This window comes from Geotrypetes seraphini, chromosome 11 (assembly GCF_902459505.1).
Source record: "Geotrypetes seraphini chromosome 11, aGeoSer1.1, whole genome shotgun sequence".
NCBI lineage: Eukaryota > Metazoa > Chordata > Amphibia > Gymnophiona > Dermophiidae > Geotrypetes > Geotrypetes seraphini.
The window spans coordinates 8,702,828-8,763,775 of record NC_047094.1 but is presented as its reverse complement, the minus strand read 5'-3'; the positions used below and the strand labels follow the sequence as shown (position 1 = coordinate 8,763,775).

The following is a 60,948-nucleotide window of genomic DNA, read 5'->3' as shown; positions in this document are numbered from 1 at the left end:
ATGGAATACATAGACTCCAGTCATTTTCCGAATGGCATAAGTGGACAGGTACATATTATACCTGACTCCTCAGGCAGCTTTATAAACAGCCCCAAACACTCCTACTCACATTTCATACCTAAATTATGGCATATAACATAGTAACATAACATAGTAGATGACGGCAGATAAAGACTCGAATGGTCCATCCAGTGTGCCCAACCTGATTCAATTTAAATTTTTTCTTTTTAGCTATTTCTGGGCAAGAATCCAAAGCTCTACCTGGTACTGTGCTTGGGTTCCAACTGCTGAAATCTCCATCAAAACCGACTCCAGCCCATCTAAACCCTCCCAGCCATTGAAGCCCTCTCCAATCCATCCTCCCCCAAACGGTCATATACAGACACAGACCGTGCAAGTCTGCCCAGTACTGGCCTTAGTTCAATATTTAATATTATTTTCTGATTCTAGATCCTCTGTGTTCATCCCACGCTTCTTTGATATCATCCCCTCATCCATCAGAATGCAGGATGGACTATGGAACTTCAGGAAGTCCATGAAATTCTTCCTCTTTATGAGACCAGCAACTTAAAAACCCACGCCTTAATGACTCAGTAGCTCCACTACTGACCCACTGATACTCAGTTGCTACTCTTACGTAACGTGAATGTTGTTGCCTACTGAAACTCAGATGTTATTTTAAACTATCAATATTTGTCATGAATATCATGTCTGGAACTATACTGTGTATGTACTCCTGTAACCCATTCCGGACTTCTTTGGGAGGACGGGCTTTTACTTCCTGAGATAATCTTTCCTGTGGCATTCTGAACAAATTGTAATCTGGAATGAAATTTATTTGGTAAACAAAAAAAATGATTCACAAAGTCATGAAGGACCCCAGACTAGCATCTCAAGGTTTCTAGGCCTCTCCCACCGTGGCTGATGTAAGGGTTCATGTGTGACCCATCAGAAAAAAAAAGCATTGAGTGGTGTGCAGGGTAAAGGGGATGGGATTTGATATACAGTTTTTTTCTGTGTGGTTTACATGGTGCAATGAAGTAAGTGACTTGACCAGTGGGAATTGAACCTACAACTTCAGGATACTGAAGCAGTTGCTCAGGCCACTATTACACTCCTGCAGAGGATGGAAATAAATCACAACTCTCTAAAAAGAACATTGGTGCCTGTCTTAGGTTCAGTAAAAAGCATTTGGATACCCTATGAAACTTCTAGAATAATGTTTTCTAGATGGATGAGCCGACAATCAAACTTTTCAGTCATAATAATAAATGTTTTCTTTACTGAAAACCAAATAGTGCATTTCAAAGCAAGAACTTCATCCTCACCCTAGTGATGGGATATCATGGTGTATGTATGGCATTAGAGCTTGGAAGACATATCATCATTGGTGGAACTATGAAGTCTAGTTTACACTAAAAAAGACCTCAGGAAAACATGAGCTAATGCTGAGCCGAAAGCGGATCACCCATCAAGATAACATCCCCAATGATTCAAATCGATTAGCACCTTAATAAAAGGACCCCTAAATGAAGACAAGCTTGTGTGCTTTGAATTGGTCAAGTCAATGTCCCAACTGAAAAGTCATGGCAGCCTTCCATTTATCTTGAATGTGTGTAAAAGCCTTGAATGTGTGTAAAAGCCTTGTTGACCTGCCTTAATCCTTATCTTGTGTAAACTGAAGTTTTCAATTTGCCTTCAGCTATTGTAAGAATTAATGTTTCTAAACTGATGTCATGTGTCATCTTTTGGATTTGTGGACTGCAGCCAGGGTCACCAGGCAAGAGCCAAGTTGGATTCAAAGGGAGAAGGAAAGTTTATGCCAGTAATTGCAGCAGGGATGGGTGATGATGTGGGACAGATATTACTAATGACATGTACAACAACCAGTGAGCCATACAATAAAATGCCAATTATCCAGATTGCTTTGAGGATCTCAGTTTATATTCGAGTTCCCCCCTACAAGAAAAGGCAGCATTTCAACTCCCTTCCTGAACAGACACCATAAACCACCTTCCCGGACCCAGAGGAAGGACCCCAGGCCTACCTTGATTCACCGGTGGCTAGCGGCGCATTAGTGCAGGAGCGATTTCCACTCGCTCCTACCCATGCTCTCTCAGTGATGAAAATGGCTGCCGCTGAGAGCATGGGCAGGAGCGAGTGGGAATCACTCTTGCCCAAACGCACCACTAGATCACCAGGGAAATAAGGAAGGCCTGGAGTCCTCTGGGTCCGGGAGGGAGGTTGGTTCTGGGAGAGAGGGGGAAACGCTGTCTTTTCTTGTAGGGGAGTGCTGATGGTATTTTTTCACATTATTAAAATCAAACCCAAAAAATGAATGAATGTTCAATCATCCGGATTTTCCATTATCCAGACTGCTCTCTGCCGAGGTTAGTCCAGATAATCGGCGTCCTACTGTATTTGGTTAACTTTAAAATATGATGATATTATATGCAGACTTAAGATTACCAGATTTTGGGCTACAAAACCCCAGACATATGGCCCTGCCCTATTCTGCCTCCGACCCAGCTCCGGTCCGCCTCAGCCCCGCTCCCACAAAGCCTCCTTTCCCAATGAGCCCGGCTACATCTGGAGGGCCTGGATCATGTGCGGATGCATGTGACATCATCCACGCATGCTCAGAGGCCCTCCAGATGTGGCCGGAGCTTGTCGGGGCTTTCCAAAACCCAGACAAACTACTAGGTTTTTGGAAAGTCCATCTGGGCACCTGGACAGTCCTCTCAAAAGAGGACATGCCCAGGTTTTCCTGGACATCTGATAACCCTAAGAGCATATAGTTGCATGTACCATACATTATGCTTCTCTTATGTGATGTACTTGGTAGTTGTGGCTGGGAAGGTGGGGCTCTAAGTGGTAGCTGGTCTAGGGCACACAAACTTGTGATCTGATCCTGTTGCAGGAAACATGCATTTGAACTTATTGCTGCTCAAGGAGGTTCCCACCAGTTAATAAAGGAAGAGTTCACACACAGGACACTTCCACAATAAAAAATAAAAATATATCCATTTGTATGAGCTACTTATAGGATGTTTATGCAATGATCTTGATTCTTGAGTTTAACGGGAAGAGTGTGGCACCCTGAGGTTGTGGGTTCAAACCCATACTGTTCCTTGTGACCCTGGGCAAGTCACTTAATCCCCCCATTGCCCCAGGTACATTAGATAGATTGTGAGCCCACCGGTACAGACAGGGAAAACTGCTTGAGTACCTGAATAAATGCATGTAAACTGGTCTGAGCTCCCCTGGGAGAACAGTATAGATAAATAAATAAAAATTATCAAAATATGATGTAGAGGGGAGGACTGTTGCCTTTCTCTTGTTCCAGCTGCCCACAAGCAGTGAGTTTTGAATGACTCATGGGGGCTACCACAAGAGTGGCAGGCCCTAAATGGGCTGAATCCTACCTTGACCATTAAAAGCAATAGAGGATTAAGACCACAAGGAACTGCCAGGGGATCTGAACCTGGGTTCTCTGTTCTGCTACCCTAGCCATTAGGCTACTTCCCGGTGGGTGGAGAGGACCTGGAAGTTAATAGGGGCTGGGGTGTAAGGCTGAAGATTCAAGCAGGTTTTCCACCACCTTTGATTGGTATCACCAGAACTTAGGTGCATATAACATGCCAGCTCTATGGCTGGTCCAAGTGCTTGTATAGGTTTGTTTTTTTTTAGTATCCCTGTTCCTTGCAGTTATAGAATTAACTCCTGCTGTTTACGCTGAGAGGGAGGGTCAGTCTCAGGAGCCTGCAATGAAAGGGTTAATGTGGGTGGGGAACGGCTGACAATTAATACAGCAGAGCAAAACGTGAAGTTGATTACTGCCGGTGGGCGGGCCAAACAAATGATGACGTAGAAGGTTACGCCTCCTCCCAGGAGGAAACGTTCTTTCTATCACGTATTTGGTGAGGGCCCAAATAATAGGTGTCGAAAAGACGCCTGTCTCACTTTTACTACCGTAGATGCCATCTTTTATACGAGCAGCAGCTAAACAGCGTCGTTCACAATTCACGTCGTCTCTCCAGCCAGCATTGAATACGACGCGAAGATAACGTCCCCTGAAAGGACCTCGTTTGTTTTTTAACGGTAGTACTACACGCGCAGGCATTTTGTCAGGCCGCTAGGTATCCGGAAGGCCCTCGCCTGCCCGACGTTCAACCTACCCTGCTTGTCTGATTGGTCATTTGCATGTTAGGTAGCGAACTCTCGCCCACCCTCCAATTGCGAAGGGAAATGTTTCGAACTTAAGTTTTTGCTTGACGGGGCGCCCGACCAATCGTTCGTGCGCGGGCTTTGCCGCTTGTGGTGGCTGCGAGCGGCGCGCGTGCGCGGCGCGGGCCTTGCCTGCCGAGATTTCCTCGAGTGACGTACTAACCGACTGGGGCTCGGGCTCGCGCTCGCCGGCGGGGGAGGGGAGCTCCATGAGGGCCGGGCCTCACGAGCCGCGGCCCCCCTCTCTTCGCCCTGGGCGGGATGGCGCGGCCCGGTAGCGGCTGAGCCCACCGCTGCCCCGACGACGATGGCGGCGAGCGGCGCCTACACGGACCTGCGCCAGAAGCTCGAGTCCATGATGGAGCAGGGCGCCGCCAAGCGCAAGCACTCGGACGACGAGCCCAGCGACTACGAGGAGCCGAAGGACGACGAGGCGCGCAAAGTCAAGCACGGCGTCCGCCAGCTGCGGCTCTTCGGGCCCGACGAGTGCGCGCGCATCGAGGCCAAGATCGACGAGGTGGTGTCTCGCGCCGAGAAGGGCCTGTACCGCGCGCGCACGGTGGACCGCGCGCCGCTGCGCAACAAGTACTTCTTCGGCGAGGGCTACACGTACGGCGCGCAGCTGCAGAAGCGCGGCCCGGGCCAGGAGCGCCTGTACCCGCGCGGCGCCGTCGACGCCATCCCCGACTGGGTGCACGAGCTGGTGATCCGCAAGCTGGTGCAGCAGCGGGTCATCCCCGAGGGCTTCGTCGACAGCGCCGTCATCAACGACTACCAGCCGGGCGGCTGCATCGTCTCGCACGTGGACCCCATCCACATCTTCGAGCGGCCCATCGTGTCCGTGTCGTTCTTCAGCGACTCGGCGCTCTGCTTCGGCTGCAAGTTCCAGTTCAAGCCCATCCGCGTGTCCGAGCCCGTCGTCTTCCTGCCCGTGCGGAGGGGCAGCGTCACGGTGCTCAGGTAAGAGGGAGGGAGGGAGGGAGCGAGGCCGCAAAAGATCTGTTAACATACAACCGAAGCGGTGCTCATGCCTGTTCGTTAGGGAAATCCTGAAAACCCCACTGGATTGCGGCCCTTCGGGACCGACTTGGACACCCCTGAGCTACTATGAGCTAGTCTATAGGGTTGTCTAGGGGTGGAGGATGCTAAAGTAAGTCCTGACTGCTACACGAGCCAAAAGAAATGTTTAGTGCAGGGGCGTCAAAAAGTCCCTTCTGGAGGGCCGAAAGCCAGTCGAGTTTTCAGGATTTCCCCAATGAATAGGCATGAGATCTATTAGCATACAACCAAAGCGGCGCTCATGCCTGTTCGTTGGGGAAATCCTGAAAACCCCACTGGATTGCGGCCCTTCGGCACCGACTTGGACACCCCTGAGCTACTATGAGCTAGTCTATAGGGTTGTCTAGGGGTGGAGGATGCTAAAGTAAGTCCTGACTGCTACACGAGCCAAAAGAAATGTTTAGTGCAGGGGCGTCAAAAAGTCCCTTCTGGAGGGCCGAAAGCCAGTCGAGTTTTCAGGATTTCCCCAATGAATAGGCATGAGATCTATTAGCATACAACCAAAGCGGTGCTCATGCCTGTTCGTTGGGGAAATCCTGAAAACCCGACTAGATTGCGGCCCTTCGGGACCGACTTGGACACCCCTGAGCTACTATGAGCTAGTCTATAGGGTTGTCTAGGGGTGGAGGATGCTAAAGTAAGTCCTGACTGCTACACGAGCCAAAAGAAATGTTTAGTGCAGGGGCGTCAAAAAGTCCCTTCTGGAGGGCCGAAAGCCAGTCGAGTTTTCAGGATTTCCCCAATGAATAGGCATGAGATCTATTAGCATACAACCAAAGCGGTGCTCATGCCTGTTCGTTGGGGAAATCCTGAAAACCCCACTGGATTGCGGCCCTTCGGCACCGACTTGGACACCCCTGAGCTACTATGAGCTAGTCTATAGGGTTGTCTAGGGGTGGAGGATGCTAAAGTAAGTCCTGACTGCTACACGAGCCAAAAGAAATGTTTAGTGCAGGGGCGTCAAAAAGTCCCTTCTGGAGGGCCGAAAGCCAGTCGAGTTTTCAGGATTTCCCCAATGAATAGGCATGAGATCTATTAGCATACAACCAAAGCGGTGCTCATGCCTGTTCGTTGGGGAAATCCTGAAAACCCGACTAGATTGCGGCCCTTCGGGACCGACTTGGACACCCCTGAGCTACTATGAGCTAGTCTATAGGGTTGTCTAGGGGTGGAGGATGCTAAAGTAAGTCCTGACTGCTACACGAGCCAAAAGAAATGTTTAGTGCAGGGGCGTCAAAAAGTCCCTTCTGGAGGGCCGAAAGCCAGTCGAGTTTTCAGGATTTCCCCAATGAATAGGCATGAGATCTATTAGCATACAACCAAAGCGGTGCTCATGCCTGTTCGTTGGGGAAATCCTGAAAACCCGACTAGATTGCGGCCCTTCGGGACCGACTTGGACACCCCTGAGCTACTATGAGCTAGTCTATAGGGTTGTCTAGGGGTGGAGGATGCTAAAGTAAGTCCTGACTGCTACACGAGCCAAAAGAAATGTTTAGTGCAGGGGCGTCAAAAAGTCCCTTCTGGAGGGCCGAAAGCCAGTCGAGTTTTCAGGATTTCCCCAATGAATAGGCATGAGATCTATTAGCATACAACCAAAGCGGAGCTCATGCCTGTTCGTTGGGGAAATCCTGAAAACCCCACTGGATTGCGGCCCTTCGGGACCGACTTGGACACCCCTGAGCTACTATGAGCTAGTCTATAGGGTTGTCTAGCACAAAAGCTTTGTGCGGTGGAGGATGCTAAAGAACAACAACTGTAACTAAAATAAGTCCTGACTGCTACACAAACCAAAAGAAATGCTTAGAGCAGGGGTGTCAAAGTCCCTCCTCGAGGGCCGCAATCCAGTTGGGTTTTCAGGATTTCCCCAATGAATATGCATGAGATCTATTAGCATACAATGAAAGCAGTGCATGCAAATAGATCTCATGCATATTCATTGGGGAAATCCTGAAAACCCAACTGGATTGCAGCCCTCCAAACTGCCTTCATTATACTATTTCAAAAAATGGTATTGCTATGTTTACAGGGTCATTCTGGGAGGGATGATGGTGTCTCAAGCAGAGGTGGGAAGAGGCCTAGGGACCAGAAAACTGACTGTTGAAGTGTGTCTGAAGCTCATTTTCAAAGTACTATAGAAACCTATCTGTCCACATACAATGCAAAAGTAACCAACAAAATTTTCTTGAGATAACAGCATGAGCAGATGACAAATTTAAAAAAAACAAACAAACAAACAAGGGCTCAGATATAAAAACATATAGTTCTTATTGAATAGAAGATTTTTAACAGGAAGAAAAAGTACTTTAATTTATAACATTTTATTGAAGGAATCAAATAAATATATAATAATAAGATACAAAGAGATATTCATTACAATTAAATTCACAATAATAATATTTCCATACATATTTTTATCATTCCTCCAAAATATATACCTAATCCATTCCTTTCTATACCCTCCTTATCCCTTCCCTTTCCCCCTACCCTTCTCCTCCTTCATTCTTTTTATTTCATTTATAACATTTTTAAAGAATTACCTTAGGTTGTTTTTTAATATTATTATAACTTTATAATAAATGAATTAAACAGAAATACAGTTCAAGTAATTTAACACATTAAAATCATCCTTCCTATTCCCCCCACCCTAGAATGAAAGGTGACATGAAATACCAAATATAAAGAACATTTACATAGCTTTAATAAAAGTACTTTAATGGTGATATCACCTTTTGAATTCATCTTCAAAACATCAAGAAAATATTTGAGGGTATTGCCTTGATTGGGAAAGTTAGTCTCCCAAAGATTCTGCAATATCAGACTTTATTTTCAGCCTGAACAGTAGTCAGAGGTTGTCCTGAACCAAGACTTTAAATAGGTAAGTCTTCTCTTATACCATTTACATGTTGATTCCAAACTTCCTAACTGCTGCAGAAAAAAGGGTAGTTTTGAAACAGAGCTGGCCAGTATCGACCATACCATTAACAGGGACTTGCTGAGATCCTCCAGTGTAACTGATCTTGCCTGCTGCTGTAGATCTCTAGATATTTGTGGTGATGGTACTAGGTCTGTCTTCAGAGTCCCATCCAGCATTCCTCTCCTGCTCTGATTCACTGATCCACTGTTTCGTAAATTAACACATACAGGAAATGACAGGCAAGCACTATTGTCATCAGCCTGTATCAGTCTTTTGTCATTGATAAAAGAGAAAGTATCTGTATTTTAGCTAACACTTTGTAGCATATATATATGTAACTTCTTTTTTTAATCTATAAGGAAGTATTTTTCAAATCTACCAAAATGTAAGCCAGTGGAATTTATAATTCTAAATTAGTGATTGAGAAATATTCTAGATTACCATTGGTGAATAACCTTCCTGGAATTTATTATACTTGACCAGCCTTAAGATCAGAGGGGTGTGAGTAATATTGTAAAACAGGAATTTTGTTTTGAATGTGACACTTCTTGCCTTTGGTAGACTGTTAGTAGTTTTTCTAAAAATTTAAAGCCACTTCAAAGAATAGAGGATGTTTGGAGACTAGAGAAACAAAATTTGGGTTTGATTTTTAGGTTTATCATCCAGATCCAAGAATTTAATGTATAATATGTTTTGTGGAGTAAGGAAAATAAGTCTAAGGAGAGCTTAGAATTTGATATAGATGTTATGTATATTTGCAAGGTCTGCTGATGGTGTACAAGATGTCATACTGCTCAGACCAGAGGTCTTTCAGGCTCGGCATACTAACGGTGACCAGTCCGTTTTGTGCCCCTCAAGTGTGGATGTACGTGATTGGCTTTTCAGTTATTTGGCTATAATCCTCTAATTTGTATGGACTTTTCCCTAGCAACAGCAGCAGATGAATCCAGAGACCAATGGGGATAGCTCACATCTACCAGCAGGCGGAGATAGAGAAACTGATTAACAGGTGGTCCTATTGGCTGGCACTCCTCCTGTTTATCTAGTATTCTCTATCTCCCACCAGGAAAAGGTCGCTATTCAACTAGCTCCTGAATTCTGGCTGTGGCTGGAACTTTATTTTCTCCTGTTGAGGTTTCTCTTCAGTGAGCTGGCAGTGCTATAGAGGTTACACTTGGGCCCCCCCTTGTCCCTGCCTCACCCTCCCTCCATATCAATATCCAGGATGCAGAAGATTACACTATTACTAACATGCACACTTTCCAGAGCGTACACAACCAAACAGAAAAGGCTGTACAGCTCCTTTTAACCAGGAACCAGTTACCTATTCTATCAAACCCATGGAGGATCACGCAATATGTGGCTGTTAGCCTCATCCCTGAAGCTCTCATTAACGATGTGAGCTTTGTCTGATACCTGTAAGGATGCTGTTGTTTTCCACGGGGCGGTAGATGCAGCATCTTGATTGAGTCTAGTACGTATTCACTTTAAAGGACATACGTATTTCGCTCATGTTGCATGGGGTTAGTACTGTTTTCATGGTTCCAATATATTCCTCTTTAAATTGTGAAACTTGATTTTTCCTAGGAGAATCTTCTTGCAGATCCTACAGTCTTATTCTGCCATTCCCTGACCTTCTGCACTTCATTCTGAGGGGATCTTGACTTCTTCCAATGACTGTTCAGGCTTTCTCATGAGGGAGAAGACACTATAATGTCAGGTCAGAGGGCTGTGAAGATTTTTCTGGATGCTTGTATCTTTGCATTCTCCTCAGGTTTTCCAGTTCGTTCTTGGAGTCTCTATGTTTTGTGTTTCCCTTTTCAGTGTTACTGGTCCTCAGGATGGTTCTTGTAGTTCTTCGGGAACTAAGGGACGTTGTTCCACTTACCGCATGGTGCCCGAGATAGGGGGCATTGGGCAGGCTGGATCCCATTCTGCTGAATTAGTTTCTCGGGGTTACACATTTCTGCAGACAACCTGGGAATATATTTACATTTTCTCTATGGACTCTGAATCGGCACTTGGTTTGCCTGCCTCTCTTGGAGCGGCGCTTTTGGTTTTGGCACATGCCATTTTGCCTACCCAAGGCTTCACGAACGTTTTAGGTGATGTGGGCGGTGGTACCGTTTTGGCGCTACCAGGCGATTCATCTAATTTCTTCTTGACTGCCTGCTTGATTCGGACAACTTCCAGTCGGGCCATTTGACTGACATGAAAAGGGTGATATCTTTTCCTCAGTTCTTTACACGTGCATCTTTGAATTTGCACAGCACTCTTTTCTCCTGTACTATTTATAGGTATATCGGGGTGATGTTTTTATTCATATAGGAGAGACATGTGTTTCTTTCCGGAGACTTTGGCGTGGAGTCTTGGTCTCAGATTGGTATTCTTCTTCGCTTACCATGACCAAGAGTATGGGATTCTGTACAGTTTCTGGGATCCATATTGCTGACTCCACTGGGGACTTCGGCTTGCTTTCCCCTTCTTACGCTACAGCAGTCGCTTTTGTTCCGGTGGTTCCAGGTATCTCAGGGCACCAATTATTTGATATGCTCCTCCTGCATCGCTCTGTATGATTTGGTGGCTCCGCGCGATTTCTCTTTTCAAGGCATGCCTCGGTCTTTGCTGGACTATCTCGTGACCACCGACCATCCCGGGCTGTCGGGTTGGGGGGCTCCGTGGCTTCCATCCTCAGCTCCTGGAGTCTGGTCTTCAGAGGCGACTCAGTACTTGTTCATTCTTCTGCTCTTGAGCAGGGTCAAGCTACCTTTCTGGAGCTTCAGATCATTCTTCCGGATTGCCGCTGAGGGTCCTTTTGGTCAGTATTAGGATGGGGGTATTTCTCTACTGCTTGGGCAGTAAGTGTTGTACTCATTGGCAGGTGAAGTTGTTCTGCTTCAGTGGGTGGACTCTCATCTTCGTCTTCTGTTGGCAGATCCTTTTATGGATCAGGATAAGAGTTTGGATAGACTTTCTCTCCGCGGAATCTGAGCATGGCCCATTTCTTGTATGTTACAGTGTACAGCGATGTGTACGCTCTGGAAAGTGTGCATGTTAGTAATAGTGTAATCTTCTGCATCCTGGATACTGAGATTTGTGGTTCAAGCGTTCTAGCTCTATTTATGGAAGTGAGATCTGCTTGACCTAGACCTCATGGCCTCGTCTCTCAATTCTAAGCTTCCTAACTTCTTCGGCGGGCCCAGGGAGTGGGAGTTAGAGGGGGTAGCTGCATGGCTCCTTTCTCACTTCTGCCTTCTCTTTTTCAGTGTTTTCCGATGGCTTGGATTTGCCACCTCGAGCTCGCTTTCCGGGCACAGTATTTGTAGAATCTCTCGATTGGCGGCGCCATTCTTACTTTGCGGATTTGATGAGTCTTTCAACAGCCGGACTAAGAAGTTTCCTGGTATCTCCAGCTTTGCTCGCCTAGGGTCCGTTCAACATGGATATTTGTACTACTTTAGTATTACGACCTAGTTTTTTGAAAAATCTTGGCTGACGTGTAAGGATTATGCGAAGCAGGTTGTTTCTTCTCTTATCCAGGTGCTACGGACGTCTTCTCCTGTGGCTTCTGCTTCCTTTTGGAGGTTTTTCCTTTCTTGGGTGCTTCTTAACGTTTGAACCACTCCAGAGTTCCTTTTTGGCACAGGTGTATTGCCGAGGGCTTAGCGTTCAATTCCCTTCAGCTTCTAGTGCCATTCTTAGCTTGTTACAAGGGCTAGGTATATTGCTCTTCGCTTACTTCTCAGCTTCATGTAGTTCAGGTCCTAAACAGAGTGCGGTATATTCATGCGCCTCTTAGAAAGCCCGGTTTGGAGTACAATCTTCACGTACTTCTTCTCAGTATACCGAAGGCTTCATTTCATCCTTGTCTTTTGGGACTCTAAAGGGCTGTGCCGTTGAACATGGGGTTTCTTGTGGCCATGGCTTCAGCTCTGCAGTTTTCTATGTTACAGGCCTTGTTCAACGGGGATTCCTATTTCTGATTTCCGAAATATGGGGTATCAGTTCGGATGGTACCATTATTTCTTTCTAGGGAGGTGTCATCCTTTCTTTTATGTCATGCTCGCTTTTCCTTCCTTCTTCCTGGGAGGGGAAATTGGGAGCAGTGCTTTTATTCACTGCATTTTTTTGATATGTACGTAGCGTTCTCTGTGAGCTTGGTTTCTTACGACTTTTAGTTGTTTATATCTCCTTTTTGCATTCTTCAAGGGATGCCTCAAACGTTTGGTGGCGTCCGAAGCCTACATCGCTCAATGGGTCCAGGAGGACATTCTTTATGCTTGCTTGCTGGCAGGGAAGCGGTTGGCGAAAGAACTTCATGACCATTCCGCTGGAGCGATGGCTACTTCTTGGGCTCGGCCCAGAGGTTTTTTTTCCTTGGAGGAGAGTTGTCTCGCGGGTAATTGGTCTTCCGAGCGTGCTTTCTCTCCCCATTTCTGCTTGGATGTGGGGGCGCATGCAGTAGGGGCGTTTTGTGCTTCGGTTGTTGCGGAGGCGGCTTTTGCTTCCCACCCAGATTGAGGATTGCTTTGCTACATCCCATTGGTCTCTGGATTCATCTGCTGCTGTTGCTAGGGAAGGAAAAATTATGTTCTTACCTGTTAATTTTCTTTCCCTTAGACGCAGCAGATGAATCCAGAGCCCCACCTTTCTGGATATTGTCTCTCGGTTTTTTCTTTTGCAACTTTCGCAGTTTGTTATTATGGCAGGTTGTTTTCTGTATTATTGCATTTTGAGATTTGTTATGGGAAAGAAGTTTTTTACATGCTATGCCTATTGCTGGTTACGTGTGCTTGGGCAAGGAGCTATACTGATGAGACAGGAGGAGTGCCAGCCAATAGGACCACCTGTTAATCAGTTTCTCTATCTCCGCCTGCTGGTAGATGTGATAGATGTGAGCTATCCCATTGGTCTCTGGATTCATCTGCTGCGTCTAAGGGAAAGAAAATTAACAGGTAAGAACATAATTTTTCCTTCCTCTAAGAATGTGTGCAAATATTCTCCTCCCAATCCAGTTTATGTGTTTCCCTGAAAATAAGCCTTACCCCGAAAATAAGCCCTAGCATGATTTTTGGGGGAAATAAGCCCTAGTCGTAAGCAGCTGCACTTCCCCTGAACCCCCGCTGACCATCCTTCTCTCCCAACTGTTCCCCGCTGACTGCAACCATAAATACCTTCCGGCAGAGGAGCGTCGGGCCAGCATTACTCGCAGGCTGCTTCGCGGCCTTCTCACTGGGGCCTTCTGTGTACTGATGACATCATCAGTAACGCGGCGGCGGTTGCTCAAGGGTTTTGCATCAGGGATGGGAGGGAAGGATTGAAGCTGGGCAAGGGTTCGGCTGCACAGGGTAATGGGAGAGATGGAGGGATAGAAAGATGCTGCAGAGGGAAGGCATAAGGGGATGCTATTACCTAAAAAGCGATTAAACATAGTAGTTTTTAAGATTTTGTGAAAGATCTCAAGAGATAAAACACGATCTAATTTGAGGAGGTGGTCCTTTCCATATCACAGTTAGTAAGTATAGAAAGGAGTGTGAAATTTTACTAATGGACTCGGTTCCTCTCAATGATGGAAAAGAGCTTATTCATATGAGTTGTTTTCATGCAAGTTCAATTTTTTTTAAAAAGTATCTTATTTTTGTTGCTGGTTTCTATTTATTACAGATAATATAAAAATTAGAGTTGGCAGGTACTGTAATTAGGAGTATTACAAAGAAATGAGTTGGCAAAATTGAGACTTCTTATGGGATTAACAGGCTTCAGTAATTACTCCCTATCAGGTCACCACAAAATGAGATAAGGACAACACTGAATATACAGATTAACTGTAGGATGGATTAACACATCATTTTCAAAGCTGTATAATGGTCAGAGGGCAATTGTAAGGGAGTTAAACATTATCTTGGTACATTAACTTCCTGTTTACATGTGGATCAATTTAACTTTAAAGTCTCCCTTTCGTTGTCTTGATTATAAGTCACTGTTGGAAAGTCTGACCTGGAAAAGTGGTCTCCCTCTCCCCTCAGTAGAATATCTTTTGGTCTGTTTCATCCCTGTGGCTATCTTCATACTTTCTATACTGAATAACATACTAAATACAGCCTTTGCTATACGATAACTACAGTTTTGTGACATGATGCTGAAAAAATAGCATAAAACCCTGTATCACTATAAACTACATTAAAAAAAAAAAAGTTTCTCTATTTTATGCTTCAGATAGGTGGTTTCTACAAAGGTTACCCTTTTAATTTATCCTTCCAGTAAAGTTGTACTGTAGTTTAGTTTAGTTTTTCTAGCTTTGGTTGGTACATGACCTTAAAAAATACCTACTTTAGGATTTTTCTCTCTACCCGAACCTCTGAGATGTGTGGATTAAAGATTCAGTTTTCCTGGAAGGTGAATTAGGGTATAATCTGTAAATGAAGTTTTTTTACATCCAAGCATATCCATTAGAATCCTGTGGCTTCTTTAGTATGGCATCAGATAGTTTATCCATGTCCATTTTTCAATGTACACCCACAGCTTTCCATTGCCAGGAAAGTTGTAAATTCTGGTATCAGAAAAATGGATAACTAGCTACTCTGAAGCGGTAAAATAGCATCCATACTTGCACTGAAATCTATATAAGTTCAGTACAGGAGAAGTCTGTTTAAGTAGAAACAGAATCTGGATGGAAAATCAGTAGAGACATTAACACGCACACCATTTCTGAAAGACACTACCTACTGTCTCATATGCAGAATGGAGAAGAAGCTAGTGATTAAAGCAGAGAACCAGGAAAACAAAGATTCAAGGTTTTTTTCTTAGATGTAGCACTTCATCCTCTGGTGTACAAAAAAATTGAAGACTGTAAGCCAGGGGTAGAGAACTTCGGTCTTCGAGAGCCGTATTCCAGTCGGGCTTTCAGGATTTCCCCAATGCATATGCATTGAAAGCAGTGCATGCAAGTAGATCTCAAACAGATTCATTGGGGAAATCCTGAAAACCCGACTGGAATATGGCTCTCGAGGACCGGAGTTCCCTACCCCTAATGTAAGCTTTCTTGAGCGTGAAAATGTCTACTTGTACCTACAAGTTAGTGTGTCTAACTCAGACTCTGAAAGAAGAGCAATGCTAAAATCCACACTTGAAACAAGCATTCTTTATTTCATACCCACCACAAATGTCTCAATAATGTAAACAAGAACCAAAAAAAGAAAAGACAAGGCCTCAAAATACTATGAACCAGTAGCAAAAAGAGGCACTGAAGACGTTGCAACCATATAAGGGATAAAGTCTGTATTGAAGTAAAATCATAAAAAATATCGATCATAAAAATTTGCGAAGTCACAACTAGGACCCAGTTTCGACGACCACGTTGGAGACAATGTATATCGTGTCGGCGTCTCTGTTGCACTACTATGTTTCATAGCTTTTTAGGCAATAGCTCCAATGAATGTTAATGGATCTTTTGAGTGCTTTCATGTTTCGATCTTGAAGGAAAGGTAGGAAAGTTTGATATCTTTTATGACTTATAATGTGATAGAAAACTTGTATCTGTTACATTTTTTTCAAGTGGCTTTCAAAATAATTCATCATCTTGTTTTAAAATTTCCTTTTAGTAGTCCGACCATAAGGTCATTGATGCATTTCCCAGGTCTTGAAAAACTTGGGCAATGCATCACAGACCTTATGGTCAGACTACTAAAAGGAAATTTTAAAACAAGATGAAATTTGACTTCTTGAAAAATGCTCACCTTCATGTCACCTTGGCTTGCTCAGGGGTGCCTATGTGAGGTGATTTCTTTCCTTTAGCAACTGGCTTATCTCCCTAATATAGCAACCTCTACAAGTTTCTGGCTATCCTGCCCAGTGGGGATCCTTCTAAGTGGCTTTTATGTTGGGTTTTACTAGATGGTGGTAGAGGTTTCTATCTGAGCCAGCAAGTTAAATGCTCTAGCACTTTTAGTGGGGCTATCCTTCGATTTCTGGAGCGCCTTTTTGGTCAACCTATTCCAATGTTTCCAGTAGGGTTGCTTTTTCATATATATATTCCACACATTCCATTCAACCTGTAATATATATATATTAGGGGACATCGGATGTTGATGCGGAAGGCTGCTGTTTTCCGTAAGAAGATTATTCTCAGTGTATGGATGCAACCAACCACACCTGCTTTCTGGGCCTGGTGGAACCGCTTCCATAGTTTAATGATTTTGTAACAGACATGCTCGTTTTTCCTTTAAATGGAAGGCTTTTTATATAGACTTGGGATTCCTACATTCAGTCCTTGTGCCCTAGAGCACGGAGTTTAGTTTTGAACTCATTTTAATTGTTGTGTTTTTTTGTTGCTTTTTATTCTAGTAGGTTGAATGGAATGTGTGGATGGTGTGGCTGATGGTGTGACTACTTTTTGTAGGGTTGGGTGGGGGAGGCGATTTGTTTTGTTTGGAGTTGGACTTATTGCTGTGTGCGGGGATTGCTCTTGACAGGAATGTTGGAAAGTATAAGAAAACAGATTTCTAATGTCTGTATCTGCTTCGTTCTCTTGCTGGGGGAGAAGGAAAGATGATGGTGGGGGGTATAGGCTGATAAGGAATAGTGGAGGGGGGAGATAAAATTGAAATGCTGTATTTGTTGACCTTTCTTGCCTGGTTTGGATATCAATGTTCTGTGGTTTTATTCTCTGTTCAACAATAAAAAAAATATTTCAACTTAAATGCTCCAACGCTCATAGAATTCCTATGAGCGTCCGAGCATTTAATTCATCGGCCTACAGTAGAAACCTCTACCACCATTTAGTTTGTAATAGCACCTATCCTTTTACATTTTTAATCAGACATGATTTTAAAGAAAGGAGGGTAGAACTACAATAAATATAGTGTGTGTGGGGTGGGTGTAGTACAAAAGGGGGGTTCTGCTCTGTCATTCTGACTGGATGGAGTTTCCAAGAACAAGAGATTTTTATTTGAGTATGTATCGTGAAAGATTCTAAGAAAGTGTGAAGGTGAGCGATAAGTGAATTCCAAAGTGTAGACCTATTTACAGAAAAAAAAATGAATTGGTGAATGTGCTCAGGAACAACCTCTGTAAGTAGGGATGACTAAGAGATCATTTTCTGCAGAACGGAGTACTTTTTATGGGATATAAGGTATAAAGAGCCATGAAGATAAGGCGGTTCATTTGATTTTAGTGTGTTAAAATACTAGTAGTAATATTTAATAAGTGATGCGATGAATGAGTGATTGGTAGCCAATGTGAGATTTATACGTTTAACAAAAGTGAATCGTCCATGTAGACTTTTTATATCTTTGCATTGCAAGTTTCAAGTTTATTAGGTTTTAATATACCGACCATCAAATAAATATCTGGCCGGTGTACATTACAATAAAAATATAAATAAAGTAGGGAAGGGAAGTTAATATTTTCTACATTTAGAGGTATAAATAGTGTATATTAAAACAAAGACTAGACAAACTTGATTGTGAGGGAAGAGGTTTATGGAAGGGTAAAGTTACAATGTTGAGAGAAAAGGGAGAAAGAGGGGATGGGAGAGCAACATTTGGGTAGGGAAAAGTCGTTAAAATAAATTTGTGATGTTGAACGATTGAAAATGACTGAGAGACTCTTGGCAGGTGTGTCATTTAGATTGTTTATAACCTAATCAAAGCTGCACAGAACAATGCTTACTCAAAGTGGATTAACTGGTTGGTTACTTTTAAAACCAGTCTTTGCTTAGTTTGTATTTCATAAAGTTATGCACTAGACAGCAGTATATCAGCTAGGAAAGATTTTATTTGGGCCTGTGCAAGAAAAACTTGGTGGTAATTTAAAATTTTAACAGGAAAAAGTGATAAAGCATTAGGAATTCCTTATTTAAAAGGTGTAGAACATGAAGTACCGGTCCAAATTATCTCTCACTTGGATAAGATCAAACATCAAAATCCTAACAGAATGTTCCAAACAAAAAGCTACAACTCCAAAATGTTCTTCAGAAGTACTGCCTCCTTCAGGATACCCAAGGAAACCTACAGCAGTACAAACAAAAGAAAGCCTCACTTTTAGCAACCTACAATTCAGAGCTAGAAGAGAGAGAGAAAAAAAAGGGGCTTCCAGCCACTGCTCCAGGAGGATGAATTACTGAGATTACCAGCTTCACTGATATTTGCCTTCTGAAGTAAAAATTAGTGTAAAGCAAACGCCAAACAGAACCAAGTCCTTACAATATACCAGGTTGCAAATTGTGGCAACACCCAGTTATGTTCAACATAAAGGGATGCTCTTCCTACTCATGCTCTTCCTCAATGTAAAAATCTGTAGGGCATAAGAACCAAAGATCTTCAAACACTGCCATACGACATATATAATGCAAGAACATATTTGACATTACTCCATGGTTAAAAATATATATATATTTATCGTACAGATTCATGAAAATGAGGAATAATAAAGGAAAGATTGACTCCTTTCCCCTTCATGCTATTGCTAATTCTAATATCTGATCAAATCCAGAGTTAATATGAGCTGGCCTAATGGCGCTGTCCTGCAAAGGATCCAGGTTCAAATTCTCCATTCCCATGGGCCAAGTAAGTGCTTTGTGTATGAAGAAAGATAAAGTGCATACATGGTCCTTGCCTTTATCTTCAGTACCTATACATCTCACATTATTTATTTATATATAAAAAAAAAAAACTTACTTGTATACTGCTTCTGAGCATTAACACATTCCAAGCAGTTCACAAAATAATTACTCCTCGGAGCTCAAGGAGGCCTGATAGTAAAATGTATAGTGCGTTGTTTCTCTGTCATTATGTACATAGAAACATTGGAAGTATAAGAACATAAGCGTTGGCCATACTTGGTTAAACCAAAGGTTCATCAAGCCCACTATCTGTCCATCAGTGACCAATCCAGGACAAAAAAATTAAATGCAAGAAACGTTGAAATAAGAGTACCCATCAAAAAAAAAATTTTAAACAAGCAAATATCATGTGAATATTGGGAACAGCTGCATTTATTTGATGCTTTGTTTATACAGGACAGGTAGTAACTCTGGAGGAGAGATGTGCCGTTTCCTTATCTGATTTTAGAAAAGAAAGTAGCTGTGGGGAAGAGAGGATGGAGGCAATCTGGTTGAGAAGCACTAAGCCTTATTCTGGGTAGAAAGTGTAGGGCTGTGGTGCTTGGAGGAAGAAACAGTGGCAGAGACAGCGAGGGTTGGAGACGGTTTGCTTTTTTCCTATGAAAAAATGCCAGTCTTAAGGAGCAGGGTAATTAGAGCTTTTTTTCAGCCAGGACAGTGAGTGCAGCTAGAGAATGACACGGGGGAAAAATTTGTCATTGTCACTGCCCCGTCCCTGCGACCACCTCCCTGTCCCCACCCCATTCCCACGACCACTGTCCCCGTCCTGTCCCCGCAGCATCCATACAAGCCTCAGTACTGCAATATTTAGCTTATTCCTTCCTTATAAATCAAAGTTCTGGCTGCTGAACTAGAGAAAGAGATGTTCAGCTGGCAGGGCTTTGTTTATAAATTTTGATTATCCTAAAGCAATCAATAAATAAATAGAAATGTTTTTTTCTACCTTTGTGGTCTGGTTTCTGCTTCCCTCATCTTCTCGTTCAATTCCTTCCATCCACTGTCTGTATTCTTTCTGCATCTTCCATTTGTTCTGTTACTGTGCCTCTCCCTTAGCTCCCCCATAGTCTGGCATCTCTGTCTTCCCCTTGTCCTTTCAGCATCTGTTCCATTCCTCCACCACCCTTCCCTCTCGCTACCTCACCGCCCTTCGGCACCCCTCGCGTGGCCCCCCTCCCTCTTTCCTACCTACCCAAATCTATCTATCTCCCTCCCTCCCCTTTACCTTCACGGCACATTTTGAATAACTTTCACAAAGCCGTCAGCCTGCAAACAGTAGCGTGCGTGTGTGGGCGGAAGCTTCTCTTCTGACGCCCACACGGTCCCTTTCTCATTCTCTAGTGCGCATTTCAGTGAGAAATGTAATATGGTGGATAGGATGCTTTTGGAAGAAAGGGAATGTGCTGGTACTGGCTGAAAAAAAAAAAAGCCTTGGATGGAGGAAAGAGTGTTTTTGTCAGATAAGCATAGTCCATTTTTTTTTTTTTTTAACATGTCCTGTACCAGACTTGAAGGAGGACAGCAAGAACTTGAAATGTACTGTAAGTCTGCTTGGGTTTAGGTAGCAGATTCTGGAGGTCATCCAAGGCTGTGGTTCATGGGACTGGGAACGAGAGGAGATTGCCTCCTCGTCAGAGTGACACAATGAATGAGAGGAGAGAAGGCAGCAGTGAAGCTCCCCCCTCCCCCCCCACACTTCTTTTCACTTGACATGCAAGTCATATGAATTCTGTACTTTAAAAACTGGATGAATTAGACACACATTTCTCTCCTATACCATTACATTTGCATTTCACTTGAAGAGCATGTGGTAACAGTGGTTCACATATCTGGGTTTAACAAAGGTTTGGATAAGTTCCTGAAGGAAAAGTCCTTAGTCTGCTATTGAGATAAAAATGGGGAAAGCCACTTCTGTCTCAGTGATAGGTAGCATGGAATCTTGTTACTATTTGAGATTCTGCCATGTACTTGGGTCCTGGATTGGCCAGCCATCCAACTAGTATGGCTGTTCTTAGTCTGGTTGTAGCCATTATCCCAGGACAAGCAGGCAGCATATTGTCACATGTGGGTGACATCATCCACAGCGCCCTGGTACAAACACTTCAAAAGTGTTTTGTCATTGGAATCATCCTCTCTGGAACGTTTCACAGCACCAGTGGTACAGTCTTTGAAGCAGAAGCGCGATGCTTTGCTTCGAGAGGAACTTGGGGACTATTTTCAATTATTGCTCCTGAGGCTCTCCTCTCTGGTACCAGCCTAGCCTGAGTCTAGCGTTACCAGGTCTTTCGGTGTCATCGATGCTCCATCGGTGCGATCCAAGGGACTCTTGGCACTGCTCCAGTTCGACCACCCATGCATCGATCTCCATCTGCTCACCGTCACTCATCATCTTCAAGACATTCTGATAAGAGCTTGATGAAGTCCAGAAAGGTCTGCAAGCATTCAGTGACCCCAACACCGAATCGACATGGCTCGAAGCGCAGGTCTCCTCCTGCAAGACTCTGATCTACAGGATCTAATCTTTGGTTTATATACCAGGTCATCTCCCAGTGGACCTCGACTTGTTTCACATATAATTAAGACTACAGTAATGTAATGTAATTTATTTCTTATATACCGCTACATCCGTTAGGTTCTAAGCGGTTTACAGAAAATATACATTAAGATTAGAAATAAGAAAGGTACTTGAAAAATTCCCTTACTGTCCCGAAGGCTCACAATCTAACTAAAGTACCTGGAGGGTAATAGAGAAGTGAAAAGTAGAGTTAGAGGAAAAATAAAAATAAAATAAACATAACAGAAAACATAAGAGAAGGAAGAACTAATTAAAAACTAAAGTATATAAGAAAAATAACTATTATATTATGAGGCAGTAGTTAACCCATGTAAAAATTGCGAGAACAACAAAGTTTTTAAGAATTTACGAAATAATTGCAGCTGGCCTAAAAGCGTAATGGAGTTAAGAAGTTCATTCCAGAGCTCTACAAACTTGAAAACAAAAGATTGACTGAGCTTCCCAGCAGATTTAATTCCCTTAAATGAAGGGAAGGCTAACTTATATCTTTGTGTTTCTCAAATGGCAAAGTCTAAGGGTATTCCATCATAAGGGGACAAAAGGATCAAATATTCCATAGAGAAGCTTGAAGATTATGCATGCGCATTTAAACTGGATCCTAAAGCGAACTGGGAGCCAGTGAAGCTTCTCCTACTGAAAAGTTGTCCTTTTCTAGATTCATTCGTCAGTTAGGAAAGGACTTTTCAGTGAAGTTGGAGACTGACTCTATAGCAAAAAATTCCTGGAAACCTTAGATTACAAACAGCCTCCTCTTGCTCCCTATCTGGCGACTGGCTCATAAAAGGCCCTTCATAGAAACATAGAAGATGACGGCAGATAAGGGCCATAGCCCATCAGGTCTGCCCACTCTATTGACTGACCCCCCCCAAGTCTACTAGGGATCCCATTCCTGGTGACAGGTTCCCTTGGCTTAACCCTCTAAGGGATCCCATATGGGCATCCCATTTGCTCTTAAATTCTTGCACGCTGTTTGCCTCGATCACCTGCACCGGGAGCTCGTTCCAAGGATCAACCACTCTCTCGGTGAAGAAATATTTCCTGGTGTTGCCATGAAATTTCCCGCCCCTGAGTTTGAGCGGATGCCCTCTTGTGGCTGAGGGTCCTTTGAGAAAGAGAATCTCTTCTTCCATCTCAATACGGCCGGTAATATACTTAAACGTCTCAATCATGTCTCCTCTCTCCCTACGTTCCTCGAGTGAGTACAGCCGCAAATTTTTCAGCCTTGCCTTGTACGTTAGATCCTTGAGCCCCGAGACCATCCTGGTGGCCATCCGTTGCACCGACTCTACTCTCAGCACATCTTTTCGGTAGTGTGGCCTCCAGAATTGCACACAGTATTCCAAATGAGGTCTCACCATGGTTCTGTATAATGGCATTATGGCTTCCGGCTGACGAAACTCCTGCGGATGCAACCTAACAACTGTCTTGCCTTAGATGAAGCCTTCTCCACATGATCAGCAGTTTTCATGTCTGCGCTGATGATCGCTCCCAAGTCTCGTTCTGTTGAAGTTCTAGCTAAGGTGTTAGTTCCTCTCTGGATGTCATCCTTGCCGCAAACCACACCATCTTGCTTCTTCAGAACTTTGGTTTCAAGATCAACTTCCCCAAGTCGCAACTTTTTCCATCTCTCGCTGGAGCCATTCTCAATATCTTACAAATAAGAGCGTTCCTTCCCTAAGATTGTCAGAATGTTTTGCTTCAACTTTGTCATCAAGTGGACCAGCTCCAGACCACTTCAGCTAGGCGAATGATGGTTCTTCTGGGCCATTTGGCTTCTATGGTCCACATGACCCCTCTGGTGAGACTCCATCTCAGAATGCCTCAATGGACTCTGGCTTCACAGTGGTCTCAGGCGACCGATCCTCTCGAGCAACACATTTCTGTGACATTATCTCTTCGGTCACTTCAGTGCTGGATGATCTCATCCAATCTCTCCAGAGGTCTGCTTTTTCATCTGCCTCTTCATAAAAAAGATTGACCATGGATGCATCAACTTATGCATGGGAAGCACATCTGGATGGTCTTCAGACTCAATGTCATTGGTCCACCAGAGAGTAGAAGTTCCATATCAATCTTCTGGAACTCATGGACTTGTTTTTCTTCCTGGTGCCTTAATCACTATGATCCAACATCCTTCTTAATTGATCTACTGTTGGATTACCTTCTTCACTTGTCTGACTCGGAACTCAAGTCTACATCTATTAGAGTCCATCTCAGTGCTATTACAGCTTTTCATCAACCAGTTGAGGAAAAACCCCTAACTGCTCATCCTCTGGTCTCCAAATTTATGAAGGGTCTTTTCAATGTGAAACCACCTTTCAAGCCACCTCCGGTAGTCAGTCAATTGTGCTTCCAGGGCTGCAGAGTCAGTAGATAAATCTTCCGACTCCTCAGTTTCTGGTACCCATGACTCCGACTCCAGGTACTCAAAATGTCTGAGGTTACAGCCCATAAAGTTAGAGCTATGGCATCTTTAGTAGCTTTCCGCCAATCGACTCCTATTGAGGAAATTTGTAAAGCTGCTACATGGTCCTCTGTTCATACATTCACCTCACACTACTGTCTGGAATCTTTTTCCAGATGGGATGGGTCCTTGGCCAGTCAATATTACAAAATTTATTTTCGTAAAAGGCCAACTCTCCCACCATTCCATTCTGGTTAGTTTTGAGGTCACCCACATGTGAGAATATGCTGCCTGCTTGTCCTGGGATAAAGCACAGTTACTTTCCGTAATAGGTGTTATCTAGGGATGCCCACCCACCTCCCCTGGTTGGCTTCTTAGCTGGCTTACTGAATTGAGGGACTATGCGGGAAGGCGCTCGCTCATGCATGGTGTGGGCTATTGTGAACTTACTAAAATCTTAGTGGCGATGCACTTTTGAAGTGGCCGTACCAGGGCTCTGTGGATGACGTCACTCACTAAACTGAACCTTAAGTTTGTATACTGCATCATCTCCATAAAGATAGAGCTTGGCACGGTTTACAGGTAATTCAATAAATATGGGGAGGACATAATAAAAATTAGAGGTTATGAAGAGGATAGCTAGCTTTACATTTTAAATAGATAGCTTTATGTTTTGGAGAAAAGCCAGGTTTTCAGATGCTTTCGGAATAATTGGAATGAGCCCAGGTTCTGCAGTGGGGCAGGGAGGTTATTCCAAAGCTCAGTGAATTTGAAGAAAAGGGATTTCCCTAATTTACCTACATACATGATGCCTTAATGAGGGGAAAGATAGTTTGAGTATTTGCCTGCTGTCCCTGGATAACATCTGTTACCATAAGTAACTGTGCTTTTTGCTCCATTAGTTTTTTACATTGTGCCAGAGTCTTCTGCCAAGATGGGGAAGTGGATGCTTCTTGGTTAAGGTACATTTTGCTGTTTCCTTGTGGGTAAATGCTGCAATTCACATCTGTATGTATTCTAGTATATCTGTTGGAGTCTGTACTCCCTGGAAAGGGCTTCTGATGTGTAAGCACATAGCAGTGGTAAGTGTTTCTACGGTTTGCTTCTGTTTTTATGAGGTGTTAATCCGTGCAGATTGCTGCTTTGCAGCAACTCGTGTGTGTGTGTTTCCCATCTGAAGCTGGATCTTGAATATATGTATAGAGTAAGTAGACAGACAAGTTTAGTTTTCAGCTCATTTGTAAAAGCATAGTGTTTGGATAGTGCTCAAAACACATCATTTATATTTTATGAAACCAAACAGGTACAGTCGGTAACTATAGTACAGTCCAAAAATGCAGGTGTCAGAAATGCCACTGCCTGAGAATCTGGATCCTTTAAAAATTTGCGACCACGGGATGGGTCCTCTCCTGTCAGCTCCAGCATTTCCTTAAGTTGCAGAGACAGCTGGATGGGGAACAGAGAACTAAATTTTAAAGGTACTACCAGAGAATCCAAACTGTCTCAATTCCTGAGCAGCCTGGATTTTTGGACTTGTATGATAATTGGTTACGTTGTCCCTTCAGAGGTCCTGGAGTCAAAGCATATTGTGTCAATATTAAATAGCATATTGTCACTGTTAGACACATGCAACAGTATACAATTTTCAATTACCTGTGTCTGTCTTATTCTTGCTTTACACAGTCTTGGGTGATAAACCTCATTAAATAACATTTAAAAATGTCATTCCTTCAAAGAGAGACCAATTTTGGTGCAAAGGAGTCGAAGGATTGTTCTAGAAGAACCCTTAATTGAAAATAAGATTCCCAAAGTTCATGGTTGGTGATAGAAGGAATGTAGAACTGATGACTAAATAGCAAAAGGAGAGAGAGAACCTCTGCAAAATACAAAACAATTGAAAGCAAAGAGTTGCCAAAAGGATCAAACTTCTATTGAAGGGAGGGCCTTGCCTTACAGCACCTGGTATTCAAGTTTCAAGTTTATCTAAGCATTTTTTTTTTTACAATCAGGTACTCAAGCATTTTCCCTCTCTGTCCTGGCGGGCTCACAATCTATCTAACGTACCTGGGGCTATGGAGGATTAAGTGACTTGCCCAGGGTCACAAGGAGCAGCGTGGGGTTTGAACCCACAACCCCAGGGTGCTGAGGCTGTAGATCCAACCACTGCACCACACATTCCCAAGCAGTCGCCCTTCCAATATCAGACGAGGTTGGGGTGGTCTCCCCTCAATTAAAATTTGCTGTTTGATCCTTTTCGATGGTGACGCCTTCCTCTGATCACTTTTTGCTGCTTTCAGTTGCTAACAACTATTCACAGAAATATGATGACAGTGGATCCTGAGGATGGGTCATTTGGCCCTTATCACCTCCTCTCCCTGTCTCATGCTTTCTTAAATTGAGACACAGTCCTTGTCTCATCTACTCAGTATTTTCCATTGAATGTACAAGTCTTGTGGAGTCGGTACATAAAACCTTTGAATATGATTCCTTTATTTATGGTATCTCCACTCCAACGTCTTCTTTATTTATATGTCTATATAGGTGTTGTACTACATGCAAGGTGTGGCTTCTTGGGATTTTGGTTTAATTTGTGTTTATCATTTTTGGTCAGCTATTATGGATTTGGCATTTGTGTTCTGGGTGTGACTGAGGTAGTCTGCTAGCATGATTTTTCTATGCAGCGTTTTGTAGTAATTTGGCTTGTTTGTCTTGATAGTAGAGAGGGGAGGGAGATGGGTTTTGTTGATCCTTGTTCTGTTTTTGTCATTTATAAATGACAGTTGTACAGAATATTGTTTTTTTTATACTTGAATAAAATGATTTCAGTATAAAATCATAACTATTCGAGGCTTGTGTGGATGGGATCAGACAGTTCATAGGGACAAATTGTCATTCTCTAGGTGCCACTTTCACTAATATAAATATTTATAAAATATTACATTTTGTTGTAATCATCAAAACTTGATATCAAAATATATTCTATATGTAAAACGTATCCTGAAAAAAATGGGGTTTACTTTGCTGCCCCTCATCGTTGGAATTCTTTTCCTTTCAATACATGGTAGGGAACTATCTAATTTCAAAGTTTTGCTGAGAACTTGACTTTTCAGCGTAGCTTATGAGTTAAAATTTGAGCCAGCTTAAGTTTGTCTGGTTTGCGATTAGTGTTGTCTTTCCTTCCCTTTTCTCTTACTCTTCTGACATCTTCTATTTTAAGTTTAACCGAGAATTGTCCTGTTTGTTGTAGTTCTTTTCATCCTTCCATTTTTATTTTATAGTAAACCGCTGAGATCTATTGTTTGTAGCCCAGGTGGTTTAGCAGATTTTAAGTAAATCATAAACTTATCTGTGAAGTAAAAAATTTTAAGCATAATATTTGCATGACATACAATTACTTTCACCGACTACAGTAACCCAAAAATTGCTTCAGACTCTTGACTCCATCTCCATAGCCCTGCTGTTTTCTCAGTAGGGTTTGCCATCCTAGTCCTGATGCTTCAAATGGAGAACAAAGTTTATTTCTGCTTTTTTTTTCTTTTTCTTTTATAAGTATTTTTATTAAAAAGAGAGGGAAGAGGGCATTCTCTTTCTGAGAGTTGAAGACTCATATCTTTGGGCAAACATACTTTATTTTGCTCTGAGCTTAGACAGTTTAGATCTTAAAAGAGCAAACTTTACTTAGCTAGTCTCCATTGAATAATAGCTTTTTTTTTTTTTTTATAGTTCTACAGTTTTGTATACTTGAACCTTCTGCTAGAGCAGTGGTCTCAAACTCAAACCCTTTGCCGGGCCACATTTTGGATTTGTAGGTACTTGGAGGGCCGCAAAAAAAAAAAAAAATAGTTAATGCCTTTATTAAAGAAATAACAACTTTGCTTGAGGTAAAACTTGTTATAGTTTATTAATTTTCCTTAATTGCTTCTGATAATTTCAGCTATACATAATGTGACCATTTATTTTTTTCATCAAAACAGGACATCTATTAATATTCAGTCCCCCCCCAGCCCCGCCCCATCTCCGCCCTCAATTTCTTCCATTCATTTTTCATGTACACATAATATCTTATTAATTCATAATGGTAACCATAAAAGTTTTTTAAAAACCACAAAGCATACTATACGTAGAGAAAATGTTAATTATCATTTATATTTGGGGGGTTTTCAAAGATGTCAAGGCAGATGACTTTAAAATATGCAATGTCACCTCAGTAACTATAGAAAAATAGCCAAATATAGTACAGATATAAATTGTCAAAACAGACACATTTTGATAACTAAATTAAAAATTAAAATCATTTTTCCTACCTTTGCTGTCTGGTGATTTCATGAGTCTCTTGTTGCATTTCCTTCTGACTGTGCATCCTTTCTTTCATTTCTTTCTGCACTCAGACCCAACAGTTGTCCCTTTCTATTCCCTCCCTCCTTCCTTCCTATGTCCTCAGTGCCTCCTTCCTATGTCCTTAGTGCCCCTTCCTGTGTCCTTAGTGCCCCCAGTGCCTCCTTCCTACGTCCTTAGTGCCCCTTCCTATATCCTTAGTGACCTCGGTGCTTCCTTCCTATGTCCCCCTCGATGCCTTCCATCCTTTGTCTCCATCCCCTCCCCTTTGCTCTGGCATCTCTCTTCTCCTTTCCTTCCTTCCCACTCCACCCCATGGTCTGGCATCTCTATCTCCTTCACATCTCTCTCCTCTCTTTCCATCTCTCCCTCCCACTCCATTATCTGGCATCTCTTCCTTTCTCCTTCCTTCCTCCTGGTCTGGCATCTGTCTCCTCCCCCTCCCTCCATATACCCTGACATCTTTCCCCACCTCCATGGTCTGGTAGCTCATTTCCTTTTCCTCCCTCCCATGGTCTTGGCATCTCTTTCCTCTCTTCTCCCTTCCCTGGTCTTCCTTCTCCCCTCTCTCTCCCCAATTGGGTGCAGCAACAGCACTTCCCTTCTCCTATCCCCTCCCCAAATGGGTGCAGTAGCAGCTTTTCTCTTCCCCTCTCGCCTCCTTGGGTGCAGCAGTAGCAGCTTTTCTCTTCCCCCCTAGGATGCAGCAGCTTTTCTCTTCCACCCTCTCCCCCTTGGGTGCAGGAGCAGCAGCTTTTCTATTCCCCCCTCCCCCCTTGGGTGCAGCAGCATCATTTCTCTTCCCATCCCTCCCAACGGCAGAGTCGCAAGCTTCCCTCCATTGCTGACCTATCTTCCATAGGTCAGCGACGGAGGGAAGCTTATAACTTGCTGCTCTTCCTTGCTTCGGGCCTTCCTCGTTGCCGGGTCCTGCCTTCACTGAAACAGAAAGTAGGCAGGAGTCAGACCCGGCAGCGAGGAAGGCCCGAAGCAAGTTGTAAGCTTTCCTCCGTGTCTCCCTTAGCTTCCCTCCGTCGCTGCCTGTAGTGACCTCCTGCTCAGAGGCTCGAATGTGTGCGTGCCGGCTTCCCTTCTCCTCCTCCCTCCTCCCCCGGGACGTAACTTCCGGTTTCGGAGGGAAGAGAAGGGAAGCCGGCATGCACACGTTAGAGCCCCAGAGCGTGGGTTCAATTTGAATTTGGACTCAGCCCGGGAAGGAACATCGATAGCAGCAGCAGGATTAGGGCGCAGAGAACATGACGGCAAGCAGGCACAGAGAACACTGCGGGGGTTTGGCGCTGGACCGACTGTCCTCTTGTCCCCGCGCACAGCTTCGGGACGCTGTCCCTGAAAACGGGACATTTCAGCGTCCCGAAGCAGTGTCTGAAAACGGGACGTATGGTCACATTAGCTATACACAGCTGAAAACAGAGCAACATGCAGAAAGTGAAGTTTCTGCATGTTGCACAGCTTTCAGCTGTGTATAGCTGAAATTATCAGAAGCAATTAAGGAAAATTTATAAACTATAACAAGTTTTTACCTCATACAAAATTGTGATTTAGATTCTAAAGTATCGACTGATTTTGGTGTAGTCCTCTAGGCTTTTTTGTAGAGGGTAGAATCAATATCTGACTTGTGACTGGAAAATTTGTGCCTTAAGTGTCCAATGGTTGCGTCTGCAACCTCCTTCAGCTCTCACTTCCTCCAGCACCGGATACAACCGCCATCTTACATCAAGCAGTCACTGCCAGGAGAGGTGCCAAATTTGCTCTGCCATGTCTCTGATGTCATCAGGGCAGTAGAAGGCCCCGAAGCAGCATGTGTAGAGTGCTGCAGACGCTGCTGGAATCGGCAGGTTTGTCGGGACTGCGGGAAGGGAAGGGGGATGGCGGTAAGGGACTAAGGGATCCGGCCAGACCGCGGGAAGGGAAAGGTGGGGGTAGGGGAAACGCTGCTGCTGCACAGGGAAGTGGTGTGGGGGAGGGAATGCTGCTGCTGTGGCTGCTGCACAGGGAAGTGGGTGGGATCAAAATGCTGCTGCTGCACAGGGAAGTAGGGTGGGGAAAATGCTGCTGCACAGGGAAATGGAGGGGGAGGGAATGCTGCTGTGGCTGCTATACAGGGAAGTGGGGGGAGAGAAATGCTGCTGCATAGGAGGCAGGGAGAGAGATAGATAGAAAGAAAGACAGACAGCGGGAGGGAGAGAGAGACAGAAATAAAGACAGACATATATTCTAGCACCCAATAATGTAACGGGCTAAAATACTAGTGTGTGTATATACATATACATACACATGCTACCTTTTACAGCTAGGATAAAATGGTATTGTAAACCGATTCATGGCTTTAAATGATCCTTAAGCTTTGGTGCGTAGGCAGAATCGAAAAAGTTTTGAAAAGAACTAAAAGGGTTTTTTGGCCCATCAAGCTGATCTGAGGCCTTTTTTTTCTCCCAATATTATATTATTGCTGGTTCTGTACGTGGATGTATGCTTGTGACTGAAAGTTTTAAAGAGACAGTGTCACTGGGCTAGGGGATCTAGCTGTATTAGATAGTCTCTATACGAGTTAGAAAAAGATAATGTTTTCAATTACCCCAACATTCATTGGTTAAATGTTACATCAGGGCGTGCTAGGGAGGTAAAATTCCTAGACGTCATAAAATGACTGCATCTTGGAGCAACTTGTCCAGGAACTAACAATAGGTGAAGCTATTTTAGACTTGGTCCTTAGTGGAAAGCAAGGCATAGTACAGGAGTTAACTCTGTTGGGTCCGTTGGGAAGCGGTGATCATAACGTAACTAGTGATATCGCATAAGAAATCTACTATAGAGGCATTTAATTTTCGAAAGGGCGACTATGATAAAATGAGGAAAAAGCTTAAAAGAAGCTTAAAGGATTATTTGCAAAGGTTAGGATTGTAAACCAGGCCTGGATGTTTAACAATACCATCGTGGAAGCCCAGACCAGATGTATTCCACGTATCAGCAAAGGTGGAAAGAAGAGGAAACGAGAGCCGGCATGGTTAAAAGGTGACATGAAAGAGGCTATTGGAGCAAAAAAAAAAAAAAATCATTTAAAGAATGGAAAAAGGATCCAAATGAAAAAAATAAAGAGACATAAGCACTGGCAAGTTAGATGCAAAGCATTGATAAAGAAAACTAAGAGAGAATATGAAGAGAAACTTGCCAAAGATGCAAAAACTAAATTTTCTTTAGGTATATCAAAAGCAGAAAACTTGTGAGGGACTTTGTGGGGACCGCTGGATGATCAAGGAGCAAAAGGGGCATTCAGAAGATAAGGCTATAGCAGAGAGGTTGAATTCTTTGCTTCGGTCTTTATGGAAGAAGATGTAAGAGATCTACCTGAACCAAAAATGGTTTTCAAGGGTGATGCGGGGACCTGAAAGAAATCTTGGTGAATCTGGAAGAAGTACTAAGTCAACAAGTTAAAAAATGATAAATCACCTGGACCGGATGGTATACATCCCAGGGTACAAAAAGAACTCAATCACAAAATTTGCTGACTTGCTGTTGGTGATCTGTAACCTATCGCTAAAATCGTCTGTAGTACCTGAAGATTGGAGGGTGGCCAATTTTACCCTGATTTTTTTTTTTTTTTTAAAGGGTTTCAGGGGAGATTTGGGAAATTATAGACTGGTAAGCCTGACTTCAGTGCCGGGCAAAATGGTGAAAACAATTATTATTTTTTTTTTTTTAAATAATGGTGGAACATGTAGACCAGGGGTGCCCAACACGTCGATCGCGATCGACCAGTAGCTCAGGAAGGCAACCCGAGTCGATCGTGGAGTGTTGCCGTCCTGATCTACAGGGCCGATCAGCCTTCCTCTCCAGTGTTCTCTCTAGGGCTTTTTAACTGGGCGTACCGCCCAGCTGTCATCTGCTGCTGCCGCCGCTGCTGAACATTAAAAAAAACAAAAAAAAACGGCTTGGAGATTTTAGCCCGTAGCGAACTTATGCTCCGTGGCTCTAACGTGTGCGTATCGGCTTCCCTTCTCTTCCCTCTGAAACCGGAAGTTATGTCCGGGGGGGGGGGAGAGAAGGGAAACCAGCGCGCACATGTTGAAAGCCCTGAAGCAAGCGTTCGCTACGGGCTAAGGCGGGAGACAGGTTAGTGAAGCATTTGCTCTTCTTGCTGCCAGGTCCTGCCTACTTTCTGTTTCCGCGAAGGCAGGACCCGGCAGCATTTCCCCAATAGGTCCATCGCGATCTTGGGCCAATCAGCCTTCCTCTCCTCGACGGCAGAATTGACGTCGGGGAGAGGAATGCTGGTCGGCCGAAGCAGGGACAGCCTGGGGCGGCGTCGGCTTTCGGGCCTGTTATTGGTGGCGGTTTGGGTCCTGGTCCCCGATGGCAGTGGCTTGGGGAGGGCAGGGAGAAAGAAAGAAAAAGGGCAGGCAGGGAGACAGAAGGAAAGAAGAGAAACAGAAAAAAAAGAAAGGGAGGCAGAGAGAAAGAAAGGGCAGGGAGAGAGGAAGGAAAAGTTGAGGGAGGGAATGAGGTCTGGAGGAGAGGAAGCATACAGGCTAAAAGAAGGGAAGAAAGATTGGATGCACAGTCAGAAGAAGAAAGTGCAACCAGAGACTCATGAAATCACCAGACAAGGTAGGAAAAATGATAAATGAGCATTTTGGACACCACCTTCTTTTTGCTTTTAATCAAGGTTCTAAGGCCGCAGAAGCTGCTAGCAACATTTGTGCTGTGTATATAGTGGGTGCTATAGCTGAAAAAATCGCTCGTGATTGGTATGCCAAGTTCAAAAATGGAGTCAGTAGATAAATGCTCCGACTCCTCAGTTTTTTGTACTTCTGACTCCAACTCCGACTCCAGGTACCCGAAATTTCCTCCGACTCCTCGACTCCGACTCCACAGCCCTGACTGAATATTCATATTAAATTTGATTTGACCCCAAATACATTATTCATATTTAGACAAATAGCAATTTAAATTCAAATATGAGCAATCCAGGGCTCTACTGTGTTAAATACCACTGAAATGCACTTTATCTCTGCCGTCACATTGCTTTTTATTATGTTACATTAAAGCTAAGTCCCCATTATTCTTATTTGGTATTTCGCTGAATAATATGCTATTTGGTACAGCTCTAATTTATTGGCTGAGATTTTTTTTTTTTTTTTTTACACAAGATGCAGATTGACGGAGGGGGTCTTGAATCCGTTGTAACTATGTATCAAAAGATATCTTTTCCCAGATAGCAAAAAGTCTTTTCCTGTTAAGTCGTATGTCATTTTCTTTTCTTCAGGATTCAGTATCTATGTTTTAAACGAAAACATTTGTTCATGTGAGGTCAGTCAAGTGCATATAGCTAGTGGTCTGACCCCCAAAACACTGATGTGAGCCCAGGTTGTAAGTGGAGAAGTGAAAAATATGGGCCTGCTCTATAAATAGTTGAAGCTGTAAATGATTGATTGTGAAATGGCCCATGATAGAACAGCTCATAACTTATGAAAAGGGTGGTAGTACTGCCATCTAAGGCTAGTCTTTGGGAACTACAGATTGACTTGCCAGAACTGGAGTTGTTTAAATGATTAATCTTGTGTGTACATGTTCCTAAAACAAAGTTTAAAAAATTTTCTCTTTAGATTTGTATGGAGCAACAGCTAAGCCACAAGTTTTATACACATCAGCTGCTAAAGCACCTTTTATTTGCTTTAAAACAAAAGTTTTATATCTGTTACAACATTGGTTGTAGTGGCAAGAGATTGCATGTTTACATAATTATGGCTTTCAGGAAAACAATTTATCCTGGTATCTATTTATTAAGGTATGCTTTCTAGAACTGCACAAACTATTATGAGGTCTCAGCAAAGTTTTATGCAAGGATATTTTTGCCTCGACTTCACTCCCTTTGCTGGCCATTCCTCTCCCTATGCAGTAAAGCATCTTTCTTTCATCATTCCCTACCTATTTGGCCACTGTAAGATTAGTCATCTGCCCTAAGTCCTGCTTTTTCATGCATAGAAATATTTTACTTTTGATATTGTACCACTCCCTTAAGTTTTTGCAGCCCAAGGACAATTTTTTAAGTGGTCACAACAGTAGGAATTTTACATGGGGCAAAATAATGCTCTGAAAATGTTAACACAAAACTTAGGCATGTGAGGGGAAACCCAGTAAAAAAATATATATTGAGTCTGAAAATTAGCCAAATCATTCCTGGGTTCCAGAGAAATGAGACTCCCAAAAGATGGCCCAGTGCATTTTTGTGAGAAAGGGGTTTCCAGTCTCTGTGGCATAGAAGATTGAAATAGAGCAATTTAAAAAGGTGGAATTCCTTACCTTTCCAAACCCCCAAACTGCCTCCCATAACTGCCACACAACCCTGCATGCATATTGCACTGTATTCAAATCTCCCTGCAGCTACCACACCTCTACCAAACTGCGCAGTAATTGCCCTGTCTGCCACAGGCAGAGCCTGATGTAGCCATTGGTAAACTATGCATATTTTTGTGATAAGTGCCCAGGACTCGGGTTCGAATTTCACTTGGATATCCAGAAGATTAAAGGATGTGGAGCATGTCTGAATAATTTTTCAGAGTTCAAACCATTTCTCTGCATTTCCTCTCACCCCGTCCTGCTTTGCAAATGAGCCTGCCTTGCCTGCTTCCATTGTAACTAGAGAAGACAAGTGGAGGAGGAGTGAAAAGAGTTATCCTAGGGAGAGAAGAGATGATCTTAAGTTTCTGTAAACATTAGGGGACAGAAGTGAAAAAAATCTGTTTCTGTGGAAGAAGCAGTTACAAAAACTGATTTTGCTTATAACACTGATTAAGAAATTGCACCTTTAAATCAATTTCGCTCTCGTCTCTTCTGTTCAGACACACTTCTCTTTTCCCATCCTCTCTCCTGCCTCCCAGACACCCTTTTAATTAGAAAGCAGGCTCCCCATTACTATTGCTAGTTCAGGGGGAAAAATCGGTGCTGTATCTACTTTGGGTCTCTGGGTTTAAACCATGCAGTACGCTACTCTGGAGCAAGTAGTCTGACGTCTTAAGGCTTAGGTTGTTCTATACCACACGATTTAAACCTAGTGGTGGATGCAAGGTAGATGCAGTGGGTGTTAGCAGCATGATTTCCTGGGCATCAAGGTACAATTTCTAGGCACCAGGATTTATCAAGTCCTAGCATACACAGCTTTCAAGATGTTGCTTGCTTCCCTCCTCCCCTATTTTTATGCAAATGTGTTTACATACTTGAAGACTCCTATGTTTTTGAATAGAAGCTGTCATAAACCCCTGTTATAGTATGTTCTCAATGGTTTGTGTCTGTCTTGTAGTGGTTATGCTGCTGATGAAATTACCCATTGCATAAGACCGCAAGACATCAAGGAGAGAAGAGCTGTTGTCATACTAAGAAAGTAAGTGTGTACACAATTTGAACTGTTCTTCTGGCTTCGTTTTTAGGCTCCAGTGCGGATAATATCTTAGGCAGATATGTTAGTTACATATGATTAATCGCTACAACTTACCTTTTCACAAGACTCTGAGATTGGGCATCAAAATGGCAGGTGATGTGTGAGTAAGGTAAATGTGAGGTATCTCGTAAAGAGGAAACCGAACTATAGCTATGTGATGCAAGGTTTCACATTAGGAATAACCGCCCAGGAAAAGGATCTAGGTGACATCATTGATACAGTGATGGCTAAAGAAGCAAATATAATGTTAGGATTATTAGGAAAGGAATGGAGAACAAAATTGAGACTGTGACAACACCTTGAATACTGTGTGCAATTCTGGTTACTGCATCTCATAAAAGGTATAGCAGAATTAGAAAATGTACCAAGAGAGGAGACAAATGATAGAGAGAATGGAACAACTTCCCTATGAGGAAAGCTAAAGTGTCTAGGGCTCTTCAGCTTGGAGAAGAGCTAAGAACATAAGAATTGCCATACCATCAAGCCCAGTATCCTGTTTCCAACAGTAGCCAACCGGATTTCTTTTTGGAAATTTTTTTTAAACCCAGCTAAGCTAACTGAATTCACCACATTCTCTGGCTGTGAATTCCAGAGTTTAATTACACATTGTGTGTAGAAATATTTTCTCCGTTTTGTTTTAAATCTACTTAGTAGATTCATTGCATGCCCCCCCCCTAGTCCTAGTATTTTTGGAAAGAGTGAACAAGCGATTCATATCTACCCTTTCCACTCCACTCATTATTTTATAGACCTCATATCGCCTCTGAGCCATCTCTTCTCCAAGCTGAAGAGCCGTAACTGCTTTAGCCTTTCCTCATAGGGAAGTTATCCCATCCCTTATCATTTTTGTTACCTTTTCTAATTTTTAAGATATGGTGACCAGAACTGCACACAGTATTTGAGGTACGGCCGTATCATAGAGTGATACATGAGCATTATAACATTTTCATCTTTGTTTTCCATTCCTTTCCTGATAATTCCTAACATTCTATTTGCTTTCTTAACTGCCACCACCGCACATTGAGCTTGAGGGATTCAATGTATCCTCAACGATGATGCCTAGATCCTTTTCCTGGGCAGTGACTCCTAACATAGAACCCAGCATCACATAGCTATAGTTCGGGTTTGTCTTTCCCACATGCATCACTTTGCACTTGCTCACATTAAACATCATCTACTATTTTGACGCCCAGTCTCACAAGGTCCTCTTGCAATTTTTCACAATCCTCCTGCGATTTAACAACTTTGAATAACTTTGTGTCATCAGCAAATTTAATTATCTTACTAGTTATTCCCATCTCTAGATCATTGATAAATATGTTTTAAAAACAGTGGTCCCTACACAGACCCCTGAGGAACTCCACTATTTACCCTTCTCCATTGAGAATACTGACCATTTAAACCCACTCTTTGTTTTCTGTCTTTCAACCAGTTCTTAATCCATAATAGGACATTGCCTCCTATCCCATGTCTTACTACTTTCCTCAGAAGTCTTTCATGGGGTACTTTTCAAATGCCTTTTGAAAATCCAAATACACAATATCAACCGATTCACTTTTATCCCCAAGTTCATTCACCTCTTCAAAGAAATGCAGTAGATTAGTGAGGCAAGATTTCCCTTGACTAAATCTCATTAATCCATGCTTTTATATATGTTCTTTCATTTTTTTCTTTTATAATAGTCTTTCTACCATTTTGCCCAGCACTGATGTCGGACTTGCCAATCTGTAATTTTACCTGTTCCACTTCTTTATTTTACAGACATGTTTACTCTAATAATACTTGTACTAGCGGGCATGCAATGAAGCTTCTAAGTACTAAATTTAAATCAAACCAGAGGAAATATTTCTTCAATGTGTAACTAAACTCTGGAATTCATTGTGATTATGTTGAGATGGGAGCTGATGGAGCTAGGGATATATTTTAAACTGTTCAGTCATCTGGTTGAAGTGGACCACTGGACCACCAGATGATGGGTTTGGAGGGAAGGGGACTGATGGCAGACATCCAGAGCAGAGTGGTCAGGGTGGTTATTCAGGACCTGGCAAAAAAATTTCCCACGTGCAAAGCATTTTTTATTATGCTATAGGTTAGCTCACCCCATTACATTTGTGCAGTATTTGGACATGTTTTCTACTCAAATTAAACCCATGCTGAAATCCTTTCTGCATTGTAAACTCATGGCAAAAGTGTGCTAACTGCACATGAAGTTTTCTCCAAAGGCCCCAAAGTTTGTTCAACTTCTTGCAGTACAATCAGACCACAACTTGGCAGATTATGCCTGCAGCCCCACCCCCTTAACGTCTCACTTTTTTAGACTTTGGGACAGTTCATTGGACCTTTTATGCTGGAGAGTTCAGGAGTGCACCAGCATCCTGGTAATGGCACTGGAAGTCTCGGCCCTCTACCTCCTATCTACTGCTAGGAAAGGGAATACTACTACTACTATTATTTCTATAGCGCTACCAGACGTAAGCAGCTCTGTAGAGCCACAACAGTCAGTCCTTGCTCATAAAGCTTGCAATCTAAATAGACAAACAGGATGTCATAGATACAGTTAAGGGGAACAGCTAATCTGCTGGCTGGGGGTGGTAGACACTGGAGGGTTATGGATTGAAGGCCATATCAAAAAAAGTGTGCTTTCAGTCTGCTTTTAAACAAGGGAAGGGGCTTGGTAGATGTACTCAGGTAATTTATTCCATGCATTGGGGTCAGCTAGATGAAAGGAACAAAGTCTGGAATTGACAGCTAAGAGCAGCTTATCTGAGGAATGGAGTTCTCTGGAAGGTGTATAAGAGAGGAGAGAGATTGAGGGTCAGCAGTAGAAGTTTGAACTGTATGCGAAGGCGGATAGGGAGCCAGTGAAGTGATTTAAGGAAAGGGATGACAGGAGTGTCTTAATCAAAACACAGACCGTGTCTGGTCCTTGTTTCCCTATAATAAAGGAATACCACACTGGAAAGACATTTCTTGATTGGTTGAAATAAAGACTTGACGTCTAGTACGTCGGCTCTGCAGTATTTTTAGTTTTGGATAGTTGTCCTTGTCCATTTGTTACCTATTTAAGCAGTGCACAAAAAAATCATCATGTCTGATAAAAGCTACCAATCTATAACCCAAGCCAATCAATTGTTAAGAACCCAGAAAGAAAGACTATTGTCCCTACCCCCTGGACATGCCCACAGGCACGCCTACTCGCTCGTCATGTCCAAACTATGGAACCCCATCCCTCCATCTATCAGAGAGCTGGACAACCTATAGAACTTTAGGAAGGAAATGAAAACCTTCCTCTTCACAAATCCAGCTCCATGAAAAGACCAAGCCTAACTGATCTCAGATAAACTTTTCAACTAGGCCATGTTGATCAGTGTGTCTCAGAGGTTTTATATCTACTATAGAATGTATAGTTTAATATAGCTCGGCTATTTATTTCTATTATAACATATATAGTAGGTATCTTAGTGTATCTCAGAGGTTCTCTATTTACCATACCTCAGTTATTGTCCCACTAGTTTCCAAATATATCTTGTCCATATTTGTCTTGACTACACTGTTTGTACTCTTGTAACCCGTTCTGGGCTCTTTTGGGAGGACGGGCTAAATAAATGAATAAAATTGACACCACCAAAATGACTGTTGCCTAACACAAACACATAACTGAGTTCATAAAACTATGGCAATGTATAACATATGTGACTATCTGTGGAAAAAGTGGCTAAAATCACCAGAAACAAAGGTTTTAATGAATTCTGATGATGCAGCAAACAGTTTGTAGTAATCCTTTCTCAAGGAAAAAATAAGTTACAGAAGTTGTGTGTTTCAGACTGCTTATGGGCCCTGGGCCTATGATGTGAAAAATCAATCATTCTCAACATTTTGGATCTGCCACTTCTGTCCAGAGATGGTCATGTATATTCTAGGCCCAAACTTATTCTGAGAAAAAGTAGACCTTTAACTTTTTATGAAAAGTTGCATACAGTTATCACAGAATTGATAAATGTAGACCCACAATAGTCAGCACTCCCTTCTTGAACTGAGAAATTCTTGTAACTGAAACAGAAGGGATGTAGTGGTCCCTGTTCACTTGTTTTTAAGGTGTGGCATAGAGTATAAAATAGAGAATAACGCAGGGAAAAATCAAGTTTTATCAAGTTTATTATAACATTTGATTAATCGCTTATTCCGAATTCTAAGCGATGTACAAAGTGATAAAATTACAAAATATAGGAAGACAAACATAAAAGAGATGTACTGTAACTACTAATACATTGTAGTAAATAAAATTAACAAACATAAACGACAAGTTTCATAATTACTAATACATAATAATAAATTAAATTACACATTCATTAATAAAAACATTGGGAAAACTCAGGATGAAATACAATCTAGTTATAAAAGTAGAACAATTAAGGTTAAAAACAATAGGAAGGGGAATAAAAAACAATCAAAGTAGTTAAAATGGATTAAGAGCCAAAAGCAGTTCAGTTAAACATTGAATGCATCTTGAAAAAGAAGACTCTTTAGTTTGCTCTTAAATTTTTCAAGATTCTTTTCATCTCTCAGATGAATTGGAAGAGAATTCCAGGATTGGGGAGCCGTAACAGAAAAAATATGCTGCTGCTGCCGCGTATAATTGTCCCTGCCCCTTTGCCACACGCGGACTCTCTGATCCCATCCACACAAGGCTTGAATAGCTATTTTATTAAAGTATAAAAAGGAATAATATGCTGTACAACAGTCATTTTATAAATCACAAATATAGAAAAAGGATAAACAAAACCCATCTTCCTCCACTATCGGGAAAACTGAAAGCATAGAAAATTCATCCTAACAGAATATCTTGGTCACACACACACAACACAAATGCATAACTGACCAAAAATGATAAACATAAACCAAAATCCCAAGAAGCCACACGTTCTGTATAGTACAACACCAAAGAAATAAAAAGATTAATTTCCTCCTAATGTCATGGATGGTGTTAGGCCAAGGAATGCAATTAGAGCAACTGCCCCCCCTGGCTAGAGAAAGCCCTAAATAAAACCTTCTAGAACAGGGGTGTCCAACCTTTTGGCTTCCCTGGGCCGTATTGGCTGGAAAAAAATGTTTATGGGGCCGCGCAAACGCTGCAGCAAGACAGAGGAGGGAGCCGGCAAGACAGTAAACACCCCGGGGGCAGCAGAGGATAACACTGCATCGCCCTCGACCGGGGCCACTCAAAATACTTCACAGGGCCGCAGGTTGGACAACCCTGTTCTAGAAGCTGAAGATGGCATGGGCTAGTAGAGAGTTTTGGGGGTCCCCTCCCAAATTTCTGCCTTGGACCCTACCCATGTTTTACTTTTTGTTGTCTGTTCATTATTCAAATCATGTTGGTCCTAGGCTCTGGTTTCTGTTTGTCTTCTGTTAACCAGGGTCTCCTGCACATTTGACATTTTCTTTCTCTGTTTTCACCATTTATCTTCAGTATCTGTCCTCCCCTCCCCAGAGATCTGGCATCTTTCATCTTTTTTTTTTTTTTGTCTCCATCCCACAGTCCAGCATTTCTCTAATGAGACCTCCCCCTCCTTTGTGTTCCTCTGCTCCATGGGATCTGATAAGGCAGTATTCTTGCACTCTTTGGGCCACTGGCAGCATGAGTGAAGATTTCCCTCTGTGACTACTTCACACCTCAGCAGGGCCAGGCAGCGTGTTTACTTCGCTCATGCTGCCAGAGGCCTGAAGAAAAAGAGCAGCTGCAGCGATGGATTCCACCATCCCCAGATTCACCATAACTCCTTTTCCTCAATTACCCTTTCAACCTTCCCCACAACCCCAGGGTTCACCATCATTCCCTTTCGCTTCCCAGCTGCTCTATTATCCAGTATCTCCATCCCCCCTCCCTGCACACCACCCCTTGGGTCCAACTTATCTCCCTTTCTTTTCCCTCCCCCTCCTCTGTTTTCAGACCCATTATTTCTTCCCCTCCACCTCCCTCCCTCTCAGTATGGTATATGCCCTCTGTGTACTTCTAATAGCTACACCAAGGCAAGCATGCTTTCCATCATCCAGCGTCCCCCTGGTCTCCCAGTCATACTTTAAAAACAAATTACGGCCTGCAGAGGATCACCAGTGCACTTTCCGTCTGCTGCAGTCCGCCCCAGACCAAAACAGACCTTCCTGGCAGAAGGAAAGTGCACCAGCGATCCTCTGCATGCCATAATTCATTTTTAAAGTGTGACCAGAAGGTGAATCGGGCAGCACTAACTCGCTGGTCCAGACGGCTTCCCTTCCTGCTGGCACAAACCTTGTAGAGCGATTGTTCGAAGATGCTCATGGCCTTCCCTCTGCCAGGCTCCTCCTTATGATGCAACTTCCTTCTTTGCCAAAAAAGGAAGTTGTCATGAGGAGGAGCCCAGCAGAGGGAAGGCCAAGAGCACAGTCTAGCAGCCCTGTGTAGAGTTTGGCTTGCTCTGCAAGGTGTGTGCCAGCGGCAGGGAAGGAGGGAAACTGGTTAGAGCCACCAGACCCGCAATGGTGTGATATCGGGGAGCTGTGTAAGGTGGGGTTCCCCACAGGAGCAAAGCTTTTTTTTATCACTTCACAGAGCAATGAAAAGGTTTGTCCCCATGCCGGCTGTGAGCAATTACAATTTTTACCCGTTCCTACAGTTTTACTGCGGTCACTGTGGGAAAGATACCAGAAGAGCAAATATTTGTTGCATGATATGGGGAATAGTAGACCAAATGATGACATTTAATTTGTGTTCTGAAATAAACTAGAAGCCATAGAATTGGGAGTGATATGCTCCTTTCTCCAACTTGTGGTAATAACTTTTGTGCCAATACAAGATTCAGGTAAACCTAAGCAGAGCATATTTTAGTAATTTGAATAAGTAGTGCCCGTACTACAGTTTACAAATATTTGTAAGTTTAGAAGACTTCTTTGTTTTTTTGAGGTCAATATGTAGATTGAAAGTTTCAAATAATTTTATTTGGGAGCACATAGATGAGAATCTAAAATAAATTTCAGTTCACTTCAGAACTGATTGGAATATGAGGAGAGTGTTTCCTTTGGGTGATCAATGCATATACCTAATTGAGTTGAAAAAATGCTTTATGTTCGCTCAGTGATTGTTCCAAGATCTGTAATATGAATCTGTTGCGCATTGCCTTAAATCTTTCACTTCTTTACAGAACAAGGACAGAAGCTCCTCGACTGGAAACAAGGTCGCTGAGTAGCTCCACGTTGCCAGGTTACACGTCTAATCGACTGTCAGGAAGCAACAAGTTGCAGCAGATCCTAAAACCAAAGCGATCCCATCGCAAAGCAGACCCTGATGCTGCCCACAGGTACTGAGTTCTCTATGTAGAAATGGCAAAATGAGGCATTGCCAGCACTTTTCAGCATTCCTGAATTGCTATAGAAATATTTTGAGCTAGTAAGGTGTGAACGTAACAAGTCTAGCATGATTCAACATTTTTCCCGAGCTACCTCAGTGGCTATTACAAGCATTATATTATACTAGTATTTTAGCCCGTTACATTAAAGGGTGCTAGAATATATGTCTGTCTTTATTTCTGTCTCTCTCTCTCCCGCTGTCTGTCTTTCTTTCTGTCTGTCTCTCTGTTCTGGCAGTTCCTGTCTGCAACTACCAGCTTGAACAACAGTGACCTCGGGTAAGAGTTTGTTTTTTCTGGCTTAGGTGCATGGTGTTGGGTCTGCCGGTCTACTCGCGGGTGTTTGGCTGCCACGTGGTGGGTTTGGGTTTCCCGCCTGATTTGTGTTGCTCAGCGGTTTGTCTGGGGGTTATGGCGGCAGAGGCAGTGAAAAGGTGTTCCCGCTGTGGCAAGCGGAGAGAGCCTTCGGGCCTCCGACGCCGTGGGGGAGGAGGTGCAGGTCGCGCCTGAAGTTTCCCGCACATTTGAGCTCCAGCCTGCTTCTCCTGCTCGCGTGGCCACCGACATTCCGCTTCAGCGCACATCGGCAGTTTTGCCAGCGGTCAGCGTTTTTTCGGCTTCTTCTTGTGCGGGGCCGGTTTTTGGGCAGGGGAATATTGTTCCAATCACGGCTCCTGTTAATCAGGTGGCCTTTTCCCCGGAGTTCGTGATGTTACTGCTTCAGGCTTTTTTGCTACAGAACTCACAGTCTGCGCTGCCACGGGAGAGTTCTATTGACCCGTCTCCTGTACTGCCCGCCGGTAGACCTCCTTTGGAGTCTCATGCGGCAAAACGGCGCAGAGTGGCAGCTATGGACGGGGATGACCCTCCGTCTGGCTCCGCCTTGTCGCTGGATCTTCCAGAAGTTTTGGAGGGCGGGGAAGTGGCGGATTTAGAGCTTGAAGATGCGCTGGCTAGGGAGGTGGATGATCCTACAGCGCTCCGTCTGTTTCATAGAGAGGAATTGCCAGCTTTTATTTCTAAGGCGCTCCAGGGCCTTCATATCTCGCAGCCGGATCCGCAGGCAGCGGGCTCGGCTAATCCTCTGATGGCTGGCACAAAAAAGCCTACTAAGGCTTTCCCTGTCCACGAAGCGATGCATGAGCTGATTTCAGCTCAGTGGGTCACTCCGGAGGCTGGTGTCCGCGTGGCAAAGGCTATGCGCCAGTTGTATCTCATATCGCAGGACGAGCTGGACAACTTTACGACCCCAAACGTGGACGCTTTGGTAGTGGCGGTTACTAAAAAGACTACTTTGCCAGTCGAGGGCGGTATAGCGCTCAAAGACATCCAGGATAGGAAGATTGAATCTTCTCTTAAGATGTCCTTTGATGTCGCGGCGGTTACCTTGCAGGCAGCGGTGTGCGGTTCCTATGCGGCACAAGCTTGTCTTCAATGGGTGCAAGGTATGGCGAATAAAATAATGGAGTCGGGGATTTCTGTTCCGACCGACTTCCCGGATTTGGAGACGGGTCTTGCGTATGTGGCGGATGCACTCTATGATATTCGCGCTTCAGCTAAGCAAATGTCTCTTTCTGTGGTATCTCGGAGATCCTTGTGGCTCTGTCACTGGGCGGCGGATGCGGCTTCCAAGCTTCGCCTAGTGAGACTTCCTTTTAAGGGTCGTTTGTTATTTGGGGATGATTTGGATAGGTTGGTAAAGGATTTTGGTGATTCCAAGACCCAGCGATTGCTGGAAGATAAGCCTAAAGCTCCTTTGAAGTCTTTGTCTGCCAGGAATCATTTCCGGGATGTTAAAAGATATAGGCCTGGGCAGCCGTCCTTTCCGCCGGCTTATGGTACTTCCTTTCCTTCTAGGCCTCGGTTTCCACAAAAGAATTCCTTTCGTCCTTCCAAACCCCAGTCTGCACAGCCCGCCCGGACCCCAGCATTGCGTAATTCCTAATGACGGGAGGTCGGCTCTCTCCGTCGTGGCCATTGGGGGCCGGATGTCTTCCTTTCTGGCGGAGTGGGCCAAGATCACGTCCAATCAGTGGGTTTTGGACGTTATTCGAGACAGTTACAAGTTAGAATTTTCCTCTCCCGTCGCAGATTCTTTCTTGGTATCCCCTTGTTCTGGGGCCAAAAAAGATTCGGTGCGGAGCACTCTTCAGGACCTTTTGGACATTGGGGCCGTCGTGCCAGTGCCTCCAGCGGAGCGGTGACAGGGACGATACTTCATTTACTTCGTTGTGCCCAAAAAGGGGGGCTCGGTCAGACCGGTCTTGGATCTCAAGAGGGTCAACCGCTTTCTTCAAGTCAGGCATTTCAGGATGGAAACGGTGCGGTCGGTGATAGCGGCTGTTCAACCGGGGGAATTCCTTACGGCTCTAGACCTCAAGGAGGCTTATCTGCACATTCCCATCGGGCCACCGCATCAGAAATTTCTTCGTTTTGCGATCCTGGGCCAGCACTATCAGTTTCGGGCCCTACCGTTTGGCCTCGCCATGGCTCCGTGGACGTTCTTCAAGGTCATGGTGGTGGTGGCAGCCTTCCTTCGACAGGAAGGGATTCGGGTGCATCCTTACTTGGACGACTGGTTGATCAAAGCGTCTTCCAGGCAGGACAGTTTGGCGGCTACCCGCAGGGTGATCTCTCTTCTGCAATCCTTGGGCTGGGTTGTCAATTTTCCAAAGAGTTCTCTTCTCCCGTCCCAGTCGTTGGAACACCTAGGAGTGCTGTTCGACATGACGGTAGGGAAAGTGTTTCTTCCCAAAGACCGGGGGGAGAAGTTGCAGTCTCAGGTTCGCATACTTCTCCGGTCGCCCAGACCGAGAGTGTGGGATTATGTTCAGGTTCTGGGCTCCATGGTGGCCACGCTGGAAGTTGTGCCTTGGGCACGCTTTCACATGAGAGCGCTGCAGCAGTCTTCTCTCTCGGTGGTCCCCGGTGTCTCAGGATTACCATCGTCGTCTGCAGTGGACGCCGCAGGCATCATTCAGCATGGCTTGGTGGCTCAGCGATTTCAATCTGTTCAGGGGCATGCCTTTGGCGACTCCGGCGTGGATGATAGTTACCACGGATGCCAGTCTGTTGGGTTGGGGAGCTGTCTGCCTTCAATCCTCGGCGCAGGGAGTCTGGTCTCCGGAGGAGGCTCAGTGGCCCATCAATCGTCTGGAACTGAGAGCGGCCAGGCTCGCGCTCCAAGCATTCCTGCCCATGATTCGGGACCGCCCAACGAGGGTTTTTTCGGACAGAGTCACGGCAGTGGCGTACATCAACAAATAAGGCGGTACCCGAAGTCCTCAGCTGGCACACCAAGCAATACTGCTCCTTCAGTGGGCGGAACTTCATCTTCCTCTACTGTCGGCGGCTCACATTGCAGGTCAGGAAAATGTTCAGGCGGACTTCCTGAGCAGAAATCTTCTGGATCCCGGAGAACGGGAGCTCTCCGATCAGGCGTTCGCCCCTCATAGTGCAAAGGTGGGGTCTCCCAGACATGGACCTCATGGCCTTATCAAGCAATGCGAAGCTTCCTCGCTTCTTCAGCAGACGCCGGGAGCAGGCGTCGGAAGGAATCGACGCGCTGACTCTTGCTTGGCCTCCGAGTTGTCTGCTGTACGTGTTTCCTCCGTGGCCGATGATAGGTCGGGTGTTACATCGCATATCTCAGTTTTCCGGCATGGTGATCCTGAGGGCTCCGGATTGGCCACGTCGTCCGTGGTATGCGGGCCTGATGCTTCTGTCTGCGGGCGATTGGTTGTTGTTTCCGGTGACTCTGGATTGCTGTTTCAGGGCCCCATCCTGATGGAAAATCCGTCCCACTTTGGTCTTACAGCCTGGCTCTTGAAAGGTCACGGCTTAGACGTAAGGGTTATTCCGAACAGGTTATTTCGACTCTGCTTCAAGCAAAAAAGAGGTCCACCTCTGCCTCTTATGCTAGTGTCTGGCGAGTTTTCGATTCTTGGTGTGCGGTTCAGGGTCTGTCGCCCTTCCAGGCTTCTCTCTCTCTTCCATTCTTTCCTTTCTTCAAGAGGGGGTGACCAAGGGATTGGCTTATAATTCTCTCAAGGTTCAGGTGGCCGCTATTGCTTGCTCTAGGGGCTGGTTGTCTGGTTCTTCCCTTGCATCCCAACCGGATATCTTTCGTTTTCTCAAAGGGGTTCAGCATATTCGGCCTCCTGTTAAGAAGGTCTGTCCGGAGTGGAGTCTGAAGGTGGTCCTTGGGGAGTTGCAAAAGCCACCGTTTGAGCCTTTGACGAGTGCTACTCTAAAAGATGTCATTTTGAAAGCGATTTTTCTGGTTGCTCTGGCTTCAGCCAGGCGGGTGTCGGAGTTGCAGGCGTTATCTTGCAGAGATCCTTTTTTGCGAATTTCGAGTTGCGGTGTGTCGGTTAGGACTGTTCCTTCGTTTCTTCCGAAGGTTGTCTCCCCTTTTCATGTGAACCAGTTTCTCTTCCTTCCGGCTTTCCGGAAGGAGGACTGGGGGGAGCGTTTCTCTTCTCTATGTTTGCTGGATGTGCGTAGGATTCTCTTGCATTATCTCCAGATTACTAATGATTTTCGTCGTTCCGATCACCTCTTTGTGTTGTTTGCAGGCCGCAACAAGGGTATGGCGGCATCCAAGGCTTCTATTGCTCGTTGGGTCCGGGAGGCCATTGCATCTGCTTACTTGACATCGGGTAAGCAGTTGCCGGACAAGCTTCATGCTTATTCCACTAGGGCGATGTCTACTTCTTGGGCAGAGTCCAGGGGGTTTTCTTTGGAGGAGATTTGTCGTGCGGCTACTTGGTCTTCTTGGAATACGTTTTCGAAACATTATTGGTTGGATGTGGCAGTTCGTGCGGAATCTGCTTTTGGTGCTTTGGTTATTGCGGAGGCGGCGTTCGCTTCCCACCCGACTTGAGGACTGCTTTGCTACATCCCACTAGTCTCTGGATTCAACTGCTGCTGTTGAAAAGGAAGGAAAAATTATGTTCTTACCTGTTAATTTTCTTTCCTTTAGACGCAGCAGATGAATCCAGAGCCCCACCCTGGTTCTTTGCTCACTGTGTGTTGGTTGCGGGTTTCCGCGGTTTGAGTTGGTAGTTGTGTTCTCATTTCCTGTTTGATATTTGTTGTGGGAAAGAAGTTTTTTACATATGGACCTTGTTTCTGGTTCCGGATGCTTGGGCAAGGAGCAATACTGGGGGTACAGAGGTGTGCCAACCAATGGGACTACCTGTTATTCAGTTCTCTATCTCCACCTGCTGGTAGATGTGTATTATCCCACTAGTCTCTGGATTCATCTGCTGTGTCTAAAGGAAAGAAAATTAACAGGTAAGAACATAATTTTTCCTTCTGTTGGGCTATCAATTCCTAGTTTGTTTTAAAAGATAGCAGCAGCTGGAACTAGAGCAGTATCAAAAGCATCTGGTAGCTGCTATCCTGCTGTCCCAACATCAAATCTGAGGGATAAAAAGGTAACAATGACATGGGGACAAATTGGTCCTGTCCCCTCTGGATCTGTCTCCATCCCTGTTCTGTCCCTGCCTGATTCTAGCAAGCTCGTTCTCATTTACAACAAGCCTCAAACATGTGTGATTTGTGCAGATGAGAACAGAGCTTGCACGGATGGGAAGGGGACAGAACTTGCAGGGGATGGAGAGATCCTGCGGAGGACGGGGACAAATTTGGTCCCCGTGTCATTCTCTAGATAAGAGAAGCTTTGTAGATGCATAAAAATCTGAGGAACTGCCATGAAATAAGTGACTCATGAAACTCCTGCCTTCTCCTGATATAGTAATGCAAAGGCACAGACCTAACCAATGCCCTCCTTGCTGTCATCTCCCCCACCCCCAAAAGCTTCACTGTGTTTTTTTTATACATTTAAAATATAAAATAATTCTCATCTTTCTTTAATTTTCAGGCCTCGTATTCTAGAAATGGATAAAGAGGAGAACAGGCGCTCTGTGCTTTTACCAAAACATAGAAGACAGAGCAACTTCAGTTCTGAGAACTATTGGCGAAGGTCTTACGAATACACAGACTACTATGAGGAAGGTGGGGAGGAGGAACAGGACGATGATAGCAGCCCGGCTCGGAAAGTAAAAATGAGGCGACATTGAGCAACTGTTTCCTCAGACTCTGGCGCTGCTGAAATCAGCCCTAGTTCTGTGAAACCCCTTCCTCAGCTCTTTAATTCAGCTTCACTTATTTTAGTTGGGTGTTTTTTTTGTTTGGTTTTTTTTTTCCTTTAATATTGAAGATTTTCAATTTGGAAAAGTTTTTTTTCTTCTTATGAAAGGAATAATACTGGGGCATGTGTATCGGTGAAAGCGAATGAGACTTGGATTTGTGTGATACCATCTGTTGCTGCTGAAATAGAGAAAAATGGGCACCTGGCCTGTTTAAAACAGTGTTAAAGTTGTGGAAACACTGAATACATGTTAACTGCTTCACTGCAGAAGGATGCAAAAAGTTTGTTTTGCTTTTAATACAGCATAGATTAAACAAAACTAAGCCTAGATTGAAACAGTCTGTCTTCTGGTTGCTCTCCCTTCTGCATATCGCCCTCTAGTGCCGACATTTTTATCACGGGCCCTACACTTTCTGCTGCACCATAGCATCAGTCTGTTTCTTAATCACATCCATAGTATTTCTTTTATGCCATTTAGTAACTGGATTTTCAACCTCAGAGGAAATGTGTGATGCATTTGCATAGCTTTGGAGTAAACACTCCAGTTACGTTTTATAAAGAAGGGCTTAAAACAGCTTTAAACATCCATGTACTTGTGTGCTGATTTTTCCACTCTTCCAAAGCAGCTTGGGCTCCAAAGGTCTCTTTGCCAGCTAGTCTTAGCTGCTTTTAAGCTCAGTTTGGCCTGATTTCTCTAATAAGTGTGTGGGGGAGGGGGGAGTTGGAATTCTGCAGAGCAGATTCCCAAAGAAAGCAAAGTAGGACATAGGCTGCCACTTCTCCTTATCCCTTTGCTCTAGTGGCCTAGGCACCCAAAGGCATAAACGTAAAATTCACTTGTGTTTTGATCTGCATGATAGAGTACTCTGTTCTAGGGTACTATCTTTGCCAAAACACTGGTGTGAAATATGAAGGGTTTTTATTTAAAAAAAAAAAATTTATATATATATATACATCCCGTCCCCTCCAATCCTTCCCTGAGAACTGGAGAGTAGTCTAGCATCTTTTCAATCAGCTAGATCTTATCTGTATAACGTCCATTCGGATGTGATGGTAATATCTGGCTAAATTGTTTCCCTTCTACTGCTGATTGTATTTACAATTCCTTACTTTTTAAAAATCTGAATCTCTGCTTTAAAATTTCCAAGACCTGAATCTATTAGATTGCCGAGACCCTTTAATACATTCAGAGCCTTTGAATTTTTTTTCGTGTGTGAGCCACATATTAGTGCTAAAGCAGTTGTATGAGGTAGATGACCTTTTAAAAAAAAAAAAAAAAAAAAAACCCCAACAAAAAACACCCTAATTTCTTTTCATTAGTTGTGGGTTCAGCACTTTGCTCTTTTCTGTGCACATTGATATTTTAGAAAAATCTAATATATTTTGAAAGAAGTCACCTGGTGCTTGTTGGAAGAGTTCTTTTCAATGCTGCTAATTCTAAGTTGGGCCCTGTCTGCTCTAGGACTTTATAAAGCATGCTTCAGCATTGCTGCCCCCAAATGACCAATATAGGTAGAATATTTTCATGGTAGTGCTCTACAGCAGGTATATATCCGCGTAACTCTTGAGTATGTAGCAATCAACTTAAGTGTGGGTTAAATGTTTGCCTAAAATCAAAGGATCAGGCCAATTGAGTGATCTTGACTCTTCCACTTCTGTAGGCAAGGGACACCATTTACTGGAGGTCTGCGTTGTTTTGGTCTTCATGATGATTTCCAGCACCTGGTATAATCTTCAGTGGATACTGTCGGCAGTGCTAATATTAACTGGCCCAGCACATGGTGGTTCTAGATTTTGCAGAGCACAAAATGCTTCTCTCGCTTGTGGATTGCGATTTTAACACAGTTAAGTGTAGTTGTGGTATATTGAGCCCCATTTGAATTGGGCTTGCTACCTCCTGGTCCTGCTGATTTTCTCTAGAAGCTGTTTGCACAAGCATTTCAGTGTTCGCTATTAATACAATTGTAACTAAAATTCAACTTTAGTTTAAAATGCTTTCTCAATATGCATTTGATCTGAGTAAGCAAATGGTATGAAGGTAACTAGCATTTCTAGTCTGTTCATGGCTACAATTCTTCCCAGCACATTTCTCTCATTGGAAGGGGGTGGGGCATGCTATGACTTAAGGATTCCTTAGTCAAGATCACAGTAGCCCCCTCAACATATGAATACTTAATTTCCAGCACGTGGCAAGACAGATTTGAAACCAGGAAGAGTGTTTATTTCATTAACAGGTTATATGGATATTCTGCTCTGCTCATTACCTGCTAGGACTGCCTGCCATAACTCTTTATCATCCTGCTTTAGTGCCCTTCTCCTTTGAAAGTGGTTATGAACTAGTCTCAAAAGTCTGTTACGAGTGTCCTAAGAAGCAAGTATGAAAGGTGGTTTTATCGCTGTTCATCCCATTCTGTGCACACGGGAAAATCCCTTTGTGTGCTCTTCCCATTGATAATGGAAGAGTTCAGTTTTTTTTATAGCTGTCATTCATGCTCATGCCATGATCCAGAGACCAAAGATAAACTGTCATAAATTGTAGCCAGCCATGGTGATGCATGCTCATTTGCATATCTGTAATAAAAAGCCCTGCAAGTTGCAGTAATGAAGTTGATAGTATCATTGGTAGGAGGCATTTAAACAAATGGATCATCCTGACCAATAAGTTTGGACAGCTAACATCTCTTCTATATCTGCTATAACAAATCTCATTCTTATTTGCTTTTTGATGTTTTAAAATTCTTTTAGAAACAGGTTTCTAGAAAAGGACCATCTGCTTTCCTTTGGGTGCCTTTTGGTCTCTAGATCTATGGCCTTTCTCTTTCCACCATGGAGGTCCCAGTTTTTTCCCCAAAGGTTTTGTACTTTAATACCCCCCCCCCCCATGCAAAGAATTGGGGAGGGGAATTGAGATCTTTAGTAATCGTACAATAGGGAAAGGAAGCAAGAACCATAGATGGCTTGAACATGATTTTGGTAAAAATTTAATTTTCCTTAGATTTATCTAAGCCTTATATTTAAGTAAATGAATGTTACCATACTGCATCTGGGTTAAATGCAGAAATTTTTTTTAAGTGTGAAGAAAAGGTTATATAACTAGATGCACTTTACACTCTGTAGGTGGAGGTTTTGATTCTCTCTTCTCCCTTCTGTAGGAGTAGAAATATGTTGAAGTATATAATTTAGCTTGGGTGTCCATAGAAGGGAGGCAGCAGGAGAGGGGAAGATCCTTGAATATCGAACCTGAAGTGGCAAGTATAACAGCTAGGACAGTTTTGTAGCACAACCATTTCAGCTGCTGTTAGTTGAAATGCACAGCTCTAGGGTGTGCCTGAAGCTTAGTTACATAGATCACATGTTTGCACTTTTCCTTAGACATTTATTTACAGTAGATCTGCATCTTTCGCTTGGATCCGTAAAGAAGGGCAGAAACAATGTTTGCTATAACATTTATTCTCGAGGGTTGTTGACTTTATTGTCCAGCGTCATGGAGAGCTGCCTTTAACATCTGGTGTTTGATTGCTTGCAGTGGTTCTCAAGCCAGTCCTTGGGAGCATCGAAGATGCTGCATTTTTGTGGCCTGTCATAACAAATGTTTGTTTGATTTTTCCCATCAAAATGGATTCTGGGTATTTTAGTCATATTCATTGTTTAGAGCTTAAAACCCAGAGAGGCTGGTGTACACCCAAGAACTGGATTAGAGCATTGATCCAAGATGGCAGTACTGTTAAAATCCCCAATACCAGGGTTCCAAAATTACCCCTCCCCCCCCTTTTTTTTTTTCCCCCAGACTGTTCAAAATAGGAATTCATGAAGTTATTGGCAAACTTTGAATTAACAGGTTAAAATCTGTTTTTTAGGGATTGCTCTCATGGACTGTCTTTAGAAGCTACTGTTCCACTATTCACTGCCTATATGTGATCTTTGTGGGCATTTTATTTGAGCGGAGTATATCATTTCACCAAAGTGTAATGGTAATTTTGAGAGAGACCAGAAAAGGGGTGGTTAAGCATTCACAGCTCATCTGTTTTGGCTTCTGTACATTAAATTGTGAAGTGTTAATGACCTTGTAGGGCCCAATTTGCTTTAATTATTCAGCAGCTGGACAGTATATTAAGGCAAAGCACACCAAAATGACTAGGAACTCTGGGCACATGAACTTGGCATTTTTCCTGTAGGCATAAAATAGGAAAAACACTTTAGCCCAAGAAGTTGCAGACGTTTATAATCTAGAATTTTGTTCTCATTTAATTTAGGTCCAGGTGAAAGTTGACATTTTAGAAGTCCAAAAATGACATTGGCTTTGCCAGCTTAAAATTTTTAGTTCTCAGGCATAGTATATGAACATTTTTTTTTCCTTGCACAGTGGGTTTACAAAGCTATTCTGCTGGGTTATTATAATGGCTGCATTCTGAGACGAGGCTTGGCAGGTATCCCTGTCTTGCTCTGTTCTGAATGCATAGCCATGCCATTTTTCCCTATGAGCCCAAAATGGGAAAATATCTTTGCAAATCCAGCCCTAGCTTTCCTTCAGGGTTTGAAGTGTTTGATGGCATTGAGTGGCACAAAAGAGATGGTTTCTGTTGTTTCAATGCATCCTGCACAATTCTACCCAAACTAAGCAAGAGTTCTGGATTATTTAATATTTCTCAAAATTTTAAGGTTGAGCTGTAGTGTCCTTTTTCTCCCTGCTTTTAAATGTTCTGTTTTAAATTCAAAGTGGCAATATTTTTTTTTAATTTCTTTTCATAGGAAAAAGCCTGGTTTGCAACAAAGTTTGTACAGTTCTAAAGTTAAGAGAAATATGTACTTAAGGATTGTAAATGTGAGGGGGTTGATTCTTTTATGTACAGTAACATTTTGAGCAATGGGGGGTCTTATAATGTCTGGATTATTAAGGAAATCCTGTTCACTGTCGGGCATTTTGACATTCATGGATTTCTTTATTTTTTTCTGTATAGAATGCTGCGTTTAATTGAATAAAAGCAGAGAGCATCACTTGTTGGCTGTCTCTTATTTTTTTTTTAGCTCCTATGTCTCCATCGGATGCATTTACAACTGTTTCACACTTATATAGTTGATGGCCATTAAAGTCCTCTAGGACCACAAGGCTATCTCTCCTTTCCTCCCCCTAGGCCCCTACTACTTGTATATCACTGCAAACCCTGTTGGTCTCCTCTTTTCTGCCTATTAACCATTGCTCTTGAAACGAGTTGGTACCTCAGTGCTTCATGCAGAAACTAAGGTTTCCCAAAACTGAGCAAAAGGACCACTGGTGTGAGTGAAAAATGTATGATGACTTGAAGTTACTGATTGCAGCTGTGCTGTGAGAATTATACCCATAGGCCTGCCTGCTGCTGGGTTTAATAGGATAGGAATTTTGTAATCCTGTGTTTTTCCAAAAAAGGGGTGATGCATACATGCAAAATATATAATGGAATTGTTTATCAGGAATTCCCTCTGCCCTAAAAGAGGGCACTTTAGGTCTGACCAGGAAAAAAACCCCAAACTTTAGTTTATGGTTACTGCTCTTAAGTCACCTATGCTATCCTTGTTTTCTAGCCCTAATGGCTTCAACAGAGCTATCAAAAAATGCGCTAGCAACTAATCTTGCACGGGATCTTAAAATTGTATTGTAAATTTTGAAAGTCTAGAGTGTACAAGAATTAACTAATTTGAGAAACTTGTGAATATTTTGTAGGCCTCAAACAAAAGCATGTGGTGGTTTTTATATGTACTGTCTTGAAGCTTAGTGACACGTGTCTACATTTAGTCTTCTGCTAGTCTCTGTTCTCTCTTGCTCCTTTGGGCTTCCAGCTCTATCAGAACCAGCCACTGTTTGGATCACGCATCAGGAGTCTTCCTTTAGTAACTACAACGGGATCTCCAAATTTATAATCTCTGCAGCAGTGGCTCCTGTTCAGGAAACAGGTATGTACACAGTGTGTGTACCTACTCTTTACCTCTCCAGAAAGGACAAATGTTCTTCCATTGTAACCCTCCGTTTTTTATTTCTTTTGTAATCCGCCTTGAACCGCAAGGTAATGGCGGAATAGAAATCTCTAATGGAATGTAATATGTGTGGCCAATGAAATAACCTACAGTACTGAAGCCTAAGTTTTACCTTTTCCCAAGTTTGAATGCCAGCAGGTAAGATTCCAACTGAATTTTTCTTCCCCTTAGCAGATCCTCACTCAACACCTCTTCAGGACAAGGAGTAGTTGTAGGTAAGATATCTCCAACTTCCCTGAAGGCCCACGCCACTAGGAGTGTCGCTTCCTCATTGGCAGAGTGCAAGGTAGTGTCTATGGAAAAAATTTGTAGAGTGACCACTTGGTCCTTTTTATAAAATTTTACAGGGTGGATGTAGTGGAAAGATTGATACTGTTTCAGTGCTGTTAGCAGCTTATCTGTCCCACCCTAGATTCCAGGGAGTGCTTTGTTACATCCCAGTGGTTAAAGACGGATGTTCCTATTGAACTAGAAGGGAAGATTATGTATGACTTACCATACTAGAATGGATCGAAGATCCATCAAGGCCAATTTCCTGTTTCAACAGTTAAATGGTGTAGTGGCTCTGTTACTCCACTTTTTACAGTGATAGAGAAAATCAGACAAAACAGAGGTAATTTCAGTGCTGGATAAGCACTAAAAACGCTAGAGCAAGCATAGTCCCTTTTTAAGGACATAATCACCAAGGCGCAAAATCTATATATACCACGTATCAACAAGGGATCCAAAAGGGAAAAAAACAAGGATCCAGCATGGCTCACTTTAGCGGTGAAGGGAAGCAATCAGAGACGAGACTTTCTTTAAGGAATGGAAAAGGTCAAAAACGGACGAAAACTAGAAAGAGCACAAACAACATCAAAGCAGGCTCCATAAGGCAGTAAGATAGGCCAAAAGAGACTATGAGGCAAAAAACTTCAAGACGTTCTTTCAATATATTAAGGGGAAACGACCCGCGAAGGAAGCAGTGGGGCTGTTGGATGACCATGGAATAAAGGGAGGACAAAGCCATAGCTGACAAATTGAACCCAATTTTTTTTTTTTTGCATCTGTATTTACCGAAGAGGATATGCATAACATACCAGAAACCGACAGGCTATACACAGGAAACGAAGATGGGAAACTGACAGGGTTGACGGTCAGTCTAGAAGAGGTATGCAGGCAGAGTGATAGGCTTAAAAACAATAAATCCCCGGGACCAGATGGCATCCATCTGAGGGTAATCAAGGAACAGAAAGGGGCTATAGTTGAACTGCTTCAACTAATAGCCAAACTGTTGATCAAATCGGGAAGGATTCCGGAAGACTGGAAGGTGGCAAATGTTACGCTGATCTTCAAGAAAGGTTCGAGAGGATATCGGGGAAACTACAAACCGGTGAGTCTGACCTCTGTACCGGGAAAGATGGTTGAGGCGCTGATAAAGGACCACATCATTGATCACCTTGACGGACACAATCTGATGAGGACCAGTCAGTATGGCTTCAGCAAAGGAAAATCTTGCTTAACGAACTTGCTGCACTTCTTCGAGGGAGTAAACAGGCAGATAGACAAGGGGTGACCCGGTCGACATTGTATATCTGGATATTCAGAAGGTTCCGCATGAATGACTACTTCAAAACATTGCAAGCCATGGAATGGAGGGTGATGTACTCACGTGGATTAAAAACTGTCTTGCAGATAGGAAACAGAGTGAGGGGTAAATGGACAATATTCAGACTGGAAAAGTGTCATGAGTGGAGTGCCGCAGGGTTTGGTGCTTGGACCCGTGCTCTTCAACATATTTATAAACGACCTGGAAATTAGTACGACAAGTGAGGTGATTAAATTTGCGGACGATACAAAGTTATTCAGAGTAGTGAAGACGCAGGAGGATTGCGAGGACCTGCAACGTGACATAAGCACACTCGAGAAATGGGCTGCGACATGGCAAATGAGGTTTAACGTGGATAAGTGTAAGGTGATGCATGTCAGTAACAAAAACCTTATACACAAATACAGGATGTCTAGTGCAATACTTGGAGAGACCCCCCAGGAAAGATACTTGGGGGGAGTACTGGTCGACAAGTCAATGAAGCTGTCCGTGCAATGCTCAAGCGGCGGCAAAAAGTGCGAACAGAATGCTAGGAATGATTAAGAAGGGGATCACGAACAGATCGGAAAAGGTTATCATGCCGCTGTACCAGGCCATGGTAGGCCCTCACCTGGAATACTGCATCCAGCACTGGTTGCCGTACATGAATAAGGACATAATGCTACTCAAAAGGGTCCAGAGAAGAGCGACTAAAATGGTTAAGGGGCTGGAAGAGTTGCCATACAGTGAGAGATTAGAGAAACTGGGCCTCTTCTCCCTTGAAAAGAGGAGACCGAGAGGGGACATGATCAAAACATTCAAGATACTGAAGGGAATAGACTTAGTAGATAAAGACAGGTTGTTCACCCGCTCCAAGGTAGGGAGAACGAGAGGGCACTCTCTAAAGTTAAAAGGGGATAGATTCCGTAGAAATGTAAGGAAGTTCTTCTTCACCCAGAGAGTGGTAGAAAACTGGAATGCTCTTCCGGAGGCTGTTATAGGAGAAAACACCCTCCAGGGTTTCAAGACAAAGTTGGACAAGTTCCCGCTGAACCAGAACGTACGCAGGTAAGGCTAGTCTCAGTTAGGGCACTGGTCTTTGACCTAAGGGCCTCCGTGGGAGTGAACTGCTGGGCACAATGGACCATTGTACCCAGCAGCGGCAATTTTTATGTTCATACTTACCGTTCCAGCAGTGTTTACTCAGGTCACAAATACCTAGCAAGATGCTGTTTTTCCTAGGTCTTGCCAAATTGCATTGATCGCACCAACATTCAGTAGTGGTGCAGTCTGCTCTCCAGTGGTCCTAAAGTACTCATATTTTGCAAGTGCTCCAACTGGGAAAGCTCGCAAGCTTTTAGGCACAGTTAAAAAAAAAAAAATTCAAGAATATATTTCTCTATCTCCAAGTTGCTTGAGCATGCAGCTGCATCATCAGTTTTACATGCCTTGCATACATGCACAATATCTTATTTGCGTCATTTAATTCATATCTAGCCATTGCAGCTGGGCGAATGGCCTGGCTCAGGGTCTCTGATGTACGAGACAAATTGGCATAAGAACCATGCACCAGTGTTGATCTCTGATGTCGGAGAAAGCCAATTGCAAGGAGCTTAGGAAAAACAATACAGTACTACTGTACTTTATAAACATTTCCTCAAGGCATTTATGCAGGCAATATAGAGCAATCTCTTGCGTCTTCACAGTGTTGCAACAGTCGTGCAACTGACTTTGAGCTCCGGTCATGAAGAAAAGTTAATCATCTCAGATAATATAGGTACAATGACCAGCCTTTTTATTAATTCACAAAGCAGAGATCACGGAATAAAAAATAAAAAATCACTACACTGAACTGCCTACAGTGCTGGATTCTATGAGGAGCCTCCCAAAGAACTCGGGACTACCATTGCGTACCATTCTGGAGGCTGCACCTTCAACAACATATAACAAGGATGGAGGCGGTCCAGAAGAAGGGTACTAAAATGGTGCATGGTCTTTGTCATAAAGCGTACGGGGACAGACTTAAAGATCTCAATATTTATACATTTGAGGAAAGGCGGGAGAGGGGATATATGATAAATGTTTAAATACCTATGTGGCGTAAATGCACATGAGTCAAGTCTCATTTGAGAAGGCAGGATGAAGTTAAGAGGTGATAGGCTCAGGAGTAATCTAGGGAAATACTTTGTTTTACAGAAAGGGTGGTAGATGCGTGCAACAGTCTCCTGGAAGAAGTGGTGGAGACAGACTGAAATTAAGAAGGTGTGGGATAGGCGCATGGGATCTCTTAGAGAGAGGAAGAGATAATAGTTACTGTGGATGGGCAGATGGACCTGTCAGGTTTGTTTCTTGTAAATCCATGCTCTATTCCTGGACAAGTGGGTCATGCAACTGTGGTTGCTAGACAGCCTGCAGGAAGCCACACACACAATGCTCAGCCCCTCCTACCACGAGTTCCCTCAGGAATTTAGTTTGTCTAAAAGCAGACAGTCCAGTGCTGTTAAATATACCTGAAAGCCTAAAATAACAATACAATAGAGTACTTATATTCTGCCATTAAACCTCTCAACTCTATGCTGATTACAAATTTAATAGACTGGATAATAAGAACATAAGAATTGTCGCTGCTGTTAGGTCAGACCAGTGGTCCATTGTGCCCAGCAGTCCACTCATGCGACGGCCTTTAGGTCAAAGACCAGTGCCTAACTGAGACTAGCCTTACCTGTGTACGTTCTGGTTCAGCAGGAACTTGTCTAACATCATAAAAACCATTTGTATATTTCAACTTTATACTTCCCAAAGTCAAATCAGATATTCTTCAAACAATATCGCCTTGACTAACTAAATTTGGGATAATTCGTAATCTGTCTCATTTCGATGGAATACTATTGCATATAACTGATTGATATTGGAAAGTCAAGTAAACATTTTCTTATATTTCACAATTCCCGCAATTAAAAGATGATTTCTTAAAAGATGAGACTGCTAATTGAATCAAGTAGGAAGGCACCCAATCATGATGCATCTTAAACAATAAAATACATACTTTAAATCTAATGCTGATTTTTATTGGTAACCAATGTAAAGATCTTAACAATGGAGTGACATAAGAACATAAGAATTGCCGCTGCTTGGTCAGACCAGTGGTCCATTGCGCCCAGCAGTCCGCTCACACGGTGGCCCCAGGTCAAAGACCTGTGCCCTAACCGAGACCAGCCCTACCTGCGTTCGTTCTGGTTCAGCAGGAACTTGTCCAGCCTTGTCTTGAATCCCTGGAGGGTGTTTTCCCTTTATAACAGACTCCGGAAGAACATTCCCGCCCTTTACCACTCTCTGGATGAAGAAGAACTTCCTTATGTCTGTATGGAATCTATCCCCTTTTAACTTTAGAAAGTGCCTTCTCGTTCTCCCTACCTTGGAGAGGGTGAACAACCTGTCCTTATCTACTAAGTATATTCCCTTCGTTATCTTGAATGTTTCGCTCATATCCTCACTGTCTCCTCTTTTCAAGGGAGAATAGTCCCAGCTTCCCTAATCTCTCAATGTATGGCAACTCCTCCAACCCCTTAACCATTTTAGTCGCTCTTTTCTGGACCCTTTCGAGTAGTACCGTGTCTCTTCATGTACGGCGACCAGTGCTGGATGCAGTATTCCAGGTGAGGGCGTACCATGGCCCGGTAAAGCGGCATGATAACCTCCGATCATATTTACTAGCAGAAATGATAAGCTTTGCTGCAATATTTTGAATAATTTGCATTTTTTAAATCGGAACCTTATTACAGCCAACATATATGAGCTCTGAGCTTCCTTGGGAGAGAACGGTATAGAAAATTGAATGCATGAATAAATTTGTCTCAAAACTAACTCCAGTTGTATGAATACTGGGTGTTATGCCAAAATTTACCTTAAACTTTTCAAAAGAGAGAATTTTTTTTTTTGTAAAGAAAAGATATTCAAAGGGAAAAAAAGGCTTCAGAAGCCACAAGGTTCAAATTTGTAGTGCAAGTCAGCAAACGCCTCTTGCACTGTGAGAGCCCTGAAGAAACAATTTTGAAACATTGTGAAACGTTGGCCATCGTCGGCTAATTATAGCAGTATTTTTCCAGTTCCAGTGCTCATTTACTGAATGGAAGCAGCAGTTGTGAACAGCATTACTAAAGCGATTGAATACAGTGGAACAACATGTGATAAGTCTAGTTGGTTTTCCACTATGATATTTATTTGAACTTAAATTATATTACGCTT

General features: G+C 43.3%; 1 protein-coding gene across 1 annotated transcript; it reads left to right on the top strand.

The window, feature by feature from the left end:
* The first annotated feature begins 3,890 nt into the window (after positions 1 to 3,890).
* Positions 3,891 to 54,122, top strand: ALKBH5 (alkB homolog 5, RNA demethylase). Its single transcript, XM_033963816.1, has 4 exons — positions 3,891 to 5,187; positions 35,451 to 35,531; positions 42,767 to 42,922; positions 48,858 to 54,122. Exons 1-4 carry the CDS (start codon positions 4,535 to 4,537, stop codon positions 49,054 to 49,056), a joined length of 1,089 nt encoding a protein of 362 aa, XP_033819707.1. The 5' UTR covers positions 3,891 to 4,534; the 3' UTR covers positions 49,057 to 54,122.
* Positions 54,123 to 60,948: the final 6,826 nt, after the last annotated feature.

What these genes read in the sequence shown, in the direction of transcription:
- ALKBH5 (XM_033963816.1), top strand. Translation starts at nt 4,535, where the DNA reads ATGGCGGCGAGCGGCGCCTACACGGACCTGCGCCAGAAGCTCGAGTCC. An exon ending in GCTGTTGTCATACTAAGAAA is followed by an intron (nt 35,532 to 42,766) that starts GTAAGTGTGTAC and finishes ACTTCTTTACAG; the next exon opens with AACAAGGACAGAAGCTCCTC. An exon ending in GACCCTGATGCTGCCCACAG is followed by an intron (nt 42,923 to 48,857) that starts GTACTGAGTTCT and finishes TTTAATTTTCAG; the next exon opens with GCCTCGTATTCTAGAAATGG.